This window comes from Paracoccidioides lutzii (genome assembly GCF_000150705.2).
Source record: "Paracoccidioides lutzii Pb01 unplaced genomic scaffold supercont2.15, whole genome shotgun sequence".
In the NCBI taxonomy this organism is placed as follows: Eukaryota; Fungi; Ascomycota; class Eurotiomycetes; order Onygenales; family Ajellomycetaceae; genus Paracoccidioides; species Paracoccidioides lutzii.
Window position 1 is genome coordinate 24,151 of NW_015440961.1, and position 72,089 is coordinate 96,239.

Consider the following 72,089-nt stretch of genomic DNA (forward strand, 5'->3'; position numbering starts at 1 on the left):
CCCCAAATAGGTCCACCCAGATCTTAAGATCTTTGTGGATGGCATGGTGTAGCAGGATGTTTTTATAACTTGCACATTTATGCTTGGCTTTAATGCACATGGTGCAGAACAAGAGCTTCTTCAGGCTGATGATGGTAATTCTGAAACAGGGCTCCCATGACATTTTAATTAGATTCTTCTCATCAATATGGCTCAATTGTCAGTGCTACTCATCAATCAGTAGCTGCTTCAGCATAATGGTGGGTAGTCAGGTTGGTGAGGACAAAATGAAGGTATCAGTATTCAGATCCTTCAGGTTAATTAGCTGCTCCACATCATCATGATTGAAAAGACTCAGTGATGCAGTGTTCAGATCATAATTCATTGAAATCATCCTGGGCTTTGAGATCATCAAGTATGCCAGTGATCCAAGCTCCAGATCATTCATAATACCCTCAAACATAGAAGAGGTGTCAGATAGAACATATATATTATTGGAATTCAAATTCACATAGAAGATGTCATTTCCTGTAGATGCTATTATCTCAAAGTAATTTCTGATATCCACCTGCAGATCACAGTGAATATAGCCCTGGCACTCCAATAGACCAGTGGATATGAGGTTGGCAGATAAGCCTGGCACCAAATAGATGTGATCAAATTCAATTAATCTTTCCCTGACTGAGATGGAGGCAACCCTGATCTCTTGAACCTTCAAAGTAGCCTTATTGATCACTTGAATCATAGAGCCACCAACCTCTGTTATTTGAGAAAATCATGATTGATCACATGCAATATAACATTCAGCCCCACTATCTCATATGATGAGTGAGTTGATGATTGGTTCAGCAGAGTACACAGGCACCCCAATGACCTGCACTAGATTCATCATTTGAAATGTCTCAGAGCTGTCATTTGCAGTTGATGAGGTCTTTTTGCTCTCACTACTCTTCTTATTATTATATTTTTCTATTCTCACTGTGTTGGTGATCCTTCATTCTTCAGGGGTGCTATCTGGATTGACTGCTCAGCAGAGCCCACCATGACAATGCTTGCATTTCAGGCAGATTGAGAGGTTGAAATTTGAATGTCTGCTCATTCAATAGCCTCCACATCCCCTGGGTCAGCTCCCATAGGCTGAATTATTTTGGACATTGCTGCTGTTATTGGAACCCACAGCCACATTTTCAGCCTGAGTCACATTGGCTGAAGAATTAGCTGCCTGAGTGGCCTTCTTTGCCTCTTTGGGAGGGTTCAATCAAGAGTGTATTTCCTTCATGATTGAATGAACATTCAACATGACAGACTTCAATTTGGACTCTTGTACCTCCTCAATTTTCTTTTGCACATAGTTTCATCATATATTGGGAAGTGCAGAATAGAACATGTGAAATACCATGTCATTTGACAGTAAAATATCAAGTATTTCCAATTTCATAATAATGTCATTGAACTTATCAAAAAATGTGTGTATGTCAGTGACTTGGACATCACTCATTGATGTAAATACCAGGACTGCTTCCCTGCAGAGCTGTGTTCTCAGAATGGAGAACTCTTTCTCAATCACATGTCAAAGAGAATAAGTGATTCTGCCCTCATCATACTTATTAAAATGAGGCCTAATGCTGGCTGCCAACGCGTTTGAAATGAATGTGTAAAGCCAGTGATTTTTGACCTCTCAAAAAGAAGCTCATTCAGGGTCTTCATCAGGGCTTTTGACTTGCTTGTCCTCCAATATAACCCAGCATTGAGTGTCAATTAGCTTGGTCTTCATATTCACATGTCAGAAGAGGTAATTCAAAGGTCCAATCAGAGTGTTTGACTTGATGACATACTTAGTGTTCTGTTTGAACTGGCTGATTGCCTTGCCAACACAGCTATCCAGATCATAGAGGTTATATTGCATTCAGGACCTTAAGTTCAGATCTCATGCTGATGATTGACCTGACAGTGGATTTGCAGGCATCACAGCCCTGTCATTCTGAGTGCAGAGCCTCTCCAATTGAAGTTGAAGCTGCAATTCTTTGCACCTCTCTTTTTGAAGTTCTAAATCAATCTTTTGATGTTTGAGATTCAATCTCCTCAGTTGCAATTCTTCAGAATCAGTTGCTGGCAGCAGGTTAGGAGTCACTGCAGGTGTCTTCACCTCATCTTCTGAAGAAGTCAGATCAGCATATTCAACACAACATAGGCAGACCGGCCTCATCATGATAGGGGCTGTAATCAGCCCAGCTTGCTGATTGAGTGTTTCAGGGGGTTCAATATTGGAACTCTTGAATGCCCCTGAGGAGGTCAGTGAGCTCAGGCCCCCCTGGTCATTTTCAGATCAGTCAGATTGACTGAATTGGCTTGATTGTGACTGTGAGTGAGTCATCATACATTCCACCATATCATATTAATTTTCTTTATAATGGAGTAATCTTATTCAGTGAGATTCTTGCCTATAAGCTTGATTGAGTGGATTGGCGCATTCTTGTGTGATCAGTCACTGAAAAATTAGCAAGTTGCAGATTTTTTCACCTGCTAAGTGAACAGATTGAACACAGAAAAAAAAAAAATAATATAAGAGTGCACCAAATCAATCAATTGACATAAAATAAGACAATATTATATTGAATGAAGCAAGTAGTGATTAATATACACTATATTTGACAAGAATTCCCTGAATTGGCAGTTATTTGCGCAAAACGGGTCTCATAACCTGTGAAGGATAGATTGCTTGATTGATTATGAAGCGATTGCTAGCTATGCGGAAGTTATATACAGTGCAGATTACGTAAGAAGGCGGATAGACCTGACAACATTATCTTGAATCTACTCTGCAGTCAGTGAGCAATTATTTCTGTTCATATGAGCTATTCACTCTTTTAATGTGTCCTCCTGGCTCTTGCTAAGCTTCTTGTTCAGTGCAGTCTTTACATTGTATGTTTTTTTTCCATTGGTTCTTGCTCAAAAATATTGATAAGAAATGTTAAATTTACATGCCAGAGATAGGATTTTCTGTTTTTGATTATCATTATAAACTTCAATGGTGCTCTGAATACATTTTTCAAGATCATCTATCTTATTGGTCATGGTGATGGTGATATATTAATATTTGAAGATTGATTAATGAAGAAGTTGATATTTTTATCATTATACTGTTTTTATTGTTACACTGTGGCGCACCCACATCAGGTGTGGGTGCGCCGGGCATGATTAGTATAGAAGGTCTCAACATCACATCAATAATCATTAAGTCTATTTTTTTTTTTTTCTTTTTGTCTGAATCTCAACACTTACAGAAGATACACTAATTCTTACTCTTATAAATTCTGAAGCTCAGATGAGTTTTATCAGTGAATTTTAAGTCAAATCATATAATTTATAATCAACAAAGTATACATCATGCAAAATAGAGAGATTTGATGATCATCAAACACACTCATTTAAAATCATCAATTTAGAGATAGAAGTCTTATAAACCAACTATTATAGTATCATAATCTAAGTTCTTACACCTAGGGCAATGTATATTCCTCTATGTAACTAGTGGCAGGTCCGGGGGCAGAAATGGAATGACAAGCCGGTACACGCATAGTAGATCCACTCCATAAAAACGTCACCTCATCTGACTTCAGTATCACACTGGTATTTCTATGTCATGGCGGTCATCACCTACTTGCCTTGACCACTTCAATCATACCTCCTGCCAGGTCGAGAAAGGAGAGTGTGATTTTAGCCTTGTTCCAGTGTCACGAGCATCACATCGATCTTACGCCTCGGAGTGCTCGTTATGCCTCGGATTGCTCGTACGCCTCGGATCGATCGTATGCCTCGGATTCCTGCGGATCGCCACGGCCGTTATGCCTCGCTTATGATCAAGCTCGCGTACGCCCACGGACGTATATATATTTCATTCTTTTCTCGCTGTTTTCTCTCTTCTTCTTCTTCTGAGGAGAGTCATCATATAGATTAGCTAGTCATTACGAATACTACTATCTTATGCCTGCTACGTTCTGACTCTCGTCATATCCAGGCAAGGCAAAACTTGGTGTCCAAGAGCGCGATGGTGAATCAACCCCCACTTCACGAATGTGGCTAATAGCCAATCTGATTTGACGCGGAGAAATGCTTCGGCGGCGGCCAAATCGCAGTACGGATGCAGAGAGCGGTATTCAGGACCCAGTGGACAGCCGCAGGCACATCACCTCAGAATGACATCTCCAGTGAGGCTGATGAAGGCATTATTAATCGCGAAAATCACATCGTAGGGAAAGCGGCCTTTGAATGTTTAAGAGAGGCGACAACTGTCTGTGTCGTCTCCATTGCAATGGTGCAGCCGGGCATATTGTCAACAATGACCACTATTTGAAATACGGCACCGGCGCTCTGGAGACAGCCATCAATCAAAGCACCGTTATCCAAACAGCCTTGGAAGACGGAGACCCGCTGCTGGTCGGCCGCTACTAGACAGAGCCGGAAGAGCTTTTCTTGCTACCGATGGAAACGGAATTGCACCGCTGAGCGAACAAAGCCGGCAATCAGGGTACATCTAAAAGAGAATAGACATTCATTTCGATATGCACAACCAACCGTTAAAAAAAAGGGAGAAAATTAAGTTGAAACAAACAAGAAGTAAGATATTCAACACTTCATTCAACGCGCTATTTTTCCCTTTCTCTTTTCCCTTGACTTTCCCCTTTGACCTTTGCCTCGTTTCTTGTCGCTAATAATCCCAAATGCCTTCCTATGCCATGTTGGGGGCCACAAGCAGTTCTGACGGACCATCATCCATGTAAATACTCCTTATATCGAACAAACCACAATATCCGAGCGTAGAAAGGTCGGTAGAAAGAGGTCGACAGGAAGAGGGGTAAATATATGTACTACTTATCATTCGGTACACTTTGGCATTGAAAGCCATCATGTCTTCTCATACGATTTCTCAGAATACTCCTACAACTTCCTTTCCGCATCCGAGACACCTGGTACAAACCGTATTCGAATCTTAACAAAAGGGAGTGCAGATGTGTCGGAACTGCTGATAATCAAGAATGTGAGATATAACAGATTTTGATGCGGTGGGGTTTCATAGTAAGCTTGGCCTCGAACTCTTTTAGTTTACCTGTATAAATGCGTAGAATACGCATATATCCAGCCTGATAAATATCTCAACTCTTTAAGACAGACCAAACTCTCCACCACCTGCTCGCTGAGATCCAGGCCATGATACGATCTCAACAAGGGGTACCAAGCACTGATGCAATACAGACCGGCTTCTGTGGTGTTGAAACTCAAGGACCAAGAGTTCTTCAAGAGATGCCTGGCCATCTGTCTTATTACGATATTTTTGTTCGCTTTTCCCAGGACGAAATCTCCGAATGGGCCATTCTTGACGTGGTCAACGAGTATCTTTTTAAGGCAATGATGTTTTCTGATGATATATTGGGCCGTATGCATTTTGGTAGGAATTTCGATCTGGCGCCTTTTCTCTCTTGAAAAGGACAAAAACAATGAACTTGCTAATCGCAGGATTTCTACATCAAATTATTTATCTGAGATGCACCATGGAACTCAACCAGCATCTTCTGGTGGCCGAAGCCCTGGTGGCAAGTTGTATGCACGATGACTGGCCACATACATTTCCTATTCCTCATTGGAATCTTGCGCAATCCCGTACAAAGAGCACCTTCAAGTCCATTCTCGAAATTATAAATGATCTGTACTGTGATCCTGTGATCAAAAACGACGTTCAAACGTTAGATCTTCTGAATAAAATTAGCAACGGTCTCCTAGCTCAGATGCGCGGGGCATGATTCCTTACTAAGTATTGAGTGCAGCCATTAGGGGAGGAACTGCAGAGGCAGACAACTCAGATGATCCACACTTGTGCATATATGATTGGGGAGGCTCAACAGGCTGGGAAGGTTCAAATGCTTGATTTTGTGCTTTTGCATACTCTTACGCTCTCAATATTCTATCCCACATTTACGGCTCAGGACTGGATCACCCGTGAGAACAAGGCTCGTCTGCTGAATTTCAAAGCCTGAGGAGATATTGCCATGTACGCAGGCTACGGATGTCCTACTCTCTACGCAGAAAGAATCACACGATATATTCTCCCAAGAAGCCTAGACACGGTTGGAATGATTTGGCACATCGTGTGAGCGAGGACGACGGATACATGTCCAAGATCATCCATTGCTTTATGCAGAGAGCTTTGCCAAATCCTCCTGCAGGATTCCCCATACAGAAGCCGGATTTAATCAAAATTGCACATCTCGGGCTGGATTCTGTTGAAAGAATGCTCGAGCCAGGCGAATACAGGTGCCGGAGAAGATCCGCCGAGAGGTTGGAGAGATGGGCCAAGATGAAGAGACATTCCGGGTATTGGTTCGTTGGGGTTTGATGGTGCGGAGTGGATGGGGCTTGGGACGAGTTCCCAGATCTGCCTGTGTCATAACAATTGTTATATAATGAATACTAGCTACTTTGTGGTAATTCTTACCATGGAATCTTGCATGAAAATGCCGTTTCCGACTCGTCAAATCTCCTATGAAGCATGATGCTTCTCAACCATCAAATCTCATCTGATTTTATTTCCTAAGTCTTTTCACAGCGTTCAGCTAGCGCTCTCTGATGTATAGAGAGTCCGGAGGTTGGGAGTGAGAGGGAGAGGGAGAGATAGAGAGAGGGATTGAAGTGGTAACCCTCCAACTGAGCTTATAGACTACAAAGTTCATCCCTATGTGTATAAAGAAGGATAGATTCCCACCCTATATATATGAAGGATATTAGTATGTATACATAAGCGAATTAAAAGGTTCACGGCGTAATACCTAGTTCATCAGAGAACTTCTAGCCTTCAAAAATGTTTTGATTCAATTCTACACCCATCTCCTTTGCCATCTTTTGCATTTGTGCCTCTATATCGTCTTCCATGCCCCCTCCGCGGCCTAGAAATTGCCTCAACTTGCTCACGTAAAACCAAATATCGGAGCTCAAGAGCACGAGCTTGAAGACGACATGACGGCCATAGTTGCGTATCTTTTCGGTTAATGACAGGTCCGGGATTTCTACCAGTGCGCGGGAAGCCCAGATGCCGGTAATCTTGATGCGGTTAACAGGAGAGCCCAGATATTGATTGTTTGCTTGAACAATGCGGAAATTGCGGGAAATAAAAATTAGCTCTCGAGGCCACTTGGTTTCGTCACCAAGGACACCTCGTGCTGCTTTTCGCATGGCTTGCTGCATTTCAAAATGTCTATGGGCTTTTTCCTTTTTGCTAAGCCCCTCTATACCTTTAAAGGTAGAAAGATCGCCACCACGATATGGTCGCATCAACGTTGCAGAGGCAAAAATGTCGGTGTTGGTAACGCCCCAACCTCGTACTATTTTATGTAAGGTTGAATTGTCGAAAGTGAGGAGAGCCTTCCAAAACTGGGCATATTCGTGTCGGAATTTGGGCTCCATATGAATATAGAGGCCATGATCAATCAGGACAAGTTCAGCTTGTCCGGACGGGCGACGGCGCACTAGGACATTGCCAGGGTGAGGGTCACAGTGTAGCCAACCCCAAAGGAAGATCTGAGCGGAAAAGAGATCAACCATAGTCGTCATGACCTCTTTCAGCGAAAGTCCGAGGCCCCCATGCCCATTTCTTCCCTTCCAATGGTCGCGGATTGGCTTAAGATTTTCGTGCTGTTTCTCGTACCTGTCACGAGAAGCAGCGGCGTGAAAAGGTGCTGAGTAGCCTTCTCCGGAGGGAGGGTCAAGAGGGGTTCCATGGCATCCCGGGCTGCCTTGCCGCCATCCGCCTCGCCACGGACGTGTGATTCCATGTTTGTCCCATAGCTTGACACCCTCAATCCATTCGGCAGTCATCACCCGTTTGGAGCTCAGTTCACGGTAAACTTTGGGTATATACACCCGGCGGCGGAGGCGTGGTTCAGCGGCGACTAGCTTTGCCATTCTCTCGGAATTATTGGCTTCGTTTTCAAAATCTGTTTCCAAGTACAAACGTTCGCTAACGAATGGAATGAGGCTGTAGAAAGGAATGTCAAAAACTCGGCTATAAATATAGGTTACTACCCTATATAATTGTGATTCACTCACCAGTTAGCAGGGGGTAACGGTTCTGAAGAAGAGAAAAAAAGAAATTCGAACGGATGGCAAAGGAGGCAATCCAGGTCATCCCCGTCACCCAGATAGTGTGAATGGAATGCGTGAGGTAAGAGAAGAGGAAAGAAAGGGGACAAAACGTACTTGAAAGCCCATAAATCCCACTTCACCTGCTGAGCAATTTCTTTCTTTTGGACTTTTATAGCAACCTCTCTTCCGTCTGGCAGCCTTGCCCAGTGCACCTGAGCGACGCTCGCACTCGCCCTTGCATTTCGCTCCATTACGCCACTGCCACTTTCTGAATTTCCATCAAAGGATATGCCGAAGACCTCGTCGACAGGGCGGCCAAAGTCCTCCTCTATCACGCGAGCGACGTCTTTCCAGTCATTTTGTGGGGCGTCATCGAACATGCGAGCAAACATTCTCTGGAACTCGGGCGGTAGGATGGCAGATTGCATAGCAATGGCCTGCCCAATTTTCAAATACAGGCCACCGTTGGCGCGGAGCAAGGAGGATAATCGATCGGCGTTTCTGGCATGTACGGCAGCTATGGACTCAGCGAAAGGCGGGTTGGGGCGAAAGTTGATTTTGTAGTCGAGGGCAACAAGCATGCCAAGCGCAAAGGTACAGGTCGTGCGAGTTAAGGAAGAGGCATAGAACCATCTGTCAATCCCGTAGACAACGCCCCCACCGAGGGAGACATAGAAGAGCCGGCGCAACCATTTTCGGGTGCCAGGGTATGTTCTCACGATGCCAGGTTTGGAGAGAGTGCTTGGAGGAGGGAAAAAGGGCTTAAAGCGCTGGGTATGAATTCGTTTCAGGGAGAAAAAAAAATCAGGTTGCGGGAAAGCCTTCCGGGGAATAGATATTGTACAACGAAAGATCTGAGAGTTGATAGAGGGAGAGTGCATTACGTGCAGTAGTTAATAGTAGCAGATTGAGCGGCGGGCGGAGAAGAGGAGAGAAACCTAATAGCAGGGTCGCGGCATTGCTTGTTTGGCAGAGTAAAAAAAAATAAGCCGCTATATGTCGAGCTTTTGAAGCCTTGCAAACATTCTATCCATGTTAGTATTGGCTTACATCAATATATTTATATCACAGATGTCACATCATGTCATATCATATCATATCAAGATGTCAGATGTTAATGTTTGTTCAGTGGCAGAAAAGGAAAGTTTTCAATTACATAAGCATCATAACTAACGTAATCGATAAGCGAGTCGGCCACATAAGCAAGTCGGCCACTTTTCATCTCATCCCAGAACAACATCTTCATCAAAAATGTCAACCACACAAAGAAATAAAGCCTCTACTCAGGAAGGAAGGCTTCTTTTAGCCATTCAAGCATTTAAAAATGGTCAAATTTCAAGTGTATGAGCTGCAGCAAAGCTGTATGATGTTCCACATTCCACCCTAGGTGATCAGATACATGGTCATACAGCACATGTTAACACTCCCCCAAAGAACTGGAAACTTAGTCTTACAGAGGAAGAATCTCTTGTTCAATGAATTCTGGCCATGGATGAATGAGGTCAGCCTCCCTGGGTTGCAGCTGTACAAGAAATGGCCAACCTTCTTCTTGCCAGCTGAGAATTCAATTGTTAGGCTCAGCGCCAGGGCTCGGCGCCGGGGGGGCCTAGGTTTATCTCCATCACGTGACCACGTGATGGCGCCCCACATGTAACTGTGGGATGGTTGAACCTTCTATTCGGAGGAGCTAGCTAGGTTATTGCTATATTACATACAAGCGATCACGTGTGGGTGGGGCGGTCGCTAGGGCAACGCCACCCAGGCGGGCACTGCTACACCCCCCCTCGCATCGCCATGCGGGATCTCGAATGCCATATGCAAAAAAGGAAAAACTAGCTATGCCATCCTCAAATCCATTCAAATCATGCTACATACATTAAGTTTTGACATTCCTGCCTTTTCTGCCTGTAAAACCAAGTAAATCAAGGAATTGTTGAAATGTCATTGTGTTCAGAGATTTAGTCAATCTGTCTGCTATCATTTCTTCAATTGAAATATATTCAATCAAAATAATGTCATTGTTCAATTGACTACAGGTGTAATGGAATCATGTGTCAATATGCTTGCTCCTAGCAGTGATCACAGCTACAGTGACTAGATTGATCACATCTTTATTATCTATCTTGATTGACAGGGAGTCATTTGCTATAAAGCTCAGATTCATCATTATGCTTCTTAACTATATTATTTTATGTATGATCTCACTCAATGTCATATATTCAATCTCATTAGAACTCAAAGAGATGCATGACTGCTTGCTTGATCACCATGAAATTGATGCACTGATAAGCATAAAAATGTAGCTGAACATAGACTTTCAATCATCATTCAACAGATCAGTTCAGTCAGAATCTATGTATTCAATTGACATATATATCACATTCAGGAACTCATTCTCAGGTCCTTCATCATCATCATTCTTCATGTAAAATATGCTGATTTCACATGTGTCTTTCAAATATTGAATGATATATAATAGAATCTTTCATGTTTTAAGAGTAGAGGCAGCATTCTTCTGTATCAATAGAGAAGCTGTGCAGGTGATATTCAGCTGCAGTTTAACTGTCAAATACTGCAAGCAGTCAATGCTGTGTTGAAATTGCTGTTTTGTAAAACCAGTCTCTTTTTCAGAAACAGAGAAGTTATTCAAATATAGACTCTCATCTATGAGTGTTCAGATAGTAGTTACATCATCCAGGTGAAAATCTTCTATCAATCAATTGATATAACATCAGAGGATCAATTCAATGCTGTCATTCATACATTTTACTTTCATATTTAGATATTTTGTGAGTTCATTCAAATCTTTGATCTCAAGCTTCTGATGCAGAACATCAACTAGTCAATCAGCATCCTTCAAAGTGTTCATAAATATATGAAGATTGTCAACATATATGATCATATAGAGATATTTTTGAGCTGAATGCTGTCAAAGAATAAGATCATAAGAACTTAGAGTAAAGCTGTTCTTCTATAGCAGAGTCATCAAGTAATCATATCATATTTTAACAGCTGAATTCAATCTGTATAGGAATTCTTCAACTGCACAAACAAGCATACATGAAGCTCCTTCTTTGAAGTCAGTAGATTGTCTTATATAGACTGTTTTTTCAAGTCTTTCATGTAAGTATATTATCACTATATTCACCTGCTGTAGGATCTAACTGTGTTTTGTGACCATTATAAATATCATGTGATTCATGATATCTGTAACTACAAGGATATATGTTTCTTGACATATTCTTTTCTTGAGTCAATTGCTGCAAATTACTTATCTGAACTTCTGCAATATATCATTTTCATTAGTATTAAGGTTACTGAAATGATTCTTTTTGACAAAGACTCAGCAGCTAAGTGCCATCAGCTTGCTGTGAGGAACATCAGAATGTGAAATTAATGTTCAAGTCTTCTGATATTCAAGATTATCAATTTCATGTTGCATAGATTTCCTTCAATATAATCTCATCTGCAGATGATTAATCATATCCTTGAAGCTTTTCAGCAAGTCACCTGTAATTAAGGAAGGTGTGTATATCATGAAGGCTTTCACAAACCTCATTCATGAAATATGTGATTTCAAAAAATTAAGAACATCAGAATCATCCTCCATCAAATAGATGATAGAAGTTGGGGTATTTTCAACTTCAATTATCATGATAGTGATGAAATCCTTTTGTATTTCTTATACTTTTGTAGAGAAAACTATGTCAGATGTATCAATAATCTTATCAGAGATAGGACTTCACATGCAATAGATTGAGCTGTGAAATTTAATAAGTTTGCATAATTTAGTCTGAGTGGACAGCTTATTCACTAGCTTCTGCAATTCATGAAGATGGACAAAAACATCAGATCTAAGCTCATAAAAGTGAATGATCTATAGTGACACATTCATCAATACTGAAAAAGAAATTATATGAGGACTACAGATAAGCTCCTTGCTATCATCATTTATGATTGAAGGCTAATACTTTTCATTATATAAGATTGTAGATGTGAGTGTATTATTCATGATTAAAATAACTATTTTTAGAATATTTGCTCAGAACTTCTTTAGAATTTTCTTTTCTATAATAATTGCTCTGACTCATATCATAATGAGGTGGATGCCATGTTCAGATACACTGTCTTGATGAGATGATTGAGAGATAGTTGATTCTCACACTGTGCTATCAGCAATCATTAATGTTGTCATTTTTTGTGATCAAAAAACTCTGTCTACATTTGTCCTGATGTAGGCAAGGGCTGAAAAACTAAAATTATTAATAAACTTAACTCAATGAGAATAATAATCAAATGCTTGATCTTTACTATATAAGAAATAGATTCATCCGAATCATATCACATCATCTGTGATTAATATGAAATATTTTATGTCTTAGTGAGATTCTATAGAATGATCATCTGTATCACTCAATGTGCAGTTATCACTCATCAAATTAATATAGATCTGTTTTATTGGCCTTATAGCTTATAGTATGAGAATGATTAAGTATTTACACATCATACCTGCTTTGACACAGGTGTTGCAAAAGAAACTAGTCTTGAGACTTTTGATGCAAATACTGAATAGTGAATTCTTTATCAAAGCTATAATGACTCCTGTGTGTATATGCCTCAGGTCAACATACTACTCAGCAAGTGTTCTTACAGCTGTAGATGATTCTTGAGATTGGGATTGAGCATTAACAAGATCATTGTCACCAGTGATGGCCAAGGTCTTAGCATAATCATTATCATATATATGTGATTTTGCTGTGAAATAGATTGCTTTTGACTCATGATAAGTATCAATTTCTGACATTCTTTCAACTATTTTATAAATTGAACTCTGAGCTGTGTGAATCATGGTGAAAATAACATCATTGAGAGCCTTGATGATGAAGTAGGACAGAGTGTTCAAATTTGAAAGTTCATATTGAAAATTCTGATTCTTCAACTTAGTAAAAGACACTAAGTTGACAGTAAGATTTAGAATATAATGAACATCACATATAGATATATCCTCTTCATCAGATTCTAGAATGAGATTTTCAATCTCTTTGATATGATCATATCTACCATCTGCTATATGAATCTTAAGATCACTGTTATAGATTTTCTGTTAAATAATAGACTACTTTTCCCTCATCATATGAAAACTTATACATATGTTGAGAAATCAAAACTTGAAGATAATGTCAGTGATTGCTGACAGAGCAATCACAGTGTTGATAGCAGTAAATTATGTAACTAGAAAATCAGAAGATTTATTCTTTTCATCATTCTTATTCTTTTTTTTACTCTTTCATTTATTGCAACTGCTGATGTTACTATTTTTCATGAACTTGACAATTTTGTTTTTATTTGTCTCTCTCCACTCTTCAATGACAAGTTCAGAGTGTAATCATCAACAAGAGTTTTTAACATATTGATTTAAGTGACAGATCTCACATTTGAAACTATTCAAATTTGTGATGTCAGATGAGTTGAAGTTTACATGAAAAAGATAGCTGCATTAGCTCATAAAGGTTTGAGACATTTGTTGAACATGCTCATATAATTTGTTAACTACTTCATGAGATCATTAATGTCAATATTTTCAATAGAATCTTGATCAGTCATATAGAAATCATTCAAATGCATCTTAACAAAAGACTTTTGATGTTCTTTCAAATTAATAAGGAAAAGATCATGATAGAAGTCCTCTAAGTCATTCATCAGTTTCTTATAATGTGCAACTAAGTAGTGAAATCTTCTTTAAAATGCCAAATAATCATTGTTGATGTGTAGTATAGTCAGCTTCTTCATAACATTGAGATGTTCTTCTGTCAAAGACACTGTATATTCAACATCAATCTTTTCTCATAACATGGTAGCATTGTTGGGTTCCAAGACTTCAATGATTGTATGTACAGGTCTCAATAAAAATTGTAATATACATTGATAGAGTTTTTTGATTCAAATATTTCATTTTTCAGTGTTCAACATGTTTTGACTAATATCATCTGAACAGACATATTGATTCTTGATTAGAATGTCAGTTTCACTGATGACTTTGACATCCACAAGAATTTCTATATGTCAGATTTGATAATTAGTGTCATCAAATGTAGTTATAGCCTTACTATCTATAGCTCTTTGGACATTCTTTTGATATTCACAGATCTGAGATTTGAAATCATCTGCAGAGATATCATTATTGATATTTGAAGCATTCTGATGTGTCATTTGTTGACAAAAGATCAATAAATCTGCTACACTCATTGTAATCATATCAATTGCATTAAAAGTAGGCATTTGAGGCTGAAGGCTTGGGGTTCTTTCACTAGCTGCTGTGAATTCATGTATAGACTCAGAAGCAGATGTTTCATCAGACTCACAGCTTGATGAATTTATGAAGTGATTTGAACTTGATTTCTGCTCTGAGTCTTCTAATTCTTCATTCTCATCTAGTGATGAGAATGCTCCAACAGCTCTAGAATGTGATCATAAAGATTGCTTTCTCTCTGTTAAAGAGGTAGATAGTTCAGTTATTAGATTAGAGAGTGAACTCATCCAGACATGTACACAGCAGTTCTTAACATGATTTTTATTAAAAACCAGCTATCCAGGCTATAACCTGTGGGATGGTTGCACCTTCTATTCGGAGGAGCTAGCTAGGTTATTGCTATATTACATACAAGCGATCACGTGTGGGCGGGGCGGTCGCTAGGGCAACGCCACCCAGGCGGGCGCCACTACAGTAACCCAGTGGACCAGTATGATCCGGTCACGTGATCACGTGAATTATTTACCATATGTCACATGACCACGTGGGCTGTTTATAATCTAAGCAGACCCTGACATCTTTTTTCCTCATCAATCTTAGTATTTCATTATATAGCAATTAGCAACGCAGAGAGATCTATCTTAGACAGCTCACATTCACTCTCTAACATAATACTAAGGTTCCCTTCTACCTTTCACTCAGCTTTCAGTAGAAAACTCAAATGTTTCAGTTGAATTAGAATCTGTCTGTTGAGAATTTGACAGTATGTCTGATCAGCTGTTGAAGAAAATAGTATAATCTGACATCAGATGATCATCACAGACTTCTAACTTCTTGAAAGGGGCTAAAAGAACTGGTGATATCTTATAACAAGATCAATTAATCAATCACATATCTCAATTGAGAAATTCAAAAAAGTAGTTCACTTAGACAGTGATTGTATTTATAATGAATTGACAGTAATCTTTAATGACATCTTTGATGATGAAAAGATATTGAGAGATACAATCACATGTCTGAGAATGAAACAAAATAATATTACTAATCAGACTGCTGTCAAGCAGAGTCAGATTGATGAGTTAATTGCTGAACATAATGAACTTAGTCACACTCTAATCTGTATAACAGTCAGCAATCAAACAGTAAGTTGAGATGTCATCTTCTCTGAGACTTTCAAAAGATCTGTCAAAATTGATAACTCAAAATATCTTACTGACAGCAAGAAATTAAAATTTGAACACTAGCTCTCTCAGATGAAAAACAAGCTTCAAGAGAATATCAATCACTACCTCACTGAGTGTATGAGAATTGCATGCATTGAAAATCAGACTGATGAAAATGTGATATATCATATTGTATTCTGTATGAAAGAGAACTACTTTGAGCAATATCAGACTATAGAAGAGATATTTAAGCATCTCAAGTTAATATATAAGAATGCTAACAAGCTGTATAATGTTAAAAGTGATTATCACAAGCTGATTATGCACAATGAGAACAACTATTATGAATTTATTACAAAATTCTTACATCTAACAGATGAGGTTAAGATTATCAAAAAAGACTATAAAATAGACTTCAATGACAAATTATTCTTTGATCTTCAGAGAATGATAGTAGTAGTTAATATAATTATCAATATATACTCTGAGTTTCAGAAAATATATACTTAGACAGCTTATACTTTTCAGATAATCAATGTTACTCAGAGATCAAATAGCTTGTGAGAAAATGAATCTAATATCTTCAAGTTGAACATCTTACAGATCTTCAATAGTCAGACTCTCCTCAGCACTTTTGCTATAAAATTTCTCATTATCATTAAAAAAGTCTCAGACATCTGTTCAGACATTCAGTGTTACTACTGCAAGAAGAAAGATTATATTGCAAGAAACTATTTCATGAAGCAGAAGTCTTAACAAATAATCACTAAGCTCATAGAAAGTGATATTTTTGAGTCTTTAGCAGATTTGAGAAAAAAGTAAGTCTGAAAGAAGACTTCATTTCAGATAGTTTAATAGTCTATTAGAGATTTGAGATGAAGGACTTAATTAAAAGAAAAAGCTTTAATATACTAATTAAATTAGTCTATAATAAAATTGCTACTTTTACAAATTCTCTTACTGATATTAAAGCAAATAATATAAATTTTATTAATATCTGATATGTTATAGAGTTGATGAGATTCTTCAATAGAAAGTTTCAAGAACTCTTATTCAAATGTCACATAAAGGAATATAATAATGCTTCTGATAAAGTAATAGACTATACATTGATTCTAAATCTCTGAATAAATAACTGAAGATTTCAGAATGTTCCTCTGCTGATAACAGATTTAGATCAGCATTTTATTATATTAGAATGAAAATGATTAACAGCACAGGATATATAACTTGATGTAAAAAATCAACACCTGGTTTAATCAAATAGATGATTCATTTCTGAACAGATAGTAGAGCTGATGTTGAAGATGATACCTGAGTCAATACTGAAGCATTCAGACTCTAAGTCTGAGCACCAAGTACCAAGTAGATATAAAATAAAGAGAGATCAAACTAAAAAACAAGATTAGACAGAAGTATTAGACTCAGCTCTATGAATTGAAAGGGATCAGTTTAGTCATGATACTCAAGACAAGGCAGAGACTGACCTGGGAGAAGACGGTATCACAGATGATGAATATGAACTTCATTAAGACTATTTTCTTTCATTATTATATGAAGAACAAGTGCTTAACAGTCTTCATAACCAGTTTGTATGAAATTGATAGATAGCTTGAGGAGAAGTGAGATTTAGTGAGAGCTGAGAATGAGTCTGATAAGAAGCTGATTAACAATTTATCAGAATGATTAAAAGACTAAGAGAACTATTTCTTAAAAAAAGCATCAGATAAATTATTTCCTCTATAAAAAAATATTAATTTTAAAATAGAGCTTCAGTTTGATGTGAATCTCATTCAGAGCATTGAATATATATATCTATATAAGATGAATCTACAGAAGCTAAAGGTAGTGAAAACCTATCTTGAAGTTAATCTAGCAAAGGACTTTATCACTTAAGTTCAATCCTCTACATCTCTTCAATTCTGATTGTCTGTAGTGAGAAGAAGTTATAATTCTGTGTTGACTTTTACAAGCTGAATGCTATAATCAAACAAGATTAATATCTTCTACTTCTAATATATGAGCTGATAGACTGACTCAACAGAGCAAAATCCTTTACAAAGCTGAACATTTGGCAGAGGTTTCATTACATCTGAATGAACTCTGAGTCTGAGGACCTAATCATCTTTAGAACCTGTTATGAGATCTATAAATACTGAGTGATTCTCTTTGATCTTATAAATACTTCTATCTGCTTTCAATGATTTATTAACAATATCTTCTTTAACTATCTAAATAAATTTACAACAGTATTCATGAATGATCTTCTGATCTATAGTAAGAATCTAAAAGAGCACAAGCAGTAGATAAATTCAGTGCTAGACTGACTAAAGACAGCTGATTTGCAAATCAGTATTCAGAAATGTGAGATTGTAGTTCAGAGAACAAAATATCTAGAGTTTATCATCAGCACAAAAGAGATTAAGATAGACTCAGAGAAGACAGCTATTATTGTGAGATAACAGATTCTCATCACAGTTAAAGAAGTTTAGTCATTTTTAGAATTTAATAATTTCTATCAATGATTTATAAGAAACTATAGCTGAATTGCAAAATCACTATACCAGTTGACAAAGAAGACTATCTTATTTGTGTGAACATCAGAATGCAAATCAGTCTTTGAAAAACTAAAGAAATAGCTAATAAAGACTTCAACACTATATTACTATGACTCTGAGCAGAAGATTCATATTGAGACTGACATCTCTGACAGAGTAGTAGTTGAGATACTAAGTCAAAGATTTGAAAATAATCTTTGACACTGAGTAGTCTTCTATTCAAAATCAATAAATGATGTAGAGTTTAATTATAAAGTTCATGATAAGAAAATACTAATAGTGGTTCAAATCTTACAAGAATGATGAGCAGAGCTTGAGAGACTACAATGAGAGAAATGATTCAAGATTCTCACTGATCATTGTGTACTAAAATACTTCATAACTATTAAAAAGCTGAATGCATATCAAGTCCACTGAGTAGAGTTTCTTTTTCATTTCTACTTTGAGATCAAGTATCAACCAGGTAAGGTCAATCTGCTAGCAGATGCACTGAGCAGGCTTGAGCAAATTAGAAGGCAACAGAACAGCTGTATACAGATTCTCCTATAATCAAAGACTCTTGACTCTCAGATCACTTCTTCTATGAATATTACTAGCATCAACTTCTTAGAGAAAGAGAATATTGCTAAATGCATAGTGTTTTTAAATAAGACAGCCATCTTAATTGAGCCTTTGTGATAGCAGACAGATGATGAGAATAATCTCTATATAATGAAAAATAATATACTACAGTACAATGAAAGACTAGTGATATCTGTTTAGAAAAAAAAAACTCTAATAGCTAAGCTATTGCAGAAAATTTATGATCAAGCTTTAACAGTATATTCTGAAAAATGAAAAACTCTGATTCTGATGCAATTATACTATTGATGAGTCATCTGATAAACAGATGTTCTATATTACATTTGAAACTATCATGTATACTGAATTAGTAAAATTTCAAGAGATAAAACTTCTGATTTGCTAAAGTTATTATCAATATCAGAATGAGCATGACAGCATATTGCAATGAACTTTATAAATGTATTAAAAAGCAAAATAGATTATAATATCATTTTGATTATAATATATCAGCTAAGAAAGAAAATAATTTTCATTTCAATCACTCAGGAAGTTACAGTCTAAGAGCTGATCTGATTATTCATTTAATTCTACTATTCATACAATGAGATATCTGACTCAATTGTCTCTGACTGAGATTCTCAGTTTTTATCAAGTTTTTGAGATGAGTTTACACAGATTCTGAGCATAAAACTGAAACTTTCAACAGCACATCATGCACAAACTAATAGATAGATAGAAGTGATGAATCAATACATTGTCACTCATCTTTACCTCTATGTCAGTTACTATCAAGATGACTAAAATGAGTAACTGCTCATTATAGATCATGCCTTCATAGCTACTTCAAATACTTTTATAGAGATCTTTTTCTTTCTCATAGTAAATAAATATAAATTATGAATATTATTTGACTGATAATCACTGATGAAGAAATTGAACATGAATGAGAAAAGAAATTAAAAGACAACAAGAAGCTTTATTCACTAAATAAAAGAGATCTGAAATTAGACAAGCAAAAGTATAAGAATAGCATAGAAATAAATAAAGAGACAGACTGACAAGCATCATCAAGAGTCTGATTTTGCAGTGAGAGATTATATTTATCTGATATTGAAGTCATATAGAATAAATCAATCAAGCTGTAAACTAGCAGAGCAGAATGCTGGTCTCTTCAAAATTCTGAAAAAAATAAGTAATGTCTACAAACTGAACCTCTCTGCAACAATAAAGATTCATTCAATCTTCTTCTCAGATAAGCTAAATAAATACTTCAAAGATCTTTTACCTAGGTAGACTACTAGACCACCAGACTCAATTGAAATAAATGATGAGAATGAATGAGAAATAGATTGTATACTGATCAGTCAAATAAGCTGAAGCAAGCTGTAATATCAGATACACTGAAAGAAATTTGATGATAATTCTTCATGATACTATGCTCACAACTTCAAGAAATTATCACATATAGTATAGGATTTTTATAAAATCAATTCTATAAAAGTCAGATTATCAAAACATCTAGATGAATGAGTAAAAGCATGAGAGATGAGCAGCTACCTCAAAGATGAAGATGATGATAATCTACTAACATGAGAGCATGTTTGTTTCTAGATTGAAGGGTGATATTAGACTTAGTGCTAGGGCTTAGTGCCAGAGAGGCCTAGATTTATCTCTATCATGTGATCACATGATGATGCCCCACATGTAACTCAGCAGACCAGTATGATCTGGTCACATGATCATGTGAATTGTTTACAATATGTCACATGATCACACAGGCTGTTTATAATCTAAGCAGACTCTGATATCTTTTTTTGTTATCAATCTTAGTATTTTGTTATATAGCAGTTAGCAATGCAGAGAGATCTATTTTAGACAGCTCACATCTGCTCTCTAACATTAATTTCCCACTTACAATGAGTAAATGCTGAGTATGAAACTTTATCAAGTATTATAATGAGCTGAAATTTAAGTTCTCATACAAATATGATCATCAGCAGGTCTTATATGAAGATTCTAAGATTATTCATGAGTGATTTAGACTTGTATAAAATACTATTGTGAAGTATGAAATTCTGAAAAATGATATCTACAATTTTGATAAAACTGAGTTTCAGATAAGTATAATTGAGACTATCAGAGTAATAACTGAATCTGAAAGAGCTGAGAATCCTAAGCTTGTACAGTCTGAAGATCAGAAATGAGTGATTGTTATTGCTGAAGTCAATGCAACTGGCTAAGTCTTGCATACAATGATTATTCTCAAAGAAAAGATACATCAATTCTGCTGGTATGAGATAGAAGAGCTATCACATGACTGAGTGATTGAAATTAGTAAGAATGACTGAATCACTGACTAGCTAAGCTTATACTGACTGAAAGAAGTGTTCAATAAGAAGACTCTATCTCATATGAAGAGCAGATATTGACTGTTGATTCTAGACTGACACTGAAGTTATATCTCAGCTGAATTTAATCAATTTTACACTGAAAATCAGATCATTACTCTCTATATATCATCACATTTCTTTTATCTTTTGCAGTCATTAGATGTTAGCTGCTTCTCATCTCTAAAAACTGCATATAAACAGCAGGTGGAAAACCAGATGTGGTTTGAGATTAATCATATTGATAAGAAGAAGTTTTTGAGTTTCTATTCTGCAGCTCAGACACAGGCTCTGACTGAGAGTAATATCAAGAGCAGTTTTAGAGCTGCTGAGCAGGTTTCATATGATTCTGAGCAGATTCTCTTGCAGCTTAATATCATGATGCATACTCTTACTCTTTTAGAAATCTCTTACAGCTCTCAGGCCTTTTAGGCCATAGCTACACTATATAATATACACTAATTGGAGCAGCAGGCTGAGAAAGTTAAAGAATATATCAAGCACTGTATGCAAAACCTACTCAGTCCAATCAATCATGCTCTAATTCAGCTAGTCAAGAGGTGTCAAATGACAATGCATAGTGCTGCTATTCTAGCAGCTAAAAACAGAAAGTTAAAACTTATAAATATCAAACAAAAGAAGAAGTGAGAAAGAGATTATATGTATATAGCTCAAGAGAGTGCTTTGAAAGTTGAAGAAGACTTGAATCATATACAAAGAGTCAATGAATGAGAGCAAAGAATAGTTGAGACTACTGAGTTATAATCATAAAAATATACAGCATCATAGTATAATGTATATGAGATTATTGAGCATACTGCTTATACATACTTTTAAATATATAGAAAATAATTTATAATATAATTTGCTAGTTTTTCTTTATAGTTGAGACTTTGAAGGCATTCTTATTATATAGTGAAGAGGAAAATAGCTGACTTACTTATATGATCAACTTGCTTATCAATTACATTAACATAATTGAACATCTGTTAGTACAAAACACCTGTTCATATACTTCTCTGCCATGTGACACATCTATCAATTTAGCTGTCAAAATATCAATAACAAAAAATAGTCAAGCTTTTTATTAAGAAAAAAGAATTTAATTAGTCATTCAGATATTGAAGACAGGTCAAATTTCAAGTGTCTGAGCTGCTGCATACATATATTAGATTTCTCACATCAGCTTAATTGAGCAGCTATACAGCTGTACAATATCAAAAGATTCTCAGCTTAAAAATTGAAAACTCAGTTTTACAGAGAAATCAGTCTTTCAGTACATAATATTTATGAATAAATGAGATCAGCTCTCTCAGATGAGCATTGTATAAAAAATAGTCAATCTCTTTCTTATAAATTAAAATAACTCTATCACTTCATCAGTTGTTGATATAAAATAAATTAATCAATTTATTAATTATTACTCTGAAATAAAGACTTAATTTTCTTAATTTTATAATAATCAATGAGTTCAATATGAAGATTTTAAGATTATTTAAAAATAATTTAAGTTTATATAAAATATTATTCAGAAGTATGAAATTATATAAAAAAATATATATAACTTTGATAAAGTTGAGTTTCAGATAAAAATTATTGAAATAATTAAGATAATCATTGAATCAGAGAAAATTCTTTATCTGAAATTTGTACAGTCTGAAAATACTGAAAAAGTCATCTTTATTAAAAGAGTTAATACAACTAACTGAGTATTATCATCAATAATCATTTTCAAAGAAAAGTTACATCAAGTCTTCTAATATGAGAATAAACTACTGTAAAACTGACAGATTGAAATCAGTGAAAATGAATAAACAATTGACAAGCTAAAATTGATTTGATTTAAAAAAATATTTGATAAATATATATAATATTATATGATTGATTAATATCAACTCTTAATCTTGAATAAATATGACAGTTATAATAATTCTGAGTTTGATCAGATTTTATAAGGGGTTGAACCTCTAGATTTGCTCTGACTAGCTGACTCAGCCTAGCCATCATTTGCATGTGCGCACATGATCATGCTATGTAAGCTTGCTTAAGCTTGAGTTTTCATCTCATTCTTTTCTTCCTTTTCTCAAGCAATTTATCCTTATTATATAGGAGGACTAGCCTCTAGTTCTTAGAGCTTAACTCTTTACATTATGAATTGCTTCACTCTTTTCATTGATAGGTTACTGAGAGTTTTAATTCTATATCATGAAGCTCAGCAAATGTGCTGACATATGATAGACTATTGAAAGCCTTAAATTCTGTATCATGAAGTTCAGTGATAGCACTGATATATGAATAGACTTGATTAGCAATCATGCTAACAAATAAATGAGCAACATTGAAAATGTCTAGCTGAATGAGATAAAGTAACAGACTTATACAACAAATACACAAATGAATCAACACAAAGTAATGAGCAGGGATGCTCTCAGCAGCTTTGAACAACAATGAATGACCTTTCTTCAACAGCAGGAACAGATTCAGTATGAGAACAGAAATTTAATAGCACTAAGCAAGCTGAAATAGCTAATCTACAACAAGCTTTGAACACTCTGACATCAATTCTCTCTCAATTGAACTCACAATCACTCATTGCAGTCAGAAGACCAAAGACCAAGCTATCAGACTGTGAGAAGTATGATGATTCTAATCTGAAGCACTACTCTCAGTAGGAGCTAAAGCTTCAATCAAAACTTAAGATCAATGAGAAAGCTTTATATAATAATGAGAAATGTGCTTGATATGTGTACTCAAGACTGAAAGAAATGACAGCAGCTTGAGTTTACCTCTGAGTTGAGAATAATAAGAACAAGATCAACTTCACAGTAGAGAGCTTACTGAAGCAGACATGCATGCTCTTTAGTGATTCTGCATAACAGAAAAAGGCTATGCAAAAGCTCAACAATTTATGACAGAGTAGAAGAGCTCTCTTTGACTTTCTGCCTGAATTTAATCAGCTACTGCTGGAAGCTGGTAGTCACAGATGAGATGATCACATTAAAAAGAGGTATTTGAAATCCACTCTAAGCATGAAGCTAAGGGAAGGCATGATGAGTGTAAGAAAATCATCTCTCTATAAGAATTACTGCAAGGAGCTTAAATTAGTTGATCATCAACTCTCTGAGCTTAAGACTTTAAGGCAGTATGTAAAGAGTTAAGCTCTAAGAACTAGAGGCTAGTCCTTCTATATAACAAGGATAAATTGCTTGAAAAAGGGAAGAAAAGAATGAGATGAGAACTTGAGCTTAAGCAAGCTCACATAGCATGATCATGTGTGCACATGCAAATGATGGCTAGGTTGAGTCAGCCAGTCAGAGCAAATCTAGAGGTTCAACCTCTTATAATACCTCTCTTCTCCCTCTTTGTTATGAGTCTTTACAACTATTTAAAGCTCTCTTTATATCTAATTTTGCCTGCTGAGAGGCCTCCCAAGCATTCAATGCCTTTACTTCTTATAGAAGACTCATGTCATTTCACATAGACTCAGCTCAATCTATTCATTTAACAAGGTATTGCTTTTTTCTCTGATAGATTCATTCACTCTGAATTTTCTCAATCTCAAACTCAGGTTCTTCTGAAGTCTCTATAGTGAGTGATTGTCAGTCAGTTTGTCTCTGACTAGATAGAGAATTCATCACTGCAGCATGTAGAAGCTTTACATTAAAGACATTGTGAATGCTGAGTGAGATGTTCAGTTAGTAAACATGAGATTCTATCTTTTCTAACATGATATATTGATTGTATTTCATGTTCAGCTTCTTGCACAGATGATTAGTTCTCATGTTCTCTAAGCTCAATCAGATCTTATCTTCAGGTTAAAAGCTTGAAGCTGAGTCTCTTCATCTATTCATATATTTCTCTTGAGATTGCTGAGCATCTGTCATTTTTACTTGAGCTCACTTCAACACTTTACAGGCCTTCCTCATATAATTATTCACAAACTCAATGAGATTATGTGATATTTCAATGGGGGGTGCATCAGCTATATCAATGAAGAAGATGTGGAAAAGATGTATTAAAAAGAATAAGCTTACACTCATTGAGGCAGCATCTCTATTATTGATGACCAGCTCTGCTAGAGAGAGTCATTCATACTAGTCATTTTGTTGAAAGCTAATGTACTTGCATAGATAGATTTTCAGAGTCTGATTCATTTGCTCTGTAGCTTCATCAGTCTCTGAGTGATAGACTGTGAAGAGTCATCTCTTAATGTCTAATTTCTCACACATCTGAGTTCAAAATATGTTTGTGAAAGCTGACCCTCAATCTGACACTATCACCTTAAAAATGTCATGTTGAGAGATGATGTTGTGAAGAAACACTCTAGTCACTGTCTCTGCATCAGTTTTCTTAACTGCTTTTAATATAACTTCCTTGATCAGTCTGTTCATTATAATCATGATGTTCATGTATTCTTTAGAGCTCAGTAAGTTCACAATAAAGTTCATAGAAAGCTTCTGCCACATGTGTTCAGAAATAAGAAGAGGCTTAAGCAGTCCCTGACATCAATCTCTTTATGCAGTGTTTAATCTGCAAAGATAACAGTTTTTGATCATTCTTCTCACATCAGCAACATAGTCTGACCAGTAGAACTCATGTCTTAAAACTTCTGCTGTTTGCTCTCACCCAGGATGACTGATAAGAGATGAGTCATGAGTCTCATGCACTAATCTGATTTGAAGAGGTTTGAAGTCTGACACTCACTTACAATCTTGAAAGAGAAGCTCTTCATTTTCATTTAAAGAGCACTCAGAGACAGAGGCCTTAATGCTGAGTTCAGAAGAAAATCTGAATCTTCTCTCATGAAAAGTTTGCTTCAAACACTGCAGAATCTTGTTATTTTTATGAGTCTCATTTCACTGAGCTTAAAGAAACATCTCAAATTTCACACTGGCAGCAGTCACTATTGATTTCATTTCATATGTCAGTATGTTAAACTTAAGTAGTTGAGCTTGTCTCTGTCTGATTCTCTCATCATCAGTGCTCTGTAGCATGTTCTGCTCTCTTTGTAATAGAGTGTCTAGTTCAGTGTTCAACTTCTCTGATCAGTAATCAATTCTGAAGTTGAATCAATAGAGAATATCCATTCAATGTAGCTGTCTTTTATTTAGTCTGTGTGTAGTCATGAAGTATTCTAGATTCTTATGATCTGTGAGAATCTTGAATTCCTTTACACTTCATAGCTCAGTGTCTCATTTCTTTAAACACTCAATTATCACTAATAACTTCTTATCATGAATCTCATAGTTGCATTCCGCAGGTGAATGCTTGTGAGAGAAGAAGACACATAAGTGTAGAATGCTCTGCTCATCATATTGTAGCAGCACTTCTTCTGAGATGTAATCTGAGAAGTTCATTTTCAATATAGTCTCATAGTCAGGGTCAAATTGAAGCAGAATTGAAGTGAAGATAAACATTGATTTTAAATACTTAAAAGCTTTCTCAACCTTGCTCATCTACAAAAAAGAAACATTCTTACATGTAAGAATCATCAGTGAGATTGTGATCTTTGAGAAATCCCTGATAAATCATCTATAGAAATTGGCAAAGTCTAAAAATCCTCATATACTCTTAAGAGTAGTAGATGTTGCTTATTTCAAAACAGCTTTAACCTTCTCTGAATCTATTTATATACCCTTTTCTGCTTCAATGATAAATTCAAGATATTTTATGCTGTTCACCTTGAACTCACTCTTTTTGATGTCTGCCTGCAGGCCTGCTTTCTATAGACACATAAGCATCTTCTGTACATGCTCACAATGCTCCTGTAAGCTTATTAAGGAAAATATCAAGATGTCATCTAAATAGACTAAGCAGAAGTCATTCAGATATCCACATAATTTCCAGTTGATATATTTTTGAAATGTGCTTGGAGCATTGGCCAAAGCAAAGGATGTAATCAGTCATTCAAATAGCTCATATCTGGTTCTAAAGGCTGTCATCCACTCATCACCTTCTGTGATTCAAATCTTGTGAAAAGCTGCAATAATGTCCAGCTTAGTGAATCATTTAGCCTGTCTAATTCACTGTAGAGTCTTACTGATTAATGATAGAGGATATCAATTCTTTCAGGTATTTTGTTAAGAGCTTGATAGTCTACACAGAATCTTAGCTCACCCCCAGGCTTCTTCATGAATAGTATAGTGGTGGCTGCAGGGGAGTTGCTCACCCTAATAAAACCCTTATCTAGATAATCTGTAAGAGTCTTTCACAAAGCCAGTAGTTCCTCTCAAGATATATTATATAATGAGCCTCAAGGGGGTTGTTCTGTGCTATCATCAGTCTTTTTAATTAGTTCAATCCCATGATCTCTACCTGGGTCATGAAGTAGGGGTAGAGCATCAGTGGCTTTCTTATCAAATATATTCAAAAACTCATGATAATGTTCAGACAGCTTTTCTCTAGAGTCAATCTTTGATTTTACTTCTAGAGTCTTTTAAATGTCAGTCTAACTGACAGTGAAAATCTTGATGTTTCACTTCTCTCAAGTGCTCACAAGCCTAGAGAAGCTTATGACAGAGATAAGAATCACATCAGCTTTTGTGTTTGAACTAGACTCTATCTCTATGCCACTCTCTTCAAATCTTACAATTCTTTGATAAGAGATCATAGTCACCTTTTACTGGGTCAGCTAGAGGTCACCTAGATACATATCATGACCATGTGATTCATTCATCATGTAGAGAAAGGCTTATTCAGTTATACAATCATCTATATCAATTCAAATGCCAGTCATCATGCTTGTGGAGAGTCCTATAGAGTCTTCAAAGCCAGTCATTTTAACAAGAGGAATTTCAATGCACAGGAGCTTATACTTGTTAATGTAGAATTGAGAAATAAGATCATAGACATTACATTCACTGTCTATCATTACTCTAGTCAAAAAGGCATTATCTACTAGAGCATTGACAGTGAAGGGTTTGAATATCATCTTAGATTTAAATCTTCTTTATTACTTCTTCATAAGCTTTTTATTTTACTTCTTCCAGTGTCTTTTGATTGAAGTTACTCTTTTTCCTGAATTCTCACTTATATCCATATTGTCATTATTCAGTACCAGCTTGGAAATCATCTTAGCTATCATGAGAGTGGCAGGGTGTCTGGGAGGTTTGAACAGGTAGCTCTTAATCATATGATCTCTAACTCTGCATTTCAGGCACAGGCCTTGCTCTCTTAATTGATTAATCTCTGTCTGATTTATCAATTTGATGTGATGAGCACTTGGGGTCACAGCACCAGGAGAGAGATTCATCAGATCATCAGTAGAAGCTTGAGACTGATTTCATCAATCAAGAACAGTATGACAAAGTGAAGAGTGTAGATTAGACATTATATGATCTGAAGAAGATCTGTCCTCATGATGTTTAGATCACTGTCTTAAAGTCTTAAGCTCAGAGAGTTGATGATCAACTAATCTAAGCTCCTTGCAGTAATTCTTGTAAAGAGATGATTCTCTTACACCCATCATGCCTTCCCTCAGCTCCATGCTTAGGATGGACTTCAAATACTTCTTTTTAATATGATTATCTCATTCATAACCACCAGCTTCCAGCAGTAGCTGATTAAATTCAGGCAGAAAGTCAAAGAGAGCTCTTCTACTCTGTTGTAGATTGTTGAGCTTTTGCATAGTCTTTTCCTGTCATGCAGAATCACTAAAGAGCATGTGTGTCTGCTTCAGTAAGCTCTCTACTATGAAGTTGATCTTGTCCTTATTATTCTCAATTCAAGGATAAACTCAAGCTGCTGCCATTTCTTTCAATCTTGAGTACACATACTAAGCACATTTCTCATTATTATCTAAAGCTTTTCTATTGATCTTAAGTTTTGATTGAAGCTTTAGCTCTCACTGAGGGTAGTGCTTCAGATTAGAACCATCATACTTCTTGCAGTCTGATAGCTTTGTCTTTGATCTTCTGACTGCAATGAATGATTTTGAGTTCAATTAAAAGAGAGTTGATGTTGAGATGTTCAAAGCTTGTCATAGATTAGCTATTTCAGCTTGCTGAGCTGCTATTAAATCTCTGTTCTCATGCTGGACCTGTTCCTGCTGTTGAAAAAAGGCTATTCATTGTTGTTCAAAGCTGCTGAAGACGTCCCTACTTATTGCTTCATGTTGATTCATTTGTGTATTTATTGTACAAGTCTGCCACTTTATCTCATTCAGATAGACATTTTCAATGTTGCTCATTCATTTGTTAGCATGATTGCTAACTCAGTCTATTTATATATCAGTGCTATCACTGAACTTTGTGATGCAGGATTTAAGACTCTCAATAGCCTGTCATATGTCAGCACATTTGCTGAGCTTTGTGATACAGGATTAAGACTTCTGATGACCTATCAATGAAAAGAGTGAAGCAATTTGTAATGTAGAGGATTAAGCTCTAAGAACTAGAGGCTAGTCCTCCTCTATAACAAGGATGAATTGCTTAGGAAAGGGAAGAAAAGAATGAGATGAGAACATGAGCTTAAGCAAGCTCACGTAGCATGATCACGTGCGCACATGCAAATGATGGCTAGGCTGAGTCAGCCAGCCAGAGCGAATCTAGGGGTTCAGCCTCTTATACTTCTGTTTCATAATACAGTTTCTTGCAATGTGATCTTTCTCCTTGCAGTAGTAGCACTGAATGTCTAAACAGATGCTCACAGTTTTCTTTATAGAGAATTTTATAGCAGAGATACCAGAGAAAGTTCACTATTAAACATCTATTAGAAGTTTTATTTGAGAATATTAATTTTATTTCTCTGCAAGCTCTTTAACTTCTAAATGACATTGATTGTCTGAAGAATATAAGCTGTCTGAGCACAGATCTTCTGAAACTCAGTATATGTATTGATAATTATATTAACTACTACTATTATTCTCTGAAGATCAAAGAACAACTTATTATTGAAATCTGTATTATAGTCTCTTTGGACAATTTTGATCTCACCTGTCAGATGTAAGAATCTTGTAACATATTCATGATAATTATTCTCATTGCACATAATCAGCTTGTGATAATCACTCTTAATATTTTGCAACTTGTTAGCATTCTCATATATTGACTTGAGATGCTCAAATATCTCTTCTGCAGTCTGATATTGCTCAGAGTGATTCTCTTTCATACAGAGTGCAATATGACATACTATGTTCTCATCTATTCAGTTCTCAATGTATGCAATTTTCATGCATTCAATAGAGTAGTAGTCAGTGTTCTCTCAGAGCTTGTTCTTCATTTGAGAGAGTCAGTGTTCAAATTTCAGCTCTTTGCTGTCAATGAAGTGTTTTGAGTTATCAATCTTAATAGATCTTCTGGCAGTCTTAGAGAAAATGACATCTCAACTTGCTGCTTAATTGCTGACTATCATGTGAATCATAGTGTGGCTAAGTTCATCATATTCAGCAATTAACTTATGAATCTAACTCTGCTTGACAGCAGTCTGATTAATAATGTTATTTCATTTCATTCTCAGACATGTAATTATATCTCTCAATGATTTTTTATTATTAAAGATGTTATCAAAGATCACTATTAATTCATTATAAATATGATCACTGTCTGAGTGAATTGCCTCTTTGAACTTCTTAGTTGAGATATATGATTGATTGATTGATCTTGTTAGAATGTATCACTAGTTCTTTTGATCTCTTTCAAGAAGTTGAGAGTCTGTGATGATCATCCGATGTCAGATTGAACTGTTGTTTTCAATAGTTGATCTGATAAGTTGTCAGACTCTTAACTAGCAGATTCTAATTTAACTGAAACACTTGAGTTTTCCACTGAAACCAGAGTAAAAAGGTAGAAGAGAACCTTAGTATTATGTTAGAGAGTGAATGTGAGCTGCATAAGAAGGAAATTCTCTATGTTGCTAACTGCTATGTAATGAGAATATTAAAATTGATAAGGAAAAAGAGGTGTTAGAATCTGCTCCAATTATAAACAGCTCACATGATCACGTGCTCACATTATAAACAGCCCACGTGATTACGTGACCAGATCACGACCGATCCACTAAATCACATGTGGGGTGTGATCACGTGATGGAGATAAATCTAGCCCTGGCGCCGAGCCTAACAATAATTAGAATAATAGAGAATAAATATATTGATATAGTGAGCACTATAAAGAGAAGAGAATAGCAATGAATGAAATATATATATAGAATTAAATAGTAATTAATCACTGAATCTTTTGAAAAAACTTTAAAAATTCAGAGTATTTATATGTATAAATAAATAGTAATAGATTTTATCTCTAATCTTTTATAAAATGAGAAATTAATAATAAAGTGATATAATTCTTTATAAAGTACTGATTTTATTCTTCAGAAAGTGCTGATTTTAAAGAATTAATTTTTGAGAACTGCTGATCTATACTGATTCTGAGTACTGAATTTTGAGATAATACTAATTCTTTAAAAGATGCTGATTCTAAAATATTTTAATAAATAATATAAAAATAAATACTTTAATAAGCAGTGTGATAAGCAATATGAGAGCAAGAAGTTAATATAGAGAGTTTTAATATCACAGTTACTTTCTCTTTCATAGATACTGATCTCAGCAGCTCTAGAAAATAGTTATTTTGAATATATATATATATATATATATATTAGATATTTATTAATATAGAAAATAATAATTATAATACTTATTTAATGATATTGAGAAACTAATTATCTCAGATGATTATCATGAAAATATTTATTACTATAAAAATAAAAAGAGAAGATATTTTTTATTCTTTGAATTTTTTTTTATAACTTTATAATTATAATTATTATATATTTTTTGTAGTTGCTACTGTCTCTAATTTTAAAGTTTTTTTTTCTTTTTTATTTTTATTAATATAATAGAATCTATTTCTATATTCTTTAAGTAAGCTTTTTTATTTTTAGTATATTTAAAATCATTAAATATGTAATAACAGTTGATAGTTGATAAATATACTAAGTTATAGCTTATGATTATTGATCATATGACTGACTTTGATTTAAAGATATTCTCTGTAAATAATGCTTGCTCAAGTTGAGTAATTTATCTATAATATATAATTATTCTTATTATGAGAGGTGCTATGACTCTTATCATCTTGTATATAAACTATATATTCAAATGAGTATAGTGTATCTTTAACTACTGTGTTAGATAGATCTTTATACTATTAATATAATGACTGATTGTTATTTATCTAACTTACTTTCTTTTTTAAATTAAGTTAATTGTTTACTTTTTAATACTTTTTATTTTTTGCAAAGAAAGTGAGATCAGTAAAGATCTTATATTATCAAATCAAGCTGCTGTATTTGATAGCAGTGTTAATAGCTTTTTTTCATATTACTTATTTAGTAAAAGCTCATACTACTATCTTAATTAATATTATTCATCATATTTAATGTTGAAGTAAAACTACTTATACACTAATAATATTTTCTGAAGATGAGAAGTGAAAGAATACAGAGAAAGAAGTTATATATAAGATGAAGAACTCTGAGTTAATTGAAAAGAAAAGTATTCAGCTTGAGAAGAGAAAAATTACTGTATCTGAGCAGCATATAATGACTATGATAATTATAAATAGAAATTAAATCAAAGAGATAATAATATCTTTTTCAAAACTTAGCTAATTTTTAAAATTTTAATTTAAAAATACTCTTATTTAAAAGCTCTTACTGAAATTAATCAAACTCTCAATTTTCATACTATTCAAATAAAATTTAAAAAATTGATTATTGAAAATATACTTTTCATTAAAAAATAAATATTTATCAATAATTTTTATTATCAATCTATAACACTTAATTTAAAAAATATAAGAATTAAATAAATAAGAAATTAATTAAATTAAAATAATTTAAATAGTTTTTGAAAACTTTTATTAACTTATTTTGGATAAGAGACACATCTGAGCTCTTTGTAATCTCTGTCAATTTTTATTTTCTTCTCATTACATCAAGTACTTTCTCACATCACTCTCATTAAAGTTTGTCTAAACACGACAAAAAAGATACTTATGAAAAGTGAAGAGCATATGATCTAATATTCTTGCACTTAATTTCTATAGATTATGAGCTAAAGGTTAGAACTAGATAAGTATAATCAATAATAGAGACAAGCTAGAACTAAATATATACTTATAAGATATTTTATAAAATTAAGCTTTAACTAATATTTATTATTAGATTTTTACTTAAGGACTAGAATTTATTTAACAGTTTAACAGTAATAGAGCTTATAAGAATATAAATAAAAATAACAGTCTTCAATTCAATGATTATCAGATTTACAATATATATAATAGCTTTATTAATAAGAATATGTAGTAAAGAATTATTTAAAAAAATAAAAATATTAAGTTAAATCTGATAGAATTATTGTAAGTAGAATGAGCAAAGTGAGCTAAGCTATTGAAGTGATTAGAATAAATCAAACTATTAGAGCAAGCTAAATTGTTAAATCAGCTGAGAAGTATATAATAAGAATAAATAGATAAAATTAAAAGTTAATAACTAAATAATATATAAAAATTTCTTATAGATATAAAAAAGATTTAGCTACTAAGCTAGATAATTTCTAATTGATATACTAAAACTTTAGTAAAATTAAAATACTTTTGAAGAGTTTAGTTAATTCTAAGCTCTGATTTTATAGAGAATAAATTCAAATTTAGTAATATAGATTATTAGAAATTTAATTAAAATATAATAGAAAAAACTTCAAATAAATCAGAATTGAAATTAATATAGAAAGTCATTCAGAGTTATTAATTTTGATAAAGCTTTTTGATAATATTTTCAAATTTTTAATGAAGAGTAGCAAGAGAAGCTTTCAAAATAAAGATAAAAAAAATAAAAATTAATAAAGATTTTAAATACTCAGTATAATTATAATTATTAATAAGTTTAAATAAATATAAATACAGATATGAATATAGATATAGATATAGATATAGATTTAAGTATTTAGTATAGTCATAACTACTGAAAAGCTCATATGAATATAAATATAAATATATAAATTTGCTACTTAATCTCCAGAGGTTTTTGAGAAAAAAAAAGTTTAATATTATATCATGACTTAACTAAAGTCAGGATGATAACAAGATAACAGCTTTAATTTATCTATCTAACTAAACAGCTATAGTGAGAATACTAAACTGAAAATTAAAATAAAAAATAAATAAGCAACTGAATATATATAATAATTAAAAATCAGATTAAATCAACTTTAATAACAGATATAATTAAAAATTAAATCAGATCAATATGAGCAACTGAATATGATTGAGGTTAGAATAGATCAATTTTAAGAGTATAGTAAAGTAGATCAATTTTATTTTATATATAAGCAACTGCACTATAATAGAAAAACTTTAAAATTAAAGATAATAATAATTATAAAAAATCTATAATAATTATAATTATGAAGTTATAAAGAAAAAGAGATTCAGAGACTAAAAGATATTTTTTCTATTTATTTTTATAGTAATAAATACTCTTATAACAATTATTTTATATAATCAATCTCTTAATATTATTATAAATAAATATTATAAGTATTATTCTCTATGTTAATAAACACTTTATATATTTATCTTTATATTAATAAATATTTTACATCTTTATATATATTAAAAAACAATTATCTTTTAAAGATGCTGAGATCAATATCTATAAAAAATAAAAGTAACTGTAATATCAAAACTTTTTATACTAGCTTTTTGCTATTATACTATTTATTATATTGCTTATTAAAGTATTTCAGAATCAGTATCTTTTCACATCACTTATTAAAGCACTTTAGAATTAGCATCTTCTAGAGAATCAGCATCATCTCAAAATTCAGCACTTCAGAATTAATATGAATCAGTATTTTCTAAAGAATAAAATTATTATACTATTAATTTTTTATTTTATAAAAAATTAGAAATAAAATCTATTACTATTTAATCATGTATATAAATATTTTAAATTTTCAAAGTTTCTTCAAGAGATTCAGTAATTAGCTACTATTAAATTCTACATATATATTTCATTCATTGCTATTTTAGAATAAAGAATAAATAAGTAGCTGAATATAAAAAGGTGTTTAAGAATCAGATCAGATCAATCTTTTAGCGTAATGAGATGAATCAATCTTAATTCATATACAAGCAGCTGCGCTATAGTATTATATTATGACTCAATTTATAACTAATGTAATTTCACATTGAGTTAGCCATCACACTGAGTTAGTCAGCAAATTCACTGTATCTCAACTAAGTAGTTTTTAATTCAAATTATCTTAACACAATAAAGCTCAATTAAATTAAATTAAATTATACTTGATTAAGAGTATCTTAGTCTTGTATACTCAAGCATTTCACAATTGCTGTATTTTTGTGATGCTCATATATGTGCTGCAGGCTTAGCAGCTGAAAACTTGAAAAATTGAATAACTGACTGTTCAACAGGCTCTGCAGGCTCTATAGAGTCTATTAAATAACTTTGAACTTCTTCACTAGTTAAATCTCCTATTTTTTACTCAATTTGGCAACTAGATCTCTTGCACTTTTGCTTCTCTATCTCATTGATGTTGAATATATCTTGGTATTACTTCTTCATAATTGTGGCACTGACTATCTCATATTTACAGGCCTTGATAATTTGATTAAAATCTTTCACAAAGTCTTGAGACTGACCTTTTACTAAGTCTTTAATCTTATTTATCTGCTAGTATAATTGCTGGAGATTATTAGATGTTTGAAGTATTCCCAATATGATTGAATTGCTAGAGCTGCTGTATGAAGGGATAGAAGTCTATAGTTGAATATCCAGCTGCTGAAGGATGTAGTCAGACTAAAAGAGCACTATTCCAGTTGCCTTAAAGTCATTTTGAATAGTCTGAGGTTTGAAGGCTGCAGTATGTGTTACAGAGTAGGCATCTACAAAATCTGTCTTCTGAATAGTATTAAATTCAAGCTGCATTCACTGCTGAACTAGATCTTCATACACTTACTTTAAAACTAAAAAAACACTCATATCTAGTAACTGCAGAAGGTAAGAGAAATAAAATGGCATGTAAAAATATATTATAGCATTATTCTTGCAGATTTGATCAAATTCTAGAATAAGGTGACTGCTATGCCTGTTCAGAATAAGAAGAATAGATCTGCCAACTTTGTAAGAATCTGCTGCTGGAATAAACACCTGTTGAAGTCATCTCAGATCTATTTCATCAGTAGTTCAGCCAGTTGGACTGGCATCTAGTCTTCAGCCTTCTAGAAGGCCTTCAAACCAACCTTTCAACAAGCCCTGGCCTTTAAAGATGAGATAGGGAGGTAGAGCTCATCTTGACACATTGACTGATTTAATTACAGTTACTTATTTACAGTTTCCAGGCTGTAAGAGCTTTGCTCTGCCATGGTGCTCACTACTAGTAATGATCTTAGTAGTGACACAGAGCCCCATAGCAAAGCCAGTCTCATCAAAGTTGTATATATCCTCTGATACAATCTCATACTCAGCAATTGTATCTTCTAAGGTTTTAAATCAATTCTTTATAACCTGTTGATCTTCACACTTGGCTCAGTCATGATTATAGTGTCTGGAATAGTGGCTTCAGAGCTCTGTATGACATTTAATCAGCCTTGAAATCCAGTTCTTGCTGACCCAAGGGGGAGAGATAGTAGAGGCAGTGAAATTCTGTAAAGTAAGAAGATAATTAGCAATATCTTCAACAAATGCCAGCTGAGGAGGAAATCCTCATTTAGCTTTGTCCAGCACTCATTCAACTAGACTATCCTCTTCAGCAGCAGATAATTTGTGAGAGTTTGTGTGTAAATTCACCCATGAGGGCTGATACTTGAGGTGATCTTGAAGAGTAGACCTAGGCACATTAAATAGTTTTGCAGCTTCATGAATTGAGAGCTTTTCATCATTTTGAATAGATTTTATCATGAGTTCAATCCTCCCCTCTTGCTCAACTGAATTTGAAGAGTTTTTCTTGCATTTTGATGGCATAATTGCACGTTGAATTGAATGAGCAGTTAAATTAGTAGGTGGAGAAATTTGGTGGCCGACTCGGTGTGGAATTACGTTAGTCAAGATAAACAAGACAACAGCTTCAATTCATCTATCTAACTAGGCAGCTGTGACAAGAATACTAATCTGGGGATTAGAATGTGGAATGAATGAGCACCAGGTTATTCATATTTGTCTACCCTGAGTAACTAGTTTTTAAATAGAATAGAATAGACAAGCTCATTTACAGACAGCAGACACACTATGCTCTCTATGATTATGGACTCTTGACTCTCGAGGTCTCAACTTCCACTTCTCCCGCCCTCTTGATTTCTTCTTCCCTCCCGCCAATACATTTGAATTCATTCAACTGGCGATCGGGATCCACTGCTGCTGGATTATATATCCTGTCCCCAGGTAAGTTGTAGTTGTAACTAGTTATGGTTATGCCCTCGCGCCGCCCTTCCGCCCAAACCGCTTCTTCAAGTCACCCCGCTGGAGGCTTCGACGACACCCCGGTTCCCTGCGCCGCCCCGGGCTTTACGCTCAAATTCACTATTCATCGTGCTGCCAACCTTCCAATCGCTGATATCAGCACCCTTTCTGCCGACCCTTTCGTTGTCGCCCGTCTCACTGCAGACTCCCCTCGCCGCCACAAAGAGGACCCTGACCTGGTTTACCGCACCCCAACTGTTACACGGAATGTTAACCCTGTTTGGAACTGCGAATGGATTGTCGCCAACGTCCCCGCCTCCGGGTTCGAGTTGAAATGCCGTATCTACGATGAGGACCCCGTCGATAGTGATGACAGACTCGGAACAGTCGACCTCGTCGTGCCGTCCATACCCGAAGACTGGCCAGGCATCCACGAAGAGTCTTTCCGGGTGCACAAAGGCATGGCCAGCAAGAGAGTCTACTTCTTCAGATCCGTGAGCATAGTCTGCTGCAGAGGTAAACATCTGAACCCTTCTCTGTTCCTCAGTGTTCAATGCCTTGGCAGGACCGCCGCCGAAGATGGGGATGCTCGCATGTACACCGTTGGGCCCAACTTCTGGAGTAAACACTTCTCACCCTTAATCGGGCTTCTGGCTGGTACCGTTGACGCTGAACCATCCCAAGACGGCAAAAAGACCACAACCAGATATAAGTACGTTTTTTTCTCCCTCTTTTCGTTTATTATTGTTATTATTATTCAATTCCTTTTCTTTCTTCTTCTTTGCTCAATGCAAATTTTATTTCTCTTAACTTACAAATTCTCAAACCACAATATTACGTTGCAGTTTTCAAGCTATTCAAATTCAGTTGAAAGGCCCAGTACCGGCCTCCCTCTACCATCGATATGTCGAATTCAAGCCTTTCGTAGAAGGCATGTTTACTTCGCAGAGCCTTCGTGGCCGCATTCTCAACCGTGCTCTTCATCACCAACATGTCCGGATCTACAACTTTGATCGATCTACAGTCTATGGGGTATTCCCTGCCCCCTCACCTCAACTCACTCATCAGTTCCTCGAATTCGTCCACTACGACCAGGGCGGCAGGATATTCACCTATGTGATTACCCTGGACGGCCAATGGCGGTTTACGGAGACGGGGAAGGAATTCGGCATCGACATGCTAAGCAAACACACAATGCACAGCGACGTTTCAATCTACATTGCGTACTCTGGTGAATTCTTTGTTAAACGTCGTTTGTCCCATTCCCGGAAACACAGAAGTCGGTCCCCGCGTCCCAGCTCAGAGTTAGCAGATGACTCTATTTGTCGAGCTACATCGCCAGCCGCTGCTAGTGATGCTGCCGTGCCAGTATCGTATGACCCCGCTGTATACGAACTCATTATTGATAACGACAGCGGCACGTATCGCCCCAATGCCCAATTGCTTCCGGAACTTAAAAAGTTCTTATTTATGAACCTGCCCGGACTGCAGGTGACAACCCTCGACTGCCAGGCGGATTCGGAACAATTGGAGAAACTCAAATCTGAACAGCGAGCCCGCAAGACTCGAGGTCGCCGAGAAATCACCTATATACAGCATGCTGCCTCGTTCTCCTCGATATCCTCGGAAGACCTGGGTGAATATTACAGGCAGTCGTCGGGTGCACCAGCTGTGCCGAGCACGGGACTTAAACCACTGAAGCGTTTGTCCAAGCCCAAAACGCAGCTAATGAAATGGGCAAAGCAAACAACATTAAACGAGATGGCAATGACGTGGGTTAGGTGAGAGGAACTAGCTAATTAACTACGTAGTTCCCTACTACATATAACCCTTGAGTGAGTGTGAAACCGCCCATCACAATCCACCGTGCTTGAAGCATATTTTTGGTTGCCCTTAACCTAGTGCTCCTCTCCCCTACCATGATCCTGTAATATCCCCATGTCATTTGCGGAGGGAGCGAAGCGAGAGAAGCAATGTAATAAGCTAGCCGGTTTATATTTCGACCAAACCCTTTTTCGACCACTCTATCCAAAACAACCTCTCTTCCTATTTGGGTAAATATTTAACTACAAATTCAATCTAATTGTCATTCAAACATGCAGGCTTCCAGACCTGCTGTTAAAGTTGCTGCTACTGCTTTTTTAGCCTCAATTTCTGGCTCTTATAGTTGTTTTCTAGTGTCTAAAGTAACAGTTTTCTCTTGAGCCTTTTTAATCCTTTCTATATTGATAAACTGAGTATTTAGATCAACTTCTATTTTCTTTTTAATTTTTAACTATCATAGGGTCTCTAGTTGATTAAAGAATTTAAAAATTATAGACTGACTAATAGCTTATAGAGCATTCAACTCATCAATCATCTTGCTAGCTTTGTAAAGAAAAACTTACTACTTTCTTATAAGAATTCTCTTTTTATTTAACTATTGCAGAGTTTTATATATATGTCTAGAATCTCAAAGAATTGTAAGAAAGAAATTATATAGTTTAGAATATAAAAAGGTTGTAAGTATCATTGACCTAGAATTAAATTGACTCTGATCTTGAATTTAAAAGAAATTTAATCTTTTAAAAGAATTAAATAATATTAGATTAGTTACTTTTCACTCTTTATATATATTATAAAATTCTAAAGCCTTTAAATATGCTTAATTGTGAGGATACTAAGGTAAATGAACTAAGTGTCAAAAAGAAGCGTGAAAAGCTCTATAACTAAAGTTGTAAGAGGAGAGATATATAGATGCTGTGAGTACTATAAAGAGAAGAGAATAGCAATGAATGAAATGTATGTGTAGAATTGAATAGTAGCTAATCACTGAATCTCTTAAAGAAACTTTGAAAATTCAGAATATTTATATATATGAATGAGTAGCAATAGATTTTATCTCTAATCTTTCATGAAATGAGAAATTAGCAATGCAGTGATTTGAATTTTCATGAAGTGCTAATTCTATTCTTCAGAAAGTACTAATGCTAAAGAACTGATTTTTAAGAAGTACTGATCTGTGCTGATTCTGAATACTGAATTTTAAGATGATGCTGATTCTTTAGAAAATACTGATTATAAAGTGCTTTGATAAACAGTATGAAAATAAGTGCTTTAGTAAGTAAGTATGAGAATCTAGAAAATCTGATTTTAAAGTGCTTTGATAAGCAGTATGATAAGCAGTATGAGGATAAGAAGCTAGTATAGAGAGTCTTAGAATCACAGTTGCTTCTTCTTTCATAGACACTGACCTCAGCAGCTCTGAAAGATGATTGATATAGAGATGTAAGTATGAAGTATTTATTGATATAGAAAATAACACTTATAGTACTTATTCAATGATATTGAGGAACTGATTGCATGAGATGATTGTCATAAGAGCATTTATTGCTATAAAAATAAAGAGAAAAGGTATCTTTTGCTCTTTGAACTTTTCTTTCTTTACAATCTCATAATTAGAATTATTATAGATTTCTTGCAGTTGCTGCTGTCTCTGATTTTGAAGCTTTTCTCATTTCTTTCTTGTCTTTGTCAATATGACAGAATCAATCCTTGTACTCTTTGAGTAAGTTCTCCTGTTTTTTAGCATGTTTGACATCATCACATATGTGATGACAGTTTGACAGAGCTACTTACGGCAGCCTATAGTGACATTTGAGTCAAATGGGTTTTTTTGATGGTTTTTATACTAGTGTTACCATGAACACGCACCAATCATATTCATTTCATTTGTAATCAAATAGACCTTGTTGATTATAGCTTCTCTGACTCTATTGAATACATGAGTGGCAAGAATAGAGGTAAGAATAGGGGCAAGAATAAATCTGTGAGAAGTAAGACTTCTTATGAGAATAATAGATAGCAAAACAATTCTTCACATTAATATCAATCTTTACAGAGTAAACTAAAATCTATCAAACATTTTACTAATCATCCTCAACCCTGATGTCAAAAGAATCTATCAATCAATCTATCAATCACTCTCGATGCTGATGCCAAAATCTTGTCCCATTTGCTGGTGAGTCAAGATAGTTTGATTGTGTTCCAATTTCACTAGAATGACTTTTTTCCATCTCTGTCACAGTGTTTTTCATCTCCTTCTTTACATTTTTCTCCTCTGTCTCTGATTCTGGCTTTTCCCACTTGAACAATAGATTCTTCTCAAGCTTCATTGTCTCCAATTTATTAACTTTGTCTTCAGATTTCGTAGGGATTGGGGACGGCCGTCTTTATTTGATAAGATTTAGAATGGGTAAATCAACTGAGAGAATATGTTCACATTTGATCACTGATACAGAGATATTCTCTTCTTTGACTTTGATATTCTTTGATTCCGATGGTTGTTTGATGAGGTGATTGGACTCATCATAGATAACAAGACAAATGTGAATAATTGTAGTTGTTGAGGTTGATGAGTGTGCTTTCTTAAATGAACTCAATAACTTTTCCAAATCTAACATTCAAACATCAGGAGTGAGCATAACTGCACCATCCTTTCCTGTAACTGAGGCAGAAATGAATACATCAACTGGAGAAACAACAGTAAGAATATTCTTCCAAGCTGTATCAAGTCTAGCAGTGATGATTTCTAGAAAATCCTCCATTGTAAAAAACACACAATCTGAGTAGATTTCATTTTGAATTTTTCAAATTGACTTCCAGTTATAGTGTGTTTGTAGTTTGGCGTCATTGTATTCACACTTCCAAATATGAATAAGAATTTTGTAGGATTTTCGCAAGGATGACAGTTGATTCAGCTCAGGTTTGATTGCAGGTTCTTTTATAGATGATGTACATTGAATTGGTGTACTGGCATTAGGGGTCATTTGTTGAACTTTCTGTGTTTTTTGAATGGCCAGTTGACGTGCTTGTTGAGGAGGTCCAGGATCAAGAATTGTGACAGAGAGTGATGGTGTCAGAGCTGAAGGACTGGGACTATCTTCAATGACAATGATTTCATCATTTATTGAAGAGATGATAGAGGATTTCAGTATGAATGGATTGGCTTTACCACAATAAGAACAGGCAGCTTCATTATTACAGTGTGCTTCATGAGAAAATCCAGGACGATTGGGGCAGAATGGTGTCCACATAGTGAAGTAAATCAAGATGATAATAAACAACAAAGAGAAGAACAGGAAAATTTGAGTGTGTGTATATATATATCTGTTTTTGAGGGTAAGAGAGTGAGAGAGAGAATGTGTATGTGTGTGTGGATTTCAGTAACTTGATTAGTATAATAACTAACCATTTTGAGAGTGTTAGACATGATGAGTAATATTATATAATATCTTCAAAGAGTGTACACACAACAAAATATTACTGTATCAATTAAATAAGAAAACTGTTAATTGATATATATTTTAATACTGTCAATAACTTTAAATATGACTATATAATGATAAATGATTATAATTTTCAAATGATAGAGTGTTCAAGTATATGAATACATATATTCTAGATGTACGGTGTACATACATTGTATGTATATATATATATCTAATTCAAAATCCACATAGTACTACAATATAAAATTTATTGAATAATTGTTATTGTAACAAACTTACAAAGTATATTCTTGAGAATACTAGTAGAATACTTAGTATAATACTTATTCATATTCAATCTAATTACATCTGTGATATATCTAACTTAAGATTCTCACTATTCTCAGCAGAGATATCAGACTTGATATCTTCACTATTTTCACTATTCTCATCATAGATTTTCATTTCCATCACATTATCAAAATTCATCTCATGCTCCTGCAATCGCTCTATCAGCCAGTCTCAAGCACCAGTTGGCTTTTCAGATTCCTGTAGAATAGGAACTTGTTGAGATCTTATATGATCATGTACAAGTTTTCGCAGCTGAAGATATATTATCTTATGTATATGTTCACCCTGTTCATTGACAGCTGCAGCAGTGACTCTTTCAGAAAAAAATCCCAACTTTGAAATCTGATTCTGACACCAATTCTTGGTCTCAAGTGGTAGATACTCATTAATATCTATCAACTATTAGTATTTCTATGATATTAAATCAACAGAGATATTAATAATGAAGATATTATATACCCTAGTTTTCAAAATGCATGTGAAGTTCTGAAAGCACTTGTGAATTTGGTTTTAAACCATGCTGTAATACATTATCAAGATGATAATAGAGCTTCCAGGGCCATCCATATACCCCATCAGGTCATTTACATTGAGTGCGAATTTGATGATTATTTTAGACTCTCATATAGTTTGTCACCTCTTGTCAAATAATTGGCATATATACAGCGAGAAAGGCAATACGATCAGATAATTTATTGGTGTGATATAGACCTGTATGACTGAGATTCAGAAAATAGCGCTGAGAGAAGATTAGCATAAAGATTAGTATAATAATTAATAGCAAGAATATGGAATTTCATACTCTTCAGTAATTTGTCAACTGTTTTGCAAGTTGTCCCCACCAAGATTCAATTTGTTGATTTAGTGTACTTGTTCCAAATTGATAGCACTCATTCAAAGAAACATTTGAATCAGTTGCCTGATGTAGTTTGAGTTGTGCAGCTGCAATCATTGAAGTTTCGGTTCCTCAATCTGAACAAATAACTTGAGGAAAAGTATCAGTAGTTTGAAGAACATCAAGAAATTGTCAAAGAACAGAAACAGTGGTACAGTTTGTGATTCCAATATATATCCATACTATATATCGAGAATATGCATCAATTGCTGCATAGATTTCAATTCTCCAATGTTGAAACTTGCAATAACCATCAATAGACCAAAGATAATTGGTCCAGGAACAATGTAGGATCCTCAGTGACGTTGGAGATCATTTAGTTGATGTGTAATTCCATCTGAATTGAGCAGCTGAACTGTTTTGAATAGACAATCTCTGATTTTATTAGTATTATACTAATCATTATATTAATCAAAACATACCGTGAAATGCTATGCCCCTGCTGTCTAAAATGAGTGTACAGATGTCCTCTTTCAAAACTCTGAATAAATTCACTGTCAAGCTCTTTCTGTACAGTAGATATAAGCTCTTTCTGCACCTCATCATTCTCATAGTCATCTCTTCACTGATGAAGTTTCAATTGCTGCTGAATTTGACAAAGCTCATATATAGAAAGTTGAGACTCAGAATGCTTTTGTTGAATAACTGATAGAATATCAGCATCCTGCAAGCCTTGTGAAAACAATTCTTGAATAAGATTTTGAATTGATTCATCAGCTTTCCATTTCTTGATTTTTTAATGTTCTATTTTCGAAGACAATGAATAAGAGTTGATCGACTAACTTCAAGATTATGATCTCATTTCAATTGAGAGATAATATCTTGTTGAGTTAGATTGTGTTGATGAAGATTAATAATAATATCTTTGTGAGAAAGAAGATATGAATAACCGGACGGAGGCATTTTAAAAGAAAGTGAAAGAAAAAGTATTTGTTATTCTAAAATAAAGAAAAAATGAATGAATGAATGAAAATATCATAGCATCATAAAAAAAGTAAATAAGAAAATCAAAACAAACAGACAATGCACTAAACTAACTAAGTTAGCTTGCTTTAATATAAAAAAAATATTCAACAAAAAACAGATTAGTAGAATGATTACTATAATCATAAAAATAAAAAAAAAATTAATTTTCAAACTTAAAAAGCATGCACTCATCTAAGCTTCATCTCATTTGCATAAATTCCTCTGAAGTCATTTCCTCTTTCAAGGCTCTATGAGTCTGTTTATAAGCATTGATGTCCTTTTCTGAATCTTCAGTCTTTTGCTCACTCCATCATTTCTTTGTCAAATTTGAGTCAATTTGTTCTACACAAAGCAGCATTTTCAAAACAGAAAGCTCCTGATTTAAAATTTTTTTAAAAAATTGATGATAACTGGCAGTATTGTTGAAAGAATGATGTCGGAATTTTTGAAAAAGAGAATTGCTGATATCTTTCCATGAGAGAATCTACTACTTGTATAAAACAGCAGCAAGACTTTCTTTTTTTTTCATCAATTTCACCTCTTTCTCATATGCAGCCTGGAAATCTTCCTCAGTTGGCATATTTTCTTTATCAAACTGTTTTTCATCTTTTAGTCACCATTTCACTTCTTGCATAGTGTCCTCAGAATGTAACAAATGATTCCATGCGGCGAGCCTGTGATAAATCATTAGAATGATTAATATAATGATTAGTAGAACATAGAACTTACTTTTCACTTGATTTTGAAATATCATTCTGTCTCTGCTCCAGCATTGATGCTGTAATCCCTGTGCTAAGTCTATATTCTATTAATATTTATATTAACAAGATTTCAAGATTTGCTAACTATCTTTTATTCATGATCTCTGTTCTTTTATCCTCAATCATCTTCTTTTGATCTTCGGTATTTGCCTCTATGAATGTATTGGTATTTTTTAACTGTTGAATATGATAATTTACTGCTGCATGATCTGCATTCTTTACTCATTCAATAGTAGCTTCCTTCTCATTTATTTTTTCCCATCATTTCATTGCTCTTTTTGTGTGAGGGTTAATCAACATTTCTTCTTCAGCTTTTTGTTTGTGGCCAGCTGTGGCTCCAGGCTTTGATCCACGGCATGTCATTTTAATAGAATGAGAAAAAAACTGATCTTGGAAGTGGGAAACAAAGAATCTGGTGCAGGAAGTAGTTGATTGATACAATGATTAATAGAATAAAAAGGCAGGCAGGCAGCAGAGCAGAAGTAGTGAGATGGCAGAAAGAAGAATTGAAAGAATTGAAAATCAATGATAATATTCTTTGTGATGTGTTGTTGCGTTCACTTGATTACCTATTTGAGTGTGCTTGTGTTGTTGTATTATTCATCAACTGCACATAATCACACATATAACTGCACACTCACTTCAAAGATCTTATCTCTTTGCACTTTTTCTTTCTCAATCTTTTAATCTTCTCATCCATCTCATTCTACGCGTCTCCCTCCCCCCCCCCCTGCAGAAATTTTTTAAATTACCTTCTTATTTCAGCAATGTAAGTGAGCTACAGTTCATTGTTATACTAGTTATTATACTAATCAGTAAATAAGCAGCTAGAATTATCAAATTCACGCAAAAATGGCTTGTACCAAAATGACTGCAAGAAAACACGTTCAACAGAGAGGGGCAAAAAAAAATATAGCCAGCAAGGCAAGAAAGAGGGGAAAGCATCCTCCAGGACAACATGTGGCTCATATGAAACCTCGACGTCGCTATCATCGAAAAGCTGGTAGTAAGTAAAAGTATATTCATAGATTTTTGAATTTGAATATCTAATTTAATTATTTTAGCTACTGCTCTCCGTGAAATCCGCCGTTATCAGCGTGATGTGTTCCATTCCAGCGTCTTGTCCGTGAAATTGCAGCAGATATATATGGTGATCTTCGATTTCAAGCATCTGCAATTCTGGCTTTGCAGGAGGCTGCAGAGGCAGTTTTGGTTGATGAATTCACAAGTAAGAAATGACTAGATTTTACAAGCTAATCTACTAATCATTATACTAATCAATGGAATGTTAGTGACAAATCTATATGCCATCCATGCCAAACGTATTACCATCCAGGATAGGGATATGAAATTGGTGCAGAGGCTGTGACAAATCATGACAGGCAGTCACATTCCAGGACATGGAAATAATTATTAGTAGTTTCTTGTTGTTTTCATCTTTTATTCACTTTCTTTCACTTTTTGATTTTTCATTTTGATTTTTTGATGATATCCATGAAAATGATTATTTTTTAATTTTTTTGATTTAATTTTTTTTTTAACTTAATCAGAATGAAATGAGATGTTTCTGCAACAGACAAATCTTCATATAAATTTCTATTAATGAGTGTCTATAAGTGGAATTAAGTAATTACAGTGGAAAAACACAAAAAAACCCATTTGACTCAAATGTCACTAAAGGCTGCCGTACTACTGAGTCATAGCTCATGATTATTTGATCATGTGACTGACTTTATCTTAGAGATATCTTCTGTGAGTGATGCTTGCTCAAGCTGAGTAGTTTGTCTGTGATGTGTGATTATTTTCATCATGAAAAATATTGTGATCTTTGCTGCCTTGCACATAAGTCATATATTTGAGTAAGTATAGTATGTTTTTAGCTTCTTTGCTTATTTTGATGACTAATAATTATTTGTCTAGCTTGCTTCTTCTTTTGAGTTGAGTTGACTGCTTGTTCTTTATAGTTTTTTATTCTTTGCAGAGTGAGTAAGATCAGTGAAGGTCTCACATTATCAAGTCAAGCTGCTGTGTCTGATAACAGTGTTGACAACTTTCTCTCATATTATTCATTCAGCAAAAGCTCATGCTGCTGCTTTGATTGATGCTGCTTATTATGCTCAGTGCTAAATTGAGACTGCAGATGTGCTGATAGTGTTTTCTAAGAATGAGAAGTGAGAAAATGCAGAGAAAAAAGTTATATATAAGATAGAGAACTCTGAGTTGATTGAAAAGAAGAATATTGAGCTTGAAAAAAGAAGAATTACTATTCCTGAGTAGTGTATAATGACTGTGATAATTATGAATAGAAATTAACTTAGAAAGAACTAGAGATGTATATCTGAGTTTTTGACTTGTTCAGACAATAGTGAAATGAATTTTTCTTGAAGACTTGATGATTTTTGATGCCTTACTTGCCTCATTAAAATCATATAAAAAAAATCATTTAAGAAAAAGTAGTAAAAAAAGTGCATGCATAAGAGAGAATTAGTACTTAGCATACTTTTCAGAAAGAATTCAATGTACTCGTTATTGTGATTTCTGTTGTTCAAAAATATCAAATGTCTCAGTCTTTTGAATATTTTTAAAAGATTTTTATATATCATCTGAAGATTCATAGCCCTTTCAGTGTACACAGTATCATTCTTTACTTTAATATTTCTCTTTCTTTAATATCTTCTCAACTTGAAATTCTTTTTCATCATCCACTAGCTCTGATGCTAGAGGTGAAGTAGTATTATCTCTCATTTTGTAAGATCCAAGCAGTGAGATATGAAAAACAGAGTGAATATTGTGCATTGACTATAGAAAAAAGAGTTTATATATCTATGTATTTTAAGATTTAATGATTTAAAAAGAGTCAACAAATTTATGATTCAATTTTTTAGTGAGATAAAGCATGTAGAAATTCTTTGCATTAAGAAGTACTCAGTCTCTCACATAGAAGTGCTTTGTACTGTGTTTGAAGTCATAGTATATCTTTTGTGCAGTCTTGATCTTCTTCAGCTGTTTTTGAATCTTTTTTTATATTATTTGTATTTTTTTGACCTGATTAATTATCTCAATTGAGCTTGAATAAGATGAATTACTGATATTAATTCAGAGAGCAGATCTGTAGCTGAGAAATGCATGAGCTGAAACTTCATTGATTGAGTCATATCATAAATTATTATAGATAAACTGCACTAAAGACAGTTATTTATCTCAGTCATTCTGATGGAAATTTATGAAGTATTGAAGATAACATTTTAGTATCTGATTCTGATTTTTAGTTTAATTATCTATCTGTGAATGAAAGGCTATGAATAGTCTTTATTTGATCTCAAATAGATAGCAGAAAGTTGATCAATATCAACTTGTGAAAAGAGCTCCTCTATCTGAAATATGATTTTCAGAGACACTAAAGATGCTATAAGCATGAGTATAGATAATGTTTGCAAGGTCTTCTGCAGTAATATATTTTGTATATAAAATATATAGAATATATTTGATTAAGACATCAACTAAGACAAGGATTGTATTATAGATTTTGTCTAGCCAGGTGGTAACTGAGAGATCAGTGATGAAGTTCATAGTGATAATTTATCATGAATTAATTGATATTGAAATTGATTCAAGTTCATTATACTGTTTGTGACAGTATGCTTTCACCCTCTGGCAAGTATCATAAATATGAACATGTTTAGTGATATTCTAGATAAGACTATGCTAATATTACTTACTTTGAACATACTCAATAGACTATTTTATGTCAAAATGACCTTCTTGTGAGTCATCATGATTGATGTGAATTATCTCTTTGATCAGCACTTGTTGTGATGAAATATAGACTTTATTATTTTGTCTGAAGTAGGCTATCTTTTAAAATGATTCAGAATATGTCACTACTCAACATTGTATCTTTATCTCTTATCTTCTGCTTTTTTACTATTGCAAAGGAGTCTAAGTCCTATGCTTTAACAAGAATAGAGGTGAGAGACTCTGACACATCTGTATATGCTGATTGAAAGACTGTAGTAGTGTTAATCAGCAGTCTGAGAATATCTCAATTTTTAAGATATTTATTTGAAACTAGATTTTTCTCTCTTAGAGGTTTTCTGATTAGTATGTTGAGTGATTCTGATGAGTGTGATGTGAACTGATGAGTGAGCATCTGATGTAATGATAAGAGAGAATCTGCACTCAGAGTGAGGTTTGAGAGAGGTTCAGAGCTCAGAGCATTGAGATTAAGAGGTTTCATGCAAAGTATGTGCTTTTGATTATAGATTCATATGCAGTTAATAAGAATTATAAGTTTTTCATGAGAGTTAAATTCTCAACTCTGTTTGACACTGTGATGAAGCTTCTGTTACAAAATAAAAAGCATGATTTCATTATGAAAAGAGTCAATGTAATCTATATGGTGACTGAGTTCATCAGCTGAGTTTTGTTTACCTGAGCAGTGATACAAAATGAAGTTATATACTGATAGTGCTTCTGCTCATCTAGACTGATATTGATTCAGTATTTTAGTTGTCATAAAATACTAAAGATTGACATAGTCAGAATAGACACTAATAGAATATAAATTTTCTTTCAGATAATGATATCAATTCTTGAAAGATGCAATAATTATAAGAAGTTTCTTATTATGAGTATTATATTATATTTCTGCATATAGAAGTTTATAAGATCAGAATACAATTGAGTGTTATTGATCATCATCTTGTTTTTGAGAGATAATGATAATTACTGCTGCTGTAGAGGCATTAGATTCAATTTGAATTTTTCAACTTGAGTCAAATGAGTGAGTAGAGAAGCCTATATGAAATGTTCTTTTAGATTATCAAAGATGCATTGAGTGTCTTTTGTCTATATGAACTGTGACTTTCATTCCCTCTTCTTTGAGGTCTTTATGAAATCAAAGAGAGGCTCTGCAATTTTGAAGTAGTTTTCAATGAAGTGATGATAGAAGTTTGCAAATCTTAAGAAAATCTAAACTTTTTTAACATTAGTTGAGACTAATCATTCTATAATGATTGCCAATCAATCTGATTTCATTTCAATACCCTGGAGTTCAACAATGAACCTCAAAAAGGAGATTTTATTTTTGGCAAACTTATATTTAGTGTGTTTTGCGAACAGATTCACATGGTCCAGGTGTTCAAAGACCTTTTGTATATGCACCTTATGCTCATTCATTGAGTTTAATTAGATAAGAATATCATCTATATAAATCACATAGCATATGTCAAGAAGGTCTACTATAGTGTAGTTTATATAGACTTGAAAGGTGGCAAGGGCATTTGCAAGCTCAAAAGATATAACATTATACTCATAGTGATCATATCATGTGCAGAATGTTATTTTTCATCTATCACTATATCAAATATATATTCTGTAATAAACATCTCTAAGATCAATCTTGGAGAAGACTTATGCTTCAGAGAGTCTATCTAGCATCTTATTCACAAGAGGTAATAAATACCTATTTTTGATTGTGAGATAATTTAAACCTCTGTAGTTTATACAAAGTCATAGACCTTCATTCTTCTTTGAAACAAAAAGAATGAGAGAATCTACAGAGCTCTGAGAAGGAGATATTCAGTCTCTCTTCAGTGTACTATTCAAGTAATCTTGAAGAGTTTTCAACTTTGTTTCAGAGAGATTGTAGATAGACATGAATGAGAATCTGACTTCTTTCTCAAGATCAATTGAGTGCTCTGCATCAGGTACAGATGCACTATATATATCTTTCTCAGAGAAAAGATATGTATATAGTTAAACATAGTCAGGCAGGTCATTGATGAAAGCTGTATTTACAAGTAAGCTGACTCCTGATAGCATTGAAATTTCAGAGAAAGGCTCAAAAGTTTATAAGATTAAGACAGGTACTATTATAAGTACATAGTCAGAAGTATCAGTGAGTAATTCATTAGCAGCATCTGTCACATTTAGAGCTATCTTTTGATTGTTTAATGTTTAATAAAAATAGAATTCTTCATCCTTTTAATCAATGAGGGAATTGAGTTATTTAAATTAGAAAAATCTTAATATTATATCATAACCTGAAAGTTTGACAATATTAAAGAAGTGAGATTCTCTGACTGTAGTTTTTTTGCTATCTGAGATTTCTACCTCTAGATTGATAATTTCAAATAAGTGTATTTGATGATTATCAAATATCTCTATTCTGTATGATATACACTCTGTTAATTGCAATTTGTGTGATTTGACTCAGAACCTACTGATAAAACTTATCTGAGTTTTAAAATCTATAAGAGTAAGAATTGATATATCTTCTGTAAGTGTTGGAATTTGAACAGAAAGAAGAAAGAATAGACTTAGTGATTGCTGACTTTTGAATGTGTTGAGAGTTATTATTGCAATATAAATGACACTTCTTATTTATTTTTTGTCTCTTTTGAATTTGATTTGAAAGAGGACTTTAGTGAAGGCTTTGAAGTTGAGAATTTATCTTCAATAGGCTTGTCCTTCTGGACCTTGCAGTTTGCATTGAAGTGTATGAAGCTTTGATGAATATCATATCAGGTGTTAGAGCACTTCTTGTGTTTCTGACTTTTCTTTCTGAGTGCTGTTGATGTATCATCATGTGAATCTTTTCTATAAGTAATATTTCTTTATTGTGTAGTTGCACTTACTGATGTAATAGTCTTTAAAATATTGCTCTTCATAATAGTCAGTTTCATGATAAAAATATTATAGAAGAGATTTCACAGCTTGACTGCATATCTCTCAAATTCTGCATAAAGAAAGGATAAAATCTTGTCAAATAGATGTATCTTTTACTGATAATCACTAAATTTCTCAAAGAGATGATTCTCAATTAACTAAAGAGTGAACACAAAGTTATAAATAATTTGATCTTCAGATTACCTCAATGTCTGATACTTCAACTCATAGTTCTGACTTGTCTTGTCTGAGTTGATGATCTTGGTATGAATTTAGTTATAGAATTCATTCTAGATAATTAATGTCTTCAGTTTAATGTAGTATTGTTATCATTTCTATTGCAGTTTAGCTTTAAAATATATTACTACTTCAAGATTCTTGTATTCATTATTATCTCTAAAGTAAAATCCTTGATAGACATAAAAGACAAGACTTGAGGAGATAAAGTCTTCTAGTTCCTTGAGACTTTTTATCTTAAACTCATTTGAGAGTTTTTAAATTAGTGCAGGATAAGGCTTGGAAGGAGTAAGATTGACACTAATAGTGTGATCTGTTGACTCTGCTCTACACTGCTTGCTCTTAGAGATTTAAAGTTCTGCACTAAATGTATTGACTTATTATTGTAGTTTGAAGATTTTTTTATATATCTCTTACTGTCTTTGCTTTTGTTAAACTATCTGAATCTTTTCATCAACTGATGTAAAAGATGCTTTAGTGTTTCTTTCTGAAGTAAGACTTGATGATTATTTATAGAGGGTTTCTTCTACACATACTTCTTCATTAAATATTGCGTATGAGATGTTAGCTTATAGATTATATTTTAAACTCATTGTTATAGACTTAATGAGCAACCTCTCTTAGAGTAGTTAGAAACTGTGAGAACACTAATATGAATGAACTAAGTGTCAAAAGAAAGTGTGAGAAGCTCTATAACTAAGGTTATAAGAGAGGAGGTATATAAGCACTGTGAGCACTATGGAGAGAAGAGAATAGTGATAGATGAAATATATATATAGGATTAAATAGTAGCTAATCATTGAATCTTTTAAAAAAATTTTGAGGATTCAAAATATTTATATATATGAATAAGTAACAATAGATTTTATCTCTAATCTTTCATGAAATAAGGAATTAGCAATGCAGTGATCTGAATCTTCATGAAGTACTAATTCTATCCTCCAGGAAGTGCTGATGCTAAAGGATTGATTTTTGAGAAGTGCTGATCTGTGTTGATTTTGAATGCTGAATTTTAAGATGATGCTGATCCTCTAGAAGATGTTGATTCTAAAGTGCTTTGATAAGCAGTATGAAGATAATTGCTTTAGTAAGTGAGTATGAGAACCTAGAGGATCTGGTTCTAAAGTGTTTTGATAAGCAGTATAATAAGCAGTGTGAGGATAAAGAGCTAATATAGAGAGTCTTAGCATCACAAAAGTTACAGATAAGATATTATGAAGAATTCTCATCAAATCTCTTTAAGTATACTTGGTACTACAGCTTATTTCAGCTCATTCAACTAATTAGTATATGATTTATCTCTCATTCATTCTCTCTATCTATTTCAATTAAGTCTGATGATCTGACAGTCTGATCAAATAGAAGATTTATAAGATTCTTGCGTAGCTTATATGAAGAGAAAATTAAATGAATCTTCATCATTGCAGAGAGATTCAGTTTGTAGATATTGCTCATCTTCTTCAAAATTCTAAAAAAATCAGTATTCTGCTCTGCTTGTTCATAGCTTGATCAATTCATATTATATAATCTCAATATTAGGTAAATAAAATCTTCTACTATAAAGTCAGACTTTTGATAATATTTGTCAATCTATCTCTTTATTTATTTCTGTGCTATTCTTATATTTTTACTTGCCTGATTTCAGATCTTTTTTATTTGATGAATAAAGCTTCTTACTACTTCTTGATTTTTTTTCTCATTTATATTCAATTTTTTTACTGATGATTGTTAGTCAAATAACATTCAGAGTTTATATTTATTTACTGCAAGAAAGTAAAAGATCTTTGTGAAAGTATTTAAAATAGTTATGAAGATATGATCTATAATAAACAGTCATTCATCTTAGTCATTTTAATAGTAACTGATATAGAGATGAAGATAAATGATAATATATTGATTCATCACTTCTGTCTGTTCATCAGTTTATGCATAATACACTATTGAGAGTTTCAGTTTTATACTCAGAATCTGTGTAAACTCATCTCAAAAGCTTGATATGAACTGAGAGTCTTAGTTAGAGATAATTGAATTATGTATCTTATTATATAAATAGTAAAATTGAATGAATAGTCAGATCAGTTCTCAGACTATAACTCTCTGAGTAATTAAAATAAAAATTATCTTCTTGCTTAGTTAGTATACTATAATCAAAATGATATCATAATCTGTTTTGCTTTTTGATATATTCATGAAGTTCATAGTGATATACTGCTATGTCTGTTCTGGTATTGATAATGACTTTAGTAAATTAGAAGTCTTATCTTTTAAAATTTTACTGATTCAGCATATAAAATAGTTTTAAACATAGTGCAGAATATTTATTAACTAGATAACTCATCAATAGTGTGATTATATCAAAATTAAAGTTTTTTTTTTTTCAGAATGTGCTATTAAAGCTTAATCATAAATTTCTTGCAGTAGCTCAGCTATCAGAGTTTTTTTTTTTTTTAAACAAACATCACTAGTCTTCTATTATACTGTAGCACCTTGTCTTTTATGATATAGAAACTATTCTTATCATCTGCCTGCTGCTGCAGAGATTTGATTGAGATGACTGTTTTATTTAAAGATATTATGTGCTCAGCAATGTTCTCTTTCTCTGAGAAGTTGATACTAGTAATATCTGTAGAAGAAGTGATCTAAAGGTTAAAAATCTTTGATTTTAAAAGAATCTACATACAGCTGTTCTATTATCTTCTAATCTACTCAAATCTGCTCAGTGTGTCTGCTAGCAGATTGATCTTGTTTAGTCAATACATGATCTCAAAATAGAAGCAGAAAAGAAACTCTGTCTAGTGAACTTGATATGCATTTAGATTTTTGATAGTTATAAAGTATTTCAGTATGTGATGATCAGTGAAAATCTTGAATTATTTCTTCTGTTATAGTCTTTCAAGCTCTGTCTGTTATTCTTATAAGACTCAGACTACTGTTAGTATTTTCTTATTATAAACTTCATAAATAAGCTCTATATCATTTATTAACTTTGAATAAAAGACTACTGAATATCAAAGATTATTTTCAAATCTTTAACTTAATATCTCAGTCACTACTCTGTCAGAGATATCAGTTTCAATATGAATCTTCTGCTCAGAGTCATAGTAATGTAGTATTAAGGCTTTCACTAGCTGTCTCTTTAGTTTTTCAAAAACTGATTAATATTCTAGTGTTCATACAAATAAGATAATCTTTTTTGTCAACTGATATAGTGATTTTACAATGCAGCTATAGTTTTTTATGAATTATCAGTAGAAATTATCAAATTCTAGAAATGACTAAACTTCTTTAACTGTGATGAGAGACTGTCATCTCACAATGATGACTATCTTCTCTGAGTCTATCTCAATTTCTTCTGTATTAATAATAAACTCTAGATATTTTATTCTTTGAACTGTGAACTCATATTTCTGAATGCTGACTTGCAAATTAGCTATCTTTAATTAGTCTAATATTGAATTTATTTACTGTTTGTGCTCCTCTAAATTCTTGCTATAAATTAGTAGATCATTCATAAATTCTATCATAAACTTATCCAGATAGTCAAAGAAGACACTGTTAATAAACTGTTAAAAGCAGATAGAGATATTTATAAAATCAAAGAGAATTATTTAATATTTATAGATTTTGTAGTAGATTCTAAAGATAATCAGATTTTCAGATTCAGAGTTTATTCAAATGCAGTAAAATCTCTAGTGAATGTTCAACTTTGTAAAGTATTTTACTTCATTGAGTTGATTTATCAGCTTATCTATTAGAGATAAGAAATACTGATTTTATTTGATTATAGCATTTAGCTTGCAAAAGTCAACATAAAATTATAACTTCTTTTCATTATAGATAATCAGAATTGAAAACACATAGAGAGCTGAATTTGAAATGATGAACTTCTTTACTAGATTAACTTTGAGATAGGTCTTCACTGTCTCCAGTTCCTCTAAATTCATCTTATATAGAGATGTATATTCAATACTTCAGATGATATTAATATCAAATTGAAACTTTATTTTAAAATTAATGTTCTTTAATAGTGAAAGTAATTCATCTGATGTTTTTTTTAAGAAACAATTCTTTTGATATTTCAATTATTCTAATAAGTTGCTAATCAGCTTCTCATCAGACTTGTTCTTAGCTCTTATCAAACTCTGCTTCTTCTCAAGTTGTTTATCAATTTCATATAAGCTGATTATAAAGACTGTCAAATTTCTATTCTTCATATAATCATAAAAGAAAATAGCTTCAATGAAGTTCATGTTTATTATCTGTGATGCTATCTTCTTTCAAATCAGTCTCTATCTTATCTTAAATATTATAACTGAGTTAATCTCTTTCAATCTGCAGAGCTGAGTCTGATACTTCTGTCTGATCTTTTTGTTCAGTTTGATCTCTCTTTGTTTCATATCTACTTGATGCTCAGACTTATAATCTAAGTGCTTCAGTATTGACTCAAGTACTATTTTCAACACTGACTCTATCATCTGTTCAAAAATATACTATTTACTTAGTCAAATCAGATATTGATTTTTTACATCAAGTCACATATTTTATACTGTTAATCACTTTCATTCTAAAATGACAAAGTATTAATCTAGATCTGTTATCAGCAGAGAAATATTCTGAAATCTTTAATCATTTACTCAGAGGTTTAAAGTCAATATGTGGTCTATCATTTCATCATAAGTATTATTATATTTCTTTATTCAGTATTTGAATAAAAGTTTCTAAAACTTTCTATTGAAGAATATCATCAGTTCTATAACATATTAAATATCAATAAAATTTACATTATTCACTTCAGTATCAGTAAAAAAATTTATAAAAGTAGTAATTTCATTATAAACTAACTTGATCAGTACATTAAAATTTTTTTTCTTAATCAAATTCTTCATATCAAATCTCTCACAGACTATTGAACTATCTAAGATAAAGTCTTCTCTCAGACTCACTTTTTTTCTGAATCTGTTGAAAACTTAGAAGTATTATTCTCTGTTAGCTCAGTAATTATCTATTAAAATCTCTATTTCATAAAGCAGTTTCTTGCAATGTAATCTTTCTTCTTGCAGTAGTAGTACTGAATGTCTGAACAAATGCTCATAGTTTTCTTTATAATAAAGAATTTTATAGCAGAGATATCAGAAAAAGTTTGATTATTGAGAGTTTGTAAGATGTTTTGCTTGAAAATATTAAATCTGTTTTCTCATAAGCTCTTTGACTTCTGAGTGATATTGATTGTCTGAAAAATATAAACTGTCTGAGTACAAATTTTCTAAAACTCAGTATATATATTAATAATCATATTGACTACTGCTATTATTCTCTGAAGATCAAAAAATAGCTTATTATTGAAGTCTATCTTATAGTCTCTATTGACAATCTTTACTTTACTCACTAGATATAAGAATTTTGTGATAAATTTATGATAATTATTCTCATTATATATAATCAGCTTGCAATACTCACTTTTGATATTTTGCAACTTGTTAATATTCTCATATAGTGACTTGAGATACTCAAATATCTTCTCTGCAGTTTGATATTATTTAGAGTAATTCTCTTTTATATGAGATGTAATATAATATGCTGCATTCTCATCTGTTCAGTTCTCAATATATACAATCTTCATATATTCTGTAGAATAGTGATCAGCATTCTCTCAGAGCTTGTTTCTTATATGAAAGAGTTAGTGCTCAAACTTTAACTTCTTGTCATCAGTGAGATATTTTGAGTCATCAATCTTGATAGATCTTCTTGTGTTCTCTGAGAAAGTAGTGTCTTAACTTATTGCTTGATTGCTAATTGTCATTCAGATCAAGATATGATTAAGCTCATTATATTCTGCAATGAGCTTATTAATTTAACTCTACTTGATAGCTGTCTGAGCTATAGTATCATTTCATTTCATCTGCAGGTATATGGCTATGTCTCTCAGTATCTTTTCATCATCAAAAATACTGTTAAAAATTACTGCTAACTTATTATACATATGATTTTTATCTGAGTGAATTATATCTCTGAATTTTTTAACTGAGATATATAATTGATTAGTCAGTTTTGTTAGAATATATCATCAGTTCTTTTGATCTCTTTCAAAAAGTTGAGAGTCTATGATGATCATCTAATATTGAATTAAACTATTATCTTTGACAGTTGACTTGATATATTGTTAAACTCTCACTAGCAGATTCTAATTTAACTGAAGCACTTAAATTTTTTTACTAAAACTTGAGTAGAAAGATAGAAAAAATCTTAGTATTATATTAGAAAGCAAATATGAGCTGCATAAGAAAAAAGCTCTCTGTATTGCTAACTGCTATATAATGAAATACTGAAGTTGATGAGAAAAAAAAGATATTAGAGTCTGCTCAAATTATAAACAGCTCAAATAATCATATGACTAGATTACAGCCAATCTACTAGGTCCCACATAGGGCATAGTCATATGATGAGGATAAACTTAGCCTCAGCACTGAGCCTAACAACATCTATGAAAAAAGGAATAACTGTAATATTAAGACTCTTTATACTAGCTTCTTGCTTACACACTGCTTACCACACTGCTTATTAAAGTATTTATCTTTATACTGCTTATCAAAGCACTTTAAAATCAATATCTTCTAGAGAATTAGCATTATCTTAAAATTCAGCATTCAGAATCAGTATAGATTAGCACTTCTTAAAAATCAATTCTTTAATATCAGCACTTTTTGAAAATATAATTAGCACTTCATAAAAATTCAGATCACTGCATTGCTAATTTCTCATTTCATAAAAGATTAGAAGTAAAATCTATTACTACTTATTTATATATATAAATATTCTGAATTTTTAAAATTTCTTTAAGAGATTCAGTAATTAGCTACTATTCAATTCTATATATATATTTCATTTATTGCTATTCTTTTCTCTTCATAGCACTCATAGTATCTATATATTTACTCTCTTCTAATCTTAGTTATAAAGCTTTTAACACTTTCTTTTAATACTTAATTTATTTATTTTAGTATTTTCACAGTTAACTTCTTACAATTTAGTTAATATTTTCTTAATATATTTATTATATTCTTTTAAGATCTTACTATAAATAAGTAAATTATTTATAAATATAGTTATAAACTAATTTAAATAATCAAAGAAGAAAATATTTATAAAGTATTAAAAAATTACTAAATTATTATTTATATCAAAGAGCATAATCTTATATTTATAGATCTTATAGTATATTTTAAAAGTTGTCAAATCTTTTATCTTAGAATATATATGTATTTGATAAAAGTTTTAATATATATTTTACTTGGTAAAGAATTTAGCTCTATTTAGCTATTTTATAAGCTCATTAATCAAATAAAGTAAATATTAATTTTTCTTTAAAATTATATTAAATTAGTAGTAATTTATATAAAATCTCAGCTTACTTACTGTATAAACTATAATAATTAAGAATATAAAAAGAAAGTAACTGATAAAATAAAACTTTTTTTTAAATTAGTTTCAAAATAGTGCTTAACTGTCTTAAGCTTTTTCAAGCTTATTTAATATAATAATATATGATCAATAACTTTATTTAAATCAACTTTCTTCTTAAGTTTAATCTTATAGTTTATTCTCTTTTAAAAGAATGATAATTTATCAGAAAAAGCTTTTAATAAAATATTATAAAATTTTTTATAGTTTCATAATAGCTGTTCATTAATTATCTTTTCATTCTTTAATTCTACTTTAATAATAATTTTTTTTTCTCAATGATTTTATCTATCTTATAGACACTTGAGATGAAGATTTCTGAATTCTTACTTCTTTCATAATGATGAAAGATCACACTCTCAATAAATGCTATTTTTTGTAAAGTTTTAAAAATTAACTTCTTTCTACTTGATTGTCATACTTATGATCTGTTTAATTTATTTGTTAATTAAGTCATCATAATCATTATCTCAGCAACTTTATATCTGACTTCTTCATTGATAAGCTTATTTTAATAGTAAGTATTTTATTAATACTCTAACTTAATTATTGATTTTCTTAAAACTATTCTTGAAATCATTATATTGTATTCTTCTAATATTTTATTCTTAGTTATTTGTATACTTAATCAAACTAGATACTAATTCTTTATATCTAGTTATATTTTCTGCTTTGCTAGTTAAAACTATTTTAGAATTATATTAGTATTTTTTAAATCTATTATTAATATTGATATATTAAGAATTCTTTATTTATTTACTTATAAATATATAGAGATAATTTTTGTGATTGAAGTTTTTCTCTAATTACTGAAATCTATAATTTGATGATCTTTCTTGAGTTTTTCAGAATTAGTTTTCAGGGCTTTAATACATCTGTATGTAAAGCTTATATTAATAAGAATATAGCAATTTGCTTTGAAATCTACTAATGCTCTTATAGAAATGATATATTTATTAAAAACTATCTTGATATATAGAGTAAAAAAAATTTCACTAATCAACTAATTTATATTCAAAGTTTCTAATACGATTATTTTATCTGAGAAAAAAGCTTTTCTCAGACTTATTTTTTTTTAATTTAATAATAATAGTCTTAATATTAACTTTTTTCATCTTGATCTTTTATATATGTAAATTGTTAGAGAGTGAATATAAGCTGTCTAAGATAAAATCTCTTTATGTTGCTAACTGCTATATAATGAAATACTAAGATTAGTGAGAAAAAAATGATATTAGAATCTACTCATTATAAACAGCTCATGTGATCACATGACTGAATTATTATAAGGGGCTGAACTCATAGATTCGCTCTGGCTGACTGACTCAGCCTAGTCATCGTTTGCATGTGCGCATGTGATCATGCTACGCGAGCTTGCTTAAGCTTGTATTCTCATCTCATTCTTTTCTTTCCTTTCCCAAGCAATTCATCCTTGTTATATAGGAGGACTAGCCTCTAATTCTTAGAGCTTAATCCTCTACAATATGAATTGCTTTACTCCTTTCATTGATAGATTACTGAGAGTCTTAATTCTGTATTATGAAGCTCAGTAAATGTGTTAACATACAATAGACTATCAGAAGTCTTAAATTCTGCATCACAAAGTTCAGTGATAGCACTGGTATATGAATAGACTGAGTTAGCAATCATACTAACAAATGAATGAGCAACATTGAAAATGTCTAGCTGAATGAGATAAAGTGACAAACTTGTACAACAAATACACAAATGAATTAACATAAAGCAATGAGCAGGGACACCCTCAGCAGCTTTGAACAACAATGAATGACCTTTCTCCAACAGCAGAAACAGGTCCAGTGTGAGAACAGAGATTTAATAGTAGCTCAGCAAGCTGAAATAGCTAATCTATGACAAGCTTTGAACACTTCAACATCAATTCTCTCTCAATTAAATCTGCAATCACTCATTGCAGTCAGAAGACCAAAGATCAAGCTACTGAACTGTGAGAAGTATGATGTTTCTAATCTGGAGCACTACCTTCAGTGAGAGCTAAAGCTTCAATCAAAACTTAAGATTGATGGGAAAGCTTTAGGTAATAATGAGGAATGTGCTTGATATGTGTACTTAAAACTGGAAGAAATGACAGCAGCTCAAGTTTATCTCTGAGTTGAGAATAATAAGAACAAGATCAACTTCACAGTAGAGAGCTTACTAGAGCAGACATGCATGTTCTTTAGTGATTCTGCATGACAGAAAAAGACTATGCAAAAGCTCAATAATCTACAACAGAGTAGAAGAGCTCTCTTTGACTTTCTGCCTGAATTTAATCAGTTACTGCTGGAAGCTGATGGTCATGGATGAAATGATCACATTAAAAAGAGGTATTTGAAATCTGCTCTAAGCATGGAGCTAAGGGAAGGCATGATGAGTGTAAGAGAACCATCTCTCTACAAGAATTACTGCAAGAAGCTTGAATTAATTGATTATCAACTCTCTGAGCTTAAGACTTTAAGACAGTGGTCTAAACATCATGAGAACAGATCTTCTTCAGATCATACAACATCTAATCTACACTCTTTACTTTGTCATACTGTCCTTGATTGATGAAACTGATCTCAAGCTTCCACTGATGATCTGATGAATCTCTCTCCTGGTGCTATGACCCCAAGCACTCATCATGCTAAATTGATAAATTAGACAGAGATTAATCAATGAAGAGAGCAAGGCCTGTGTCTGATATACAGAGTCAGAGATCATATGATTAAGAGCTGTCTGTTCAAATCTCTCAGATGCTCTGTCATCTCTATGATAGCTAAGGTGATCCCCAAGTCAGTACTGGATGATGACAATATAGATATGAGTGAGGATTCAGAAAAAAAAGTAGCTTCAATCAAAAGACACTAGAAGAAGCAAAATAAGAAGCTTATGAAGAAGCAATGAAGAAGATTTAAATCTAAGATGATATTCAAACTCTTCACTATCAATGCTCTAGTAGATAATGCCTTTTCAACTACAGCAATGATAGACAGTGAATGTAATATCTATGATCTTATTTCTCAATTCTACATTAATAAGCATAAGCTCTCATGCATTGAAATTCCCTCTATTAAAATAACTGGCTTTGAAGACTCCATGGGACTCTCTATGAGCATGGTGACTAGCATTTGAATTGATATATGCAGTCATGTAACTGAATGAGTCTTTCTCTATATGGTGAATGAGTTATATGATCATGATATGTATCTAGGCAACTCCTGGCTGGCCCAGCAAAAGATGACTGTGATCCCTCATCAAAAAATTGTGAGATTTGAAGAGAGTGACATAGAGGTAGAGCCTAGTTCAAATGTAAAAGCTGATGTGATTCCCATCTCTGCTATAAGCTTCTCTAGACTTGTGAGCACTCAAGAGAAGTAAAACATTAAAATCTTCACTGTCAGTTTGACTAACATTTAAAAGACTCTAGAAGTGAGATTAAAGATTGACTCTAAAGAAAAGCTGCCTGAATATTATCATGAGTTTTTAAACATATTTGATAAGGAAGTTACTGATACTCTACCCCTACTTTATGACTCAGGTAGAGATCATGGAATTGAACTGATTAAAAAGACTAATGATAGCATGAAACAACCCCTTTGGGACCCACTATATAATATATCTCAAGAGGAACTACTGGCTTTGTGAAAGACTCTTACAGATTATCTAGATAAGGGTTTTATTAGAATGAGCAACTCCCCTGCAGCCGCCTCTATACTATTTATGAAGAAGACTGGGAGTAAGCTAAGATTTTGTGTTGACTATCAAGCTCTTAACAAAATCATCTAAAAGAATTGATATTCTCCATCATTAATCAGTGAGACTCTACAGTGAATTGGACAGGCTATATGATTCACTAAGCTGGACATTATTGCAGCTTTTCACAAGATTCAAATCATGGAAGATGATGAGTGGATGACAGTCTTTAGAATCAGATATGAGCTATTTGAGTGACTGGTTACACCTTTTAGTTTGGTCAATGCTCTGAGCATGTTTCAAAAATATATCAACTGAGCATTATGTGGATATCTGAATGACTTCTGCTCAGTCTATTTAGATGACATCTTGATATTTTTTTCAAGAAGCTTACAGGAGCATCATGAGCATGTACAAAAGATGCTTATGTGTTTACAGAAAGCAGGCCTGCAGGCAGACATCAAAAAGAGTGAGTTTGAGATGAACAGCACAAAATATCTTGAATTCATCATTGAAGTAGGCAAGAGTATACAAATAAATTCAGAGAAGATTAAAGTTGTTTTGAAATGAGCAACATCTACTACTATTAAGAGTGTATGAGAATTTTTAGACTTTATCAATTTCTATAGATGATTTATTAGAGATTTCTCAAAGATCACAATCTCACTGACAATTCTTACATATAAGAATATTTTTTTTTTATAGATGAACAAGGCTGAGAAAGTTTTTAAGTATCTAAAATCAATGTTTATCTCTACTCCAATCCTGCTTCAATTTGACTCTGACTGTGAGACTATATTGAAAACAGACTTCTCAGATTATGTCTCAGAAGAAGTGCTGCTATAATATGATAAGCAGAGTATTCTACACTCATGTGTCTTCTTTTTTTGCAAGCATTCACCTGCAGAATGCAACTATGAGATTCATCATAAGAAGTTATTAGCAATAATTGAGTGTTTAAAGAAATGAAATGCTGAGCTATGAAGTGTAAAGAAATTCAAGATCCTCACAGATCATAAGAATTTAGAATACTTCATGACTACATGCAGACTAAATGAAAGACAGCTACATTGAATGAATATTCTCTATTGATTTAACTTCAGAATTGATTATCAGCCAGGGAAGTTGAATGCTAAATCAGATGCTCTATCATGAAGAGAGTAAAATATATCACAGAGCACTGATGATGAGAGAATCAAGCAGAGACAAGCTCAAATACTTAAGTTTAATATACTGATATCTGAAATGAAATCAAGAGTGACTGTAGTCAGTGTGAAATCTAAGATGTTTCTTCAAGCTCAGTGAAATAAAACTCATAAAAATGACAAGATTTTGCAGCATCTGAAGCAGACTCTTCATGAGAAAAGATTCAGATTTTCTTCTAAACTTGACATTAAGATCTCTGTCTCTGAGTGCTCTTTAAATAAGAACAAGAAGCTTCTCTTTTGAGATCATAAGTGAGTGTCAGACTTTGAACTTCTTTGAACCAAATTAGTGTACAAGACTCATGACTCATTTCTTACTGATTATTCTGGGTAAAAGCAAAGAGCAGAAGTTCTAACATATGAGTTCTACTGATCAGACTATGTCACTGATGTGAGAAGAATGATCAGAAACTATCATCTTTGCAGATCAAATACTGCATGAAGAGATCAACATCAGAGACTACTTAAGCCTCTTCTCATTTCTGAATGCATGTGACAGAAGCTTTTCATAAACTTTATTATGAACTTATCAAGCTTTAAAGAATACATAAATATCATGATTATAACAGATAGACTGACTAAGAGAGTTATATTAAAAGCAGTTAAGAAAACTGATGTGAAGACAGTGACTAGAGTGTTTCTTCATAACATCATCTCTCAACATGACATCTCTAAGGCAGTAGTGTCAGATTGAAAATCAGCTTTCACAAGTATGTTTTAAACTCAGATGTGTGAGAAATTAGACATTAAGAGATGACTCTTCACAGTCTATCATTCAGAGACTGACAAAGCTACAGAGTGAATGAATCAGACTCTGAAAATCTATCTATGTAAGTATGTTAGCTTTCAACAGAATGATTGATATGAATGACTTTCTCTGACAGAGCTGATCATCAATAATAAAGATGCTGTCTCAACAGATATGAGTTCATTCTTTTTAATATATTTTTTTCATGTCTTCTTTATTGATATAGCTGATGCATTCTCTGTTGAAACATCATATAATCTCATTGAGTTTGCAGATGATTATATGAAAAAGATCTGTGAAGTGTTGAAGTAAGCTTAAATAAAAATGATAGATGCTTAACAATCTCAAAAGAACTATGCAAATAGACAAAAAGACTCAGCTTAAAGCTTTTAATCTGAAGATAAGATCTGATTGAGCTTAGAGAACATGAGAATTAATTGCCTGTGCAAGAAGCTGAATGCAAAATACAATCAATATACTGTGCTAGAAAAGATAGAATTTCATACTTACTGACTGAATATCTCATCTGATATTCACAATATCTTTAATGTAAAGCTTCTACTGTCAAGGATAGATTGCTTGATTGATTATGAGGCGATCACTAGCTACGCGGAAGTTATATATGGTGCGGATTACATAAGAAGGCAGATAGGCCTGACACCCCCACTCACTGATGTAACTGTATGTGAGATTACATATAAAAAATAGCCTGTAGCTAGATATCAGTGCATAATTTGACTGGAAAACCCATATTGTTGAAAAATCAGTCATTTTCTTCATATAATCATTTCCACCTGCTTACTGTGTCTTCTAATATCTGCTGTCATAGGGTGTATCTAGTCACCTCAAGCAGCTTGATCAGCCTGTCTGCTGAGAATGCAGCAGACAGAACATAATCAATCAAAATCTCATTCTTGCAGATGAGATTCTGAAGAGTATAGAAGTGAACCTCTATATGCTTAGAACAGTGTGGAATAGCCTCACTTTTGACCAGTTCAATCACCAATTTATTATCTGCCTGAATCATATACACTAGCTTATTGGCCAGTGATTCAATCAGACCATCATTATCATCAAGATTAATGAGCTGGGACAGCATGAAGCCAGCATCCTTCAGCATTTTCCAGAGGCAGACAAGCTCATAGGCAGTCTCTGAGAATATGATATATTTGGCCTTGATAGATGATTTTGAAATGCCTGTCTGCTTGCTGCTTTATCAAGCAACAGAACCCTCTGCCATATAAATGACATATTCAGTGGTGGAGCAGGAACCCAGATCATAATCTGCTCAATCAGCATTAGCAAACACCACAGATTCTATATTTATGTCTTTTTAGTAGAACACACCTATGTTGAGCATGCCTTGTAGATATCTAAGAATTCACTTGAATGCTGCTCAATTCTTTGAGGTAGAGCAGGAGCTAAATCTTCCTAAGAAGTCAGCAGCAAAGCTTATATCAGAATGTGTGTTGACAGCAAGATATTGCAGAGAGTCAATCTCTGATTGATAGAAACATAATGTAAATTCCACTGTATAAGCAATTGATTCTTCATTATCACTCATGAAATCAACATTCTTCTCTATAGAGGAAGATATTGAGTGACAGTCATTCATTGAGAATTCCTCAAGCAGATTCTTTATGAACAGTGACTGGGACAGCAATAATGATTCAGCATCCTGATCAATCTTCATACTCAAATATCAGTTCAAATTGCTCACATCCTTGATCTCATAATTAGTGGTGATCTGGGCTTTTGTCCACTCAATATCTAATATATTCAGACTGTATAGGTGAACATTGTCCACATAGATGATTATATAGACCTTGTAAACATCATTTATGAAAAAACCAGTGTCATGAGGACTGATGCAGAAGCCTGTTTTCAATAGTATTTTTTGCAGCTTCTCATATCATAATAGTGCTGCTTGCTTCAGACTATATAGTCTCTGCATCAATTCACATACCAGATCACTGCATCCCTCGCGGAACCTGGTGGGTTGGTGCATATATATACATTTATTAGTGAGAAGCCAGGCATTTAAGAATGTCATAACCATGTTGATCTGCAGAACATGTCATTCTTAGGATACTAAAATTGTCATAAGTGCTCAGAAGGTGAAAGTCAATACAACTGATGTGAATATCTTTGAATAGTTGACATTCTTTTCTTGATAATTGCTGCAGACTACTCAGCAGGCCTTATATTGATTAATTCTATCCATATTATTAATCTTTTTGTCAAACACCCATTGATCATGTAGAATCATCATATCTGAGGTTCTTTCAACTAGTCACCATGCACTAATCTGCTTGAGGCAGTTAATCTTCTTAATGCAGGCATGAAAGTAATATTTTCAATCTGCAGATGTCTGAGTCCAGATGAGGTTCTTCAGAACTGGCAAGCCAGTGATCTCAGGGTCTGCAGAGACATCAGTTGAATTGTCAGTGAAATTTCTCACTGAGGCCTCCCTCACTGAAGTAATATTCTCAGTGAGTATTGAAGAATTCTTCATCTCTAAAGTGGACTCTGGGAGGGCAGTAGTGTTCTGCATCAAAAATGTTGAAATTCACACAGTAATCTTATAGTCTATCCATCAATTATTTGTAGAGTGTAGAAATACTGAGAGAACAGGTAGAGACTTCTCATCCATCATGAAATCATCTGTTAATAAATCATATTAAGTGGAGAGGATTGCAACTGCAGTCACATATACAGCAGAAGACAGGTTCTTGACATCTTGCTCAGATGAGGTCAAAGAATTCATCAAATGAAGATCTTCTTGAAATATCATATCTTTTGATGTGTAAAGGTGACTGTTAGAAGGATCAACTAATCTATAATTAGTAAAACTATCATAGCCTGTAAATATAAGCTTCTGTGATCATAAGGCCATCTTCATATTCAGCTTGAGCATTATTTTTAAATAAGTCTTGCACCCCCATCAGTGAATTCCACATGTGGAGGGCAGGGCCCTGAGCCAAGCTTCATATGAGATAATTGACTTCAGATCCAGATCCTCTACACTATTATAGAGCTTGACTGACATTGACATAAGATTAAACATTTCAGTTGCTGCAATTACCACCTCATCTCATATCTGGAGGGGGGGCAGAGGAATCTATTAATAATGTTCAGGCTTTTTTGATAATCAGATCAATTGAACATTCAGACACACCATCTTGCTGCAGAGTATGAGATGAGATTGATTTCCATTTAATACTCTCACTCATCATATAGACAGCTGTCACATTTGAATTCAACTTACTACAGTCAGAGTGAATAATTGTGACATCACAATTGAGCAGATTCTTCATAAATTGATTGAAGGTCTGTATATATTTTAGAGTCTCATTGCAGTGCTTCAATAGAAAGGTCCATTACATTCATGTGACATCATCAATGATCATCATTACAAGCTTCTTACCTGCATAAGATGGTGTATCTTCTTCATTACCAAGTGTTTCTCCACCCATGAATAGGTTCACTCAGATCTTAAGACCTTTGTGAGTGGCACAGCATAGAGGAGCATTTTTATAACTTGCATGTTTATGCTTGACTTTAATGCACATAGTGCAGAATGAAAGCTTCTTTGAGCTGATGATGATAATTTCAAAACAGGGCTCTCATGACATTTTAATTAGATTCTTCTCATCAATATGACTCAATCACTGGTGTCACTCATCAATCAGTAGCTGCTTTGGCATAATAGTGGGTAAGCAAATTAATGAGGACAAAATGAAGGTATTAGTATCTGAATCCTTTGAGTTAATTAGCTGCTCTACATCATTGCAGTTGAAAAGACTCAGTGATGCAGCATTCAGATCATAATCTGTTGAAATCACTCTGAGCTTCAGAACTGTCAAGTATGTCAATGATTCAAGCTCCAGATCATTCATAATACCTCTGAACATAGAAGAGATGTCAGATAATATATATATATTATTGGAATTCAAAATCATGTAGAAGATGTCATTTTCTGTAGATGCTATTATCTTAAAGTAATTTCCAGCATTCACTTGCAGATCACAGTGAATATAGCCCTAGCACTTCAATAGGTCAGCAGATATGAGATTGGCAGATAAGTCTGGCATCAAATAGACATGATCAAATTCAATTAATCTTTCACTGACTGGGATGAAGGCGACCTTGATTCCTTGAACCTTCAAGATAGTCTTATTGACCACTTGAATCATAGAGTCACTAATCTCTGTTATTTGGAAAAATCATGATTGATCACATGCAATATGATATCTAGCCTCACTGTCTTATATGATGAGTGAGTTGATGATTGATTCAGCAGAGTACACAGGCACCTCAATGACCTGCACTAGATTCATCATTTGAAATGTCTCAGAGCTATCATTTGCAATTGACAGGGCCTTCTTGCTCTCACTACTCTTCTTATTGTTATATTTTTCTATTCTCACTGTGTTGATAGTCCTTCATTCTTCAGAGATGCTATTCAGATTGACTGCCCAGCAGAGTCCACCATGATGATGCTTGCATTCTGAGCAGATTGAGAGGTCAGACTTTGAATGTCTGCTCATTTGATAGTCTCTGTGTCCTCTGGGTCAGTCCTCACAGGCTGAATTATTTTAAATATTGCTGCTATTATTAGAACTCACAGTCATGTTTTTGACCTGAGCCACATTGGCTGAAGAATTAGCTGCCTGGGCAGGCTTCTTGGCCTCTTTGAGAGAATTCAATTGAGAGCATATTTCCTTCATGATTGAATGAACATCCAATATGACAGACTTTGATTTGAACTCTTGTACCTCCTCAATTTTCTTTTGCACATAGTTTTATCATATATTGGGAAGTGCAGAATAGAACATGTGGAATATCATATCATTTGACAGTAAGATATTGAGTATTTTCAATTTCATAGTAATGTCATTGAACTTATTGAAAAACACATGTACATCAGTGACTTAGACACCACTTATTGATGTAAATGCCAGGACTGCTTCTCTGCAGAGCTGTGTTCTCAGAATGAAGAACTTCTTCTCAACTGCATATCAAAGAAAATAAGCAATCCTGCTCTCATCATACTTATTAAAACAGAGCCTAATGCTGGCTGCCAATGTGTTTGAAATGAATGTATAAAGTCAGTGATTTTTAACCTTCTAAAAAGAAGCTTATTCAAGATTCTCATCAGGGCTTTTGACTTGCTTGTCCTCCAATATAACTCAGCATTGAGTGTCAATTAGCTTGGCCTTCATATTCATATGCCAGAAGAGGTAATTTAAAGATCTGACTAGAGCATTTGACTTGATGGCATATTTAGTATTCTGTTTAAACTGACTGATCACCTTGCTGACACAGCTATCCAGATCATAGAGATTATATTGCATTCAGAACCTCAAGTTCAGATTTCATGCTGACATTTGACCTGCTGGTGAATTTGTGAGCATTGCAGCCCTGTCATTCTGAGTGTGGAGCCTCTTCAATTGAAGTTGAAGCTGCAATTCTTTGCATCTCTCTTTTTGAAGTTCTAAATCAATCTTTTGATGTTCAAGATTCAATCTCCTCAGTTGCAATTCTTTAGGGTCAGTTGTTGATGGTGAGTTAGAGATCACTGCAGATATCTCCACCTCATCTTCTGAAGGAGCCAGGTCAGTATATTTGACATGATGTAGATGAATCAGCCTCATCATGATAGGGGCTGTAATCAGCTTGGCTTGCTGATTGAGTGTTTCAGGGGATTCAATATTGGAACTTCTGAATGCTTCTGAGAGGGTCAGTGAGCTTAGAGTCCTCTGATCATTTTCAGATTAGTCAGATTGACTGAATTGACTTGATCACAACCATGAGTGAGTCATCATACATTTCATCATGTTATATTAATCTTCTTTATAATGGAGTAATCTTATTCAGTGAGATTCTTATCTATAAGCTTGATTGAGTAGATTGATGTGTTCTTGTATGATCAGTTGCTGAAAAATTAGCAAGTTGCAGATTTTTCTTTCACTCACTAAGTGAATGAATTGAATACAGAAAAAATAATAATAATATAATAGTATGTCAAATTGATCAATTGACATAAAATAAGACAATATTATATTGAATGAAGTGAGCAGTGATTAATATACACTATATTTGACAAGAATTCCCTGAATTGGCAGTTATTTGCACAAAATAGATCTCATAATCTGTCAAGAATAGATTGCTTGATTGATTATAAGATGATCACTAGCTATGCGGAAGTTATATACAGTGCGGATTATATAAGAAGGCGGATAGACCTGACATCTACATGCTGCAGTGATGAATTTCCTGCCTAGTTAGAGACAAACTGACTGACAGTCACTCACTATAGAGATTCTGAAAGAATCTGAGTTTGAGATTGAGAAAATTTGAGATGAATAAATCTATCAGAGAAAAAAGCAATATCTTGTTAAATA

General features: G+C 33.3%; 8 protein-coding genes across 8 annotated transcripts; 4 read left to right on the forward strand and 4 right to left on the reverse strand.

Annotated features, from left to right (window-relative positions):
* Nucleotides 1-3,754: 3,754 nt before the first annotated feature.
* Nucleotides 3,755-4,080, forward strand: PAAG_05557 (hypothetical protein; the record flags this gene model as incomplete). Its single annotated transcript, XM_015845612.1, has 2 exons — nt 3,755-3,863; nt 3,998-4,080. The coding sequence occupies 2 exons, from the start codon at nt 3,755-3,757 to the stop codon at nt 4,078-4,080; spliced, it is 192 nt and encodes a 63-aa protein (XP_015699838.1).
* A 1,107-nt stretch (nt 4,081-5,187) lies between these two features.
* PAAG_05558 (hypothetical protein) lies at nt 5,188-5,777 on the forward strand (the record flags this gene model as incomplete). Its single annotated transcript, XM_015845613.1, has 2 exons — nt 5,188-5,413; nt 5,494-5,777. 2 exons carry the CDS (start codon nt 5,188-5,190, stop codon nt 5,775-5,777), a joined length of 510 nt encoding a protein of 169 aa, XP_015699839.1.
* A 446-nt stretch (nt 5,778-6,223) lies between these two features.
* On the reverse strand, nt 6,224-6,525 carry PAAG_12060 (hypothetical protein; the record flags this gene model as incomplete). The annotated part of the gene is made up of 2 exons (XM_015847600.1): nt 6,224-6,413; nt 6,470-6,525. The coding sequence occupies 2 exons, from the start codon at nt 6,523-6,525 to the stop codon at nt 6,224-6,226; spliced, it is 246 nt and encodes an 81-aa protein (XP_015702750.1).
* Nucleotides 6,526-6,819: 294 nt separating this feature from the next.
* PAAG_05559 (ABC1 domain-containing protein) lies at nt 6,820-8,993 on the reverse strand (the record flags this gene model as incomplete). Its single annotated transcript, XM_015845614.1, has 2 exons — nt 6,820-8,005; nt 8,077-8,993. 2 exons carry the CDS (start codon nt 8,991-8,993, stop codon nt 6,820-6,822), a joined length of 2,103 nt encoding a protein of 700 aa, XP_015699840.1.
* A 5,068-nt stretch (nt 8,994-14,061) lies between these two features.
* Nucleotides 14,062-14,678, reverse strand: PAAG_05560 (hypothetical protein; the record flags this gene model as incomplete). Its single annotated transcript, XM_015845615.1, has 3 exons — nt 14,062-14,168; nt 14,220-14,569; nt 14,662-14,678. 3 exons carry the CDS (start codon nt 14,676-14,678, stop codon nt 14,062-14,064), a joined length of 474 nt encoding a protein of 157 aa, XP_015699841.1.
* Nucleotides 14,679-28,010: 13,332 nt separating this feature from the next.
* On the reverse strand, nt 28,011-28,520 carry PAAG_12061 (hypothetical protein; the record flags this gene model as incomplete). The annotated part of the gene is made up of 2 exons (XM_015847601.1): nt 28,011-28,310; nt 28,494-28,520. 2 exons carry the CDS (start codon nt 28,518-28,520, stop codon nt 28,011-28,013), a joined length of 327 nt encoding a protein of 108 aa, XP_015702751.1.
* An 8,938-nt stretch (nt 28,521-37,458) lies between these two features.
* On the forward strand, nt 37,459-39,238 carry PAAG_05561 (C2 domain-containing protein; the record flags this gene model as incomplete). The annotated part of the gene is made up of 2 exons (XM_002792230.2): nt 37,459-38,165; nt 38,299-39,238. 2 exons carry the CDS (start codon nt 37,459-37,461, stop codon nt 39,236-39,238), a joined length of 1,647 nt encoding a protein of 548 aa, XP_002792276.2.
* A 7,289-nt stretch (nt 39,239-46,527) lies between these two features.
* Nucleotides 46,528-47,044, forward strand: PAAG_05562 (hypothetical protein; the record flags this gene model as incomplete). Its single annotated transcript, XM_015845616.1, has 4 exons — nt 46,528-46,681; nt 46,740-46,801; nt 46,867-46,903; nt 46,968-47,044. The coding sequence occupies 4 exons, from the start codon at nt 46,528-46,530 to the stop codon at nt 47,042-47,044; spliced, it is 330 nt and encodes a 109-aa protein (XP_015699842.1).
* Between the last annotated feature and the right edge of the window lie 25,045 nt (nt 47,045-72,089).